The sequence below is a fragment of the Toxorhynchites rutilus genome, chromosome 2 (assembly GCF_029784135.1).
Source record: "Toxorhynchites rutilus septentrionalis strain SRP chromosome 2, ASM2978413v1, whole genome shotgun sequence".
Lineage (NCBI taxonomy): Eukaryota > Metazoa > Arthropoda > Insecta > Diptera > Culicidae > Toxorhynchites > Toxorhynchites rutilus.
Genome location: NC_073745.1, coordinates 2,898,841 through 2,961,030, shown reverse-complemented (window position 1 = coordinate 2,961,030; position 62,190 = coordinate 2,898,841). Strand labels below are relative to the sequence as shown.

General features: G+C 39.6%; 2 protein-coding genes across 2 annotated transcripts; one reads left to right on the top strand and one right to left on the bottom strand.

Annotated features, from left to right (window-relative positions):
- Positions 1 to 11,792: 11,792 nt before the first annotated feature.
- On the bottom strand, positions 11,793 to 44,878 carry LOC129769564 (serine/threonine-protein kinase BRSK2). Its single transcript, XM_055771914.1, has 14 exons — positions 43,979 to 44,878; positions 43,776 to 43,870; positions 43,472 to 43,557; positions 42,830 to 42,970; positions 16,744 to 16,894; positions 16,461 to 16,676; positions 16,073 to 16,272; positions 15,675 to 16,012; positions 15,447 to 15,617; positions 15,223 to 15,381; positions 14,996 to 15,162; positions 14,582 to 14,938; positions 14,379 to 14,509; positions 11,793 to 14,317 (listed from the first exon to the last, which is right to left on the bottom strand). Exons 1-14 carry the CDS (start codon positions 44,079 to 44,081, stop codon positions 14,242 to 14,244), a joined length of 2,391 nt encoding a protein of 796 aa, XP_055627889.1. The 5' UTR covers positions 44,082 to 44,878; the 3' UTR covers positions 11,793 to 14,241.
- Positions 44,879 to 55,805: 10,927 nt separating this feature from the next.
- Positions 55,806 to 58,514, top strand: LOC129764160 (uncharacterized). The gene has a single exon (XM_055762986.1). It carries the CDS (start codon positions 55,806 to 55,808, stop codon positions 58,512 to 58,514), a length of 2,709 nt encoding a protein of 902 aa, XP_055618961.1.
- Positions 58,515 to 62,190: the final 3,676 nt, after the last annotated feature.

Genomic DNA, 62,190 nt, shown 5'->3' with positions numbered 1-62,190 from the left:
ACACAGTTGTAACTATGATCCGAAAAATGAACAAATGGAACATTTTTGTAAAGGATAGGTTTACGAAACTTTTTACCAACAAAGGTCTTCTGTTTTTCGTGTTGAAATCTTAACGTTGAGGAGGTTTTTCCATTAATACCGAATGTTTTTTTTTGAAAACATGTGGGAGTATACGGTTGTGCTATGCGACAAGTTCGCTATGATTCACTTTGAAAAAATAGTATCAATAAAAATGTTGAGCTATTTAATTCTACGAGCTCGAAACTCTCATTCTCTTTTCTAGAAGATAAGCGAAGTCGGAAGAAAGGAGCTTTTGCACCATTGACTCAAAATTAATGGATTGGCTACGGGAAGCAGAAGCGAAATCTCTTGAGGTGAAACGAATAAAAATTTGAAAAAAGCCCAGAATGGAACTGACAGATTGCACTTCGTGAAAATTGTTAAAGTTTCATGAAAATGATCCGAATCAAAATGAAAATGACTCATTTTGCACTAGTGTTTAAGATTGCTTCAAAATAACTTTGAACAGTATCAATAAATCCATTTCGGAAAATCACGGAAAAAACACTGTAGAAATTTAATTTTTAGGAATTATATCTTCAGCTTTCGCTTATAATCAGATAAGAGTGTATAGATCACGTTGCCCATGCTTCACTGTCAATTTTTCGTAAATTTGGAAAAATGTCGTCGAACGAAAAAGAGCGTCGTGAATTAATCCTGCGCACTCATTTCGAGAATCCGGAGTTGTCACATCTGTAAGATGCTGGGAATCGTCCAATCCACGGTCAGCAGAGTACTAAAACGATACTTCGAGAACCTAACCATCGACCGGAAGGTGAAGAACGGCAAAAATGGATGCTCCGTCAGTGAAAAAGATCACAAGCGCGTAAGCAGTTTAGACGTGATCCGAGAAGTTCGGTCCGGGATGTCGCCAATAAGCTGAATTTGTCAAGTTCATTCGTCCAGCGGACCAAGCAGCGGGAGGGCCTGCGTACATACAAGGTTCAGAAGGCTCCTAACCGCGACGAAAGGCAAAACATGGTGGGGAAGACGCGAGCCCGGAAGCTGTACACCGAAATGCTGACGAAGCCGCATTGCCTGGTAATGGACGACGAAACCTACGTCAAAGCGGACTTTCGTCAGCTGCCGGGCCTGTTGTTCTTCTCCGCAGAGGACAAATTCAGCGTTCCGGAGGAGATTCGCAAGCAGAAACTATCCAAGTTTGCCAAAAAGTACATGGTGTGGCAAGCGATCTGCTCTTGCGGAAAGCGGAGCGCCCCCTTCGTGATGACCGGCACGGTAAACGGGCAGGTTTACCTTAAGGAGTGCCTACAGAAGCGCTTACTACCACTATTGAAGCAGCACGAGGGCCCGACCATCTTCTGGCCGGATCTCGCTTCGTGCCACTATTCAAAGGACGTGTTGGAGTGGTACGAAGCCAACGGGGTCACCTTCGTGCCAAAGGAAATGAACCCGCCCAACGCGCCGGAGCTTCGCCCAATAGAGAAATATTGGGCGGTTATGAAGCAGGCCCTCCGGAAGAACCCAAAAGTTGTCAAATCGGAGGCGGACTTCAAGAGAAAATGGATTTCTGTTCAAAAAAAAAACTACAACCTGACGTTGTACAGAACCTTATGGACGGGGTAAAGAGGAAGGTGCGAGCATACAGGCTTGGGCTCGAAGTATGAATAAAAAGAAAATGCCAAAAGTTGTTTAATAGTTTTAATTTTACTGTCTAAAATTTTCAAAAGGATCGGTCTACTGGGCGAATTTCTACAGCGTTTTTTCCGTGATGCAATTTGATATGACACACCCTTTATTATTAGTTCAATTTACAAATGAATGTTGCATAAACAAAATACAAGAGTAAATTAATAGTTTTAACTTGTATTTGCAACTTCGAGTGGACACGTAATTCAATTTACAAGTTGGTTTTTATTTTGATTCAATTTTTCGTTTCAATTTTTTGAGTATGGAAATGTACGTTTTAGATGGATCGAATGACGAAGAAAGTTGTTTTGTATAAAAAAATGCCGTCTAGTGAAATATTATGAACCGAAAATAAATTCCACTTTTCTTCATCAAGCTTATTTTTATGCAGCGGAAAACTGCGGTTTTTGACAAACTATTTGATATTTTGGATGAGTTGAATCTTAAGGCTTGAGACAAGTATGGCCTCTTGCCAAACGGAATCATACGCTTTTTCAACATCTGAAAGCAGCATTCCCGAAGATTTCTTGGAAGCAAAAGCAGATCTTACGTGTTTTATTAGTGTCTCGCCTTGAAACCAATGACAACAATGACAGCATGTTTCCAGGCATCCGGGAAGTGGCAAATACCTAAGCATACTGTGAATCACCCTCATTCTTGTTTTCGAACAAATAGAAAACGGTCGAAAGTATGTCCGATTTGTATTCTTGCTTCCGTATGAATAAAATCCATCTATCCGAACTTTCGAAAATCGAACAATTCGAATGAAACGGCTATTCTAGTTTTTGAACGAATGCGTTTTTGACTTAGGGCTACGTCTTTGATTTCTAGATAGGGGGGTCACTCTACAAAATTGAAAATGAGGCATGTAACGATTCATTAAGAGAATTCAAACGCATATTACGCAAAATCGTTGTTGCGATATATGTCATGCTTAAAACATGAACAGTGAATATAGTAAAAAGTTATCAATTTGACGATTAAAATGGGTATGTTATTTCGATTTTACTAACCACTAGTTTTTTCCCACAACGCAACGAGCAACCTTTTTGCCTACATTCGGGCGATGTGGATCGATGGGTATAATGAATTATTCTCCATTTGCCGATAGGAATTATTCAGTTATTGTATTGAAATTCGTCCAATCAATTCGTGCTCAATTCACGTTTTTATCATGTAGGGCTTGTTACTAACTTTTTATGTAATTGTGGTCCAGGATATCATGATATCGAGCGTCTTGTCTGGTAATGTAAAAATGCAATTGAAGAATTTAACTGGCTGCTGATTTAGAGGTTCGAAAGGGTATACTCACACATGTCAAATTATGATAGCTTAAGTAGTCGCGATCTTAATATTATGTTACCCATATATGTCTCCCTTAAAAGTAACTAGGTTATTATTTTACCCGCTTCACTCCCCTGAATTCACTTGTTTGTTCTCCATTCCCTTCCCTATAAATGAGTAGAGCTTAGCACTCAATGAGAACAATTTACTACAGCAGCTACACGAACTCTCCATGGCCATAGGATAACTAATATACATCACCTGGCTATAAAGTTATTACAATCCTCTACAAGCAATATTCCGGACAACGGGGTAATGTGGAAGAAAATGCTATTTTTATGCATACTATATTTCTGTAGTTATTGATTTTTTAGGCTTAGTTTTATATCTATGTGAAAGACTTTTATTCAAAAATGCACTGATAAACGATGACTTCTTGTCTTCTTCTGCATAATTGAATAAATAGAAGAAAAGGGCGGGAATAGCTTCGCACAAAGCACATTTTTGAACATCGATATGAAAAAATCAAACAGTGTCGAGTTTCTCGTGTCCTTGTGGTTTCGAATTCTACCTCATCTTACTCGTTTAAAGGATAAAATTTGCTATAGGAAACTGTGTTCCAGAATTTCCCATTGATGTATCAAAAGAGTAAAAATTACAGATTTTTGTACAATTAAAAAACTCAATTCAAATGCAATCACTACAAACAATCATAGTCCTACGTCAAACTCCCGTCCGTACCCCTAGGACCAGACCCATCTACTTTTTCATTTGGCTACCAAACGTCACTTTTGTTTTGCGAATCCCGTTCGTTTATTAAATCAGTATTCACGTTTTTCGAATAATTCAAGCCCAAGTCGTATTGGTTCTACTGCTCAATCTGTTCTAGAATGGATTGGGTAGTTGAGAATTATGAATATTAGTCATGAAAAGTATGATTACTACATTTCGTTTCATTGTTGTGATGCGATGGAATGCAGGTCTCAGTAAGTCCTCGCATGATAATTGCTGCCATTCTCCTGTCACCCTCATTGCATTTGCAAATGCATTTTGCATTTTTTCACCTGTTTTCCAAACGTCACTTTTTTCTTGCGAATCTCGTTCGTTTGTTAAATCAGTATTTACGTTTTCGGATAATTCGAGCACAAGTCGTATTGATTCTACTGCTAGATTAAGGTAGAGGGAATTGAGTCATTGAGAATTGAGGATATGAGTCATTCTTTTATCTCATTTATTTATTTAGGCTCGTTAGCATTTTAACTGTAACAGAGCCGGGTTTTAATCGTATACGTGTTACATGTTTATGGTTTCTATAAATTGTAAATCACACAGTAGCAATTTTCTAGGCGTAAGAGTATTCCTTCTGTTCCATTACATATGGTAAATTGCACAGTAGTACCCATTTAGGCGTAAGAGTATTCCTCTGTCCTTCCATTGTGCAGCAGACTGGACAGATGATATGGTCATTGTTGTGTTGTTAATAGCACCGACGTTTTTTTTTTCTTGTTGCAAGCAGAGCTTCCCCAATAGCAAAGCTTGCATGATGATTGTTGCGCGGACGTATTCTATGACAACATAAAGATAGTCAATTGAGGGCCCTGAGTTTTGAACTCACGATTGATGATATGAGTCATGAAGATCATTGATATTTAATTTCGTTCCATTTTTGTGATCTAATGCCGGTCTCAGTCCTCGCATGATAGTCGCTGTCATCCTCGTAGTATCGATATCATTTTTCGATTAGTATCTCTGTAGGGACGGCTTTATCAATAAGAATTTGTATGTACATTTTTGAACATCGGTACAAGAAAACCAAAGAATGTCGAGTGTTTCTTGTTGATGTTGGAATATCTGTCTGATTTTTTTCAACAGTTTACTATTTCGTTCGATAACTCGCAAGTAGATCGGATAGGTTTTCGAAACGATCCAACAAAGGTGTTTTTTTCCACATCGAATCAGACTGCGTTTTTTTTTTCATCGGTTGCGCTTGCGAGTAGAGCGAAGCTCAAAGTGGTGCGCGACCGAGACGCAGAGGATACAATTCATACAGATTCATCACACACGCCACACAGCAGCGGCAAGTATAAGTTTATTTTTCTTTTGTCCTCCTATCATTCCTTCTACCATCTGTGCTCGATTTACACCATTGTTCATCTGTGTGTTTACCAAATCGGCAAACGTTGGCATTAGGGGTGTCTATTTTTTCTTGGTTACATTACCGTTGAAATTTTATTGGAACTTTTTTTCATTTTAGAATTTTATATAAATAAAAAAAATCATATAAATATTATCCGCAGCATAACCTTATAATATTTTTTTTTTTTACTTATTCATTTTGATAATTATTATATTCTGTTCATATCGAACAGTTGGCCGATTTTTTTAATATGGCTGAGGGCGGAAAGGACCCCCCGTTGACGCAATTGAATATTTCTGATACCGAACCTCCTCCTGAAGAGCAGGAGGATGAAGCAGAAATTGAGGTAGAAAATTCTGTTTACGAAGTTGATAGTTCCGAAGATGAGGAAATCGACGAGAAACAGGATTTTCGTTCTAAAGAATACCCTGAATGATCCAAAGGCCCATTCATTGTGTACTTTAGACGAAAATCCAAACCTCTCAATGTCATTCGTATCTCGAAGGAACTAACTCAACATTTTTCTGACGTTACCGAAATTACACGGATGGGGCCAGACAAACTACGAGTTGTCGTCTCAAGCAGGACCCAAGCGAACAAAATAACGCGCTGCGACCTCTTTGCGATTGAGTATCGTGTATACGTACCCTGTTGCAACGTCGAAATAGACGGCGTAATAACCGAAAAGGGTTTGACCCGAAAAGAGATAATCGATGGTGTCGGTCGCTTCAAGAACTCCACACTAAAAACTGTGAAGATTCTTGCATGCGATCGACTGAAATCTGTGTCACATAAAAATGACAAAAGAATTCTCAATCGGACAAACTCTTTTCGTGTGACTTTTGAGGGTTCCGCCCTTCCAAATTACGTTGCAATAGAGGCACTTCGTTTACCTGTTCGATTGTTTGTACCCCGGGTAATGAAATGCAACAAATGTATGCAACTCGGTCACACGGCCGCCTATTGTTGCAATAAAAAACGTTGCGCAGATTGTGGAGAGAGCCATGATGAGAATCCTTGCGCGAAAGAGCACAAGTGTCTTCATTGCGGCGGGACTCCTCATGATCTTACTCAATGCCCGGTGTACATACAACGAGGGGAAAAAATCAAGCGTTCCTTAAAGGAACGTTCCAAGCGGACTTTTGCAGAAATGCTTAAGAGTTCCGTGCCAACGACACAGGACAATCCCTACTCCATTGTGAAGAACGACGAGCCTGTTGCTGACGCTCCCAATGCCGGATGTTCCGGTACATCGCAGGGTGCCATCAGGAAAAGAAAAATTACTTCTTTTCCATCACTCCCCAGAAAGAATATCGAAACTTCCCAAGTTGGAATGAAGCCTCGAACTGAACGTGCTGAGAATAGGCCGAAGCAAGTACCTCCCGGTTTACGTGGTCATGCTACCAACCAGGGGTCCTCAGCACTTCCCGGAACAACAACGAACACGTCTGTTCCATTTTCGCGGTCGAAGCAACAGCCACTACCTGGCCTGCTTGCGCTTTCTGACCTTGTGGATAACATTTTAAATGCTTTAAATATAAATGATCCTCTTAAAAGCATAGTATTATGTTTGCTTCCGGTTGTGAGAACATTTTTGAAAGAAAAATGTGGCTTTTTAGCAGCGTTCATTTCCCTCGATGCCTAATTCAGCGCAAGAGGTCAAGGATTTGACCACTGTCATACAGTGGAATTGCAGAAGCATCATCCCTAAACTAGACCAATTTAAATTTTTAGTTCACAGTTCTAACTGTGATGTATTTTCTCTCTGTGAAACATGGCTTTGTTCAGCCGACGAACTGAATTTCCACGATTTCAACATTATTCGCCTAGATCATAACGACTCGTTTGGTGGCGTACTATTGGGGATCAAAAAACGTCACTCCTTCTATAGAGTCACTATCCCATCGATTACAGGCATTGAAGTTGTCGCTTGCCAGATACAAATCAATGGAAAAGAACTCTGCATTGCTTCGATATATATTCCTCCCAGGACTACGGTAGGCCGCCATCAGTTCTTTGATATTATCGAGGCATTGCCGGAGCCGCGGTTAATCTTAGGTGACTTCAACTCCCATGGAACAGCATGGGGGTCACTCTACGATGACAACCGTGCCACGTTGATTTATGATCTGTGCGACAACTTCAACATGACAGTTTTAAATACTGGGGAAGCAACTAGGATAGCCAACCCTCCTGCACGGGCAAGCATGCTAGACATATCTCTCTGCTCTTCTTCATTATCCCTGGATTGCACATAGAAGGTAATCCAAGATCCCCACGGTAGTGATCACCTACCAATAATTTTATCGATCGCCAATGAATCAAAATCTAGTGAGTCAGTCGATATTGCGTATGACCTCACGAAGAATATTGACTGGAGAAAATTTGCAGAATTAATATCTGAAGCAATCATTTCGATGCATGAACTTCCTCCCCTTGAAGAGTATAATTTTATATCAAGTTTGATTTACGATAGCGCACTTCAAGCTCAAAAGAAACGTGTACCGGCTACCACTTTCCGACGTCGTCCTCCATCACTTTGGTGGGACAGGGAGTGTTCAAAGGTCTACCTTGAAAAATCATCCGCTTTCAAAAAATTCAGGAAAACTGGACTAGTGGAATGGTTTCGAAAGTACCAAGCTCTAGAAGCCAAACTAAAAGGTCTGATTAAAGCAAAAAAGCGTGGATATTGGCGGAAATTCGTCAATGGTTTGTCAAGGGAGACCGCTATGAGTACTCTTTGGAATACGGCTAGGAGAATGCGTGGCTGGAACCATACCAATGAAAGCGAGGAATACTCTGACCGTTGGATTTTCAAATTTGCAAGGAAGGTTTGTCCCGATTCTGTTCCTGCACAAAGCGTCGTACGCGATATTCCGCTTCAATGCGATTATGAGAATTTTTCGATGGTAGAATTCTCAATTGCCCTCCTCTCATGTAACAATTCAGCTCCGGGGTCGCATTGGGCATTGGGCATTGGGCAATTCTGAATAATTTCCTGTACAATTTACTGTCAGAAAAGCACATGAATTTCTCTCATGGCAACTCAAAATCTTCTCGTTACAGTTTTATGGGCCTACCGCAAGGCTCCTGCCTAAGCCCCCTCTTGTACAGTTTTTACGTCAATGATATGGATGATTGTCTAACTAGAGACTGCACGCTGAGACAACTTGCAGACGATGGAGTTATTTCCATTACGGGTACTAATCCCGTCGTTCTGCAAAAGTCGTTGCAAGATACCCTGAACAATCTGTTCACGTGGGCCCTCAAGCTGGGTATCGAATTCTCTACGGAGAAAACTGAAATGGTCGTTTTTTCTAGGAAGCACGAACCCGCCCAATTCCAGCTTCACCTATCCGGCAAAACGATCCAACACTCTATGTTTTTCAAATACCTGGGTGTATATTTTGATTCTAAATGTACCTGGGGGAGACACATTGCGTATTTGAAACAGAAATGCCAGCAAAGAATCAATTTTCTCCAAACAATTACCGGAACATGGTGGGGTGCCCATCCAGGAGACCTCATTCAGTTGTACAAAACAACGATATTGTCAGTGTTAGAATATGGCAGTTTTTGCTTCCGATCAGCTGCCAGGATTCATATTCTCAAGCTGGAGAGAATACAATATCGTTGCTTGCGTATAGCCATGGGGTGTTTGCATTCGACACATACGATGAGTCTCGAAGTTTTGGCAGGAGTACCCCCGCTTACTCTTCGGTTCACAGAATTATCCTACAGATTTCTCATCCGTTGCAAGATCATGAATCCATTGGTGATTGATAACTTCGAAAATCTACTCCAACTGACTCCTCAGTCAAGTTTTATGTCTCTATACCATGAGTACCTTACCCACGACGTGCACCCTTCACCAGGCATCTCCAACCAAGTTTGCATCCCATACTTCTGCAATTCCTCTGTGATTTTTGATCTGTCCATGCGACAAAAAATTCATGGAATACCAGATCACCTACGCTCCAATGTTATTCCGTCGATATTTTCGGAAAAATATGGGAAAGTTGGATCTGATAAAATGTTCTTTACTGACGGTTCATGCATAAACGGGTCCACTGGCTTCGGCATCTTCAATGGAAATTCCAGTGCCTCTTTCAAACTCAAAGATCCTTGTTCCGTGTATGTCGCAGAAATGGGTGCGATATACTATGCTCTAGGGATCATTGAAACACTGCCCATCGACCATTATTTTATTTTTTCAGACAGTCTCAGCTCAATAGAAGCAATCCGCTCAATGAAAGTTGATAAACGCTCATCTTTTTTCCTAACAAGAATAAGACATCTATTGAGTGTTTTGGTCGAAAAATTATTCAAGATTACCTTAGCATGGGTTCCCTCTCATTGCTCGATTCCGGGGAATGAGAAAGCGGACTCGCTAGCTAAGGTGGGCGCTTCAGAAGGCACACTTTTTGAAAGGCGAATTGCCTATAATGATTTTTTTCACATTCCTCGTCAGGACACACTCGTTAGTTGGCAGCGCATGTGGAGTGAAGATGAGTTCGGTCGTTGGTTACACACGATTATCCCTAAGGTCTCGACGAGTGCATGGTTTAAGGGATTGAATGTAGGTCGTGATTTCATTCGCGTGATATCTCGGCTTATGTCCAATCACTACAACCTAAACGCGCATCTCTATCGCATTGGGCTCGCAGCAAACAATCTTTGTGATTGTGGCGATGGCTACCACCACATCGAGCATGTTGTCTGGTCGTGTATCCGGTTCCATGCTGCTCGCTCTCAGCTCTCTAGAGCACTGAGAGCACAAGGCAGACAATCGGATATCCCCGTCCGGGATATCTTAGGCAGCCGGGATCCTGATCTTCTGCTTCATCTATACCTGTTCATCAGAAACGCCGATGTCAACGTTTAATGATGTTTCCTTCGTTGTGTCCCCGTTTCATATCCCTCTTATCCGATCGATAAACTTTTACTTAGTCGCGGCAATACATACACACACTCTTTACAGACACACGGGCCGAAGGTTGTGCAGTCCACTGATTATTCAACAAGAGCCAAAGGTTGTACCGCTCATGACAACTCTACACGAGCTGATGATTGCGCCGGCTAGTGACCATTCTATCCTGGATTCCTCGAGGCGAGAAAGACGCACCACGCTAGATATGGGGTACAGACTAGGGAGCGTTGCTGATTAATGGTCAGTTGCATCCCAATAGGAAGTAGCCCGTGTCGGGCACACGTATAGAGCATCGAAGACTGCAACATACCAATTATGAGAACACTTGTAATACTAACCTCGAGCCAACCGCGAGTAATCGGTTACATATTACTAACATAGTTGTAAGACAAAATTTGTCAAAATATTGGACTCCCGGCCCCGTCAGGCTAACGCCACATGTGCCTTAATAAAAAATATATTTTGGGAAAAAAAAATCATTTTTCGCTGTACAATTGCCCATGTTGCCGCAACCCGTAAGACACTTGCTTAACACGTTCGTCACCCCGTCAGTCATATACAGCAGTCATTCGCTAGTTGGACTTTCTTCAACTTGACTTATCTTTTTCAGGGCTTGCCTTAACTGGGCTGGAAAGAAGTTATACATCAGTAATAGACGTCATCTTCAATTTGAATTGTTACTTTTGTTGCTTTGCAGTCCAGTTAGCGAGTAAAGTTCCATAATTGGGTAGATTTTCCGGCTCAATTAACGAAAGATCACTGTGTGGGTGACACTTTCATCGTTGTTTTGATGTTATCTTGCATGATATTTGAGTTATGCATGAAATCTTGCATCCGATAACTTCAACATGTTTACGTTCGAAAAAGGTCTTGTTCGAACGAATTCGTACGAAAACAACAATGTATTTTTCGAAATCATTTGAATCAAGTCATTCAAACGATAGTCAGGTACGGCCGTAAACAAAAATAAGAGTGTTTTAATGGATATCATTTTTCGCTGTACAATTGCCCATGTTGCTGCAACTCGGAAGACACTCGCTTGAGATATTCGTCTCCCCATCATATACTGCAGTCATTCGCTAACTGGACTATCTATAGAAGGGCATGCGTTAACTGGGCTGCAAAAAAGTTTGACCTTTTGTTTAAAAAATTGCTTATCATCTATGACCAATTGGACAACGTTCTTAACCGTCTTCATGTGGTATTTGTCCCGCGGAACATGCGGGGAGCTTGAATCAGCAATCGTTGCAATCGTTGACTCCAGCAGATTTATTTGCTTCCCTTTCTGTGTTGACTTCTGGAGCATTATTTTCCAACAAGTTTTGATTGAGCATGGTACTCGAGTCGCTATTGTTGTGCTTTGAATCATCGGCGACAACTATAGATGGTGAAATGATGTCGTGAGTTTTGAGTGACTCCTTCTTTGACGGTATTCCTCGGATTCATAGCAGCAACGGAGGTTAGGTTGTTTAGAGACTCATTGTAATCATATTTGATTTGGATATCGCGGAGGCATTTTTATGCCTAAATTTGCTTTCGATAGTTGAACTATCCAATTCGCACCAAATATTTTTGTAGGTATTGAACATGATGCGATGAACTTCATAAATAGTGACCGAGCTTGTTTGAAACCTTACAGTGTTGTCAAACGAACTGTATTTTTTAAGTTCCGAACGATTCTAAAAGGTTTTCTCAAAAGGGAAATGAAATACAAGCGCAGACAACTCTCCATAATTTCTCACTTTTTCCTCATGGCGTGTTTATGTCAAATGTGTATTTTTTCCCGTTGTTCATTGCGAACAATAATACTTATCTTACAAAACATGGTATTGAATCCTACAGCGATGAGACGTGACAGTTTCACCATCGTTTGCTAACTTCGCATCTCGGAAGTGCTCAGCCTAGAAAAAGACGTGCACTCCGGATATCACTCAGCTTCTTCCAATCAATCACCTTCATTGCACTTGTTTTCTTTTTACAGCTTGTCCTGTCCTTGATTGATTTATTTTAAGTATTCCTTTATTTGTTCAAAATTTACAAAGCGCATTTCTCGCGCAATGTGCACGAGTATTTGCATGCTGTTGCTCTGTTTTGTCCACGTTTTCGATCGATTAATTTACAATTCTCAACCTCAGCCTTTCTATCAGCATTCAAAATGGCATCCGTTCATTCTTCCCGTACAGTTTTGTTATCTTGACTATGGAATATATACGTCAAAGCCTTGGCGATGTATTTGGTTGTAGCTATAGCTTCACGGTTTGCTCTTCTTTCGTTTGTTTTTTTTTGTGTAGATACTTATTAAGTTTATATTTTTTGTTTGTGTTTTGAAAAACGTCTTCCACAACTTTCCCAATGTTCATATAGAGTGTGAGTTATGCATCGATTATTTTTCTATTGTTTTGTTTTTGTTTTGTTTCGCTGCTTTAGTTGTTCGCGTGTGTATGTCTGTATGTTTTTCCTTGTCTTTCGGATGAGATAGAAAGATATACTAACTAAGCGATATTTGATTAACATTTGTTATTAATTCCCCTCGAAACTTTTGGTTGTTTGTGGAGTATATTTTCCCACCCATTTTGTGGATTTTATCTAGATAAGCCGACGTTATCAATGATTTGTAGTCATTTTTGTAGCGTAAAAACTAATAAGCGTTTAGTTTGTTTGATTTTCTCCCTCATCGAATACCATCGGTGTTATTGACATTTTTACGAGACATTCAAGAAATCAGTTTAGAATGAAGTGGAGTATTTCGTGTTGTTGGATTTTGAAAACGATAAGCATTAGGGAAAAAGGAATTCAAAAAAGCAGTTCTACTTCTAGGTCTCACGATGAATGTTTCCAGGCCATATCAACATGCGTGGTTACTCTTTTGCTCCTGATAAGGAATATATCGGAATGTTGTCAGTGTTTGTTATATCTGTTGTTTGTTGTTTCATTATTTAGATGAAATCTGTAGTTGTAGTTGTTTCGATTGAAGATTTCTCTTATTAAATATGTACACCGCGTTTGTTTAGAATAAGTTTTGTCCAGTACTAAAATAAACTTTTTACTCTTTTTTAGTTTTTTGTGGTGTTGATGTAGAACTGTCATTTTCTTCTACGCTTGCGTCGATAATTCGACCGTGTATGAATGTGTGCGCAGAATGCAAGGTTTCAAAGCCGTCTACTATGTTGGTCAGAAATAACTATTGTGTCAATGTATAAGCTTTTCTTGCTATTCGATTTCATCCTCCCACTTAAAGTGTGTATGTGTATGTGAGTACGTGTTCGTGACAATAATGACTAGATTTCGTTTTCTACGCCTTTGTTGAGTGTTTTGCCGTATTAAACATTTTCCTATGCATCGCTTGTTTGCGACTTACTTTTGTTATAGTAAAGGGTGTGTTATTCCTCTAAGAGTGTTTAGTAGCTTCTTCCCAACAACGTTGATATAGTTCAAACCTCATCGACCCTGTTCGTGTTTCACTGTTTTCTTCTTCTTTTTGGAATCATTGTAGTATATTAGAGTTTTTTGTCCTATTTTGATCTTGTGCTGTTGAAGAACTTCTTTTTTTCTTCTTCAAAACTCCAGTAAAGTTTGGATAACGGTCTTTAGAAGACCGAATTGACTAGAATGTTGAGCGTTCATCATTTTTCGGGGTGACAACGCTCTCTACCTGTCCAAAAATGTGTTATCGTCAACTCCGTGTGAGCATTTGCTACAATGGATGGGGATAACTACTGGTAAATGGAACGGATTAAGGTTCAATGAGACTGAAAATCAAAAACAAATTTGTGTAGCATGATGCTGTGCCAACAGCCGATAATAGCCCTAATGTTGTATCTTGTAAATACTAAGTTTCCTGTACACAAAGCTTATTAGTTAGTGTTTTCTTCTCCACCCTCGCTGTGTTCGACTAGTTCGCTCGGATTGTTGCCGTAGTTGTGATCTAGTCTGCGGTTTCATCACTCGAAGCGTTAGATTCGACAGAGCGCGTGGAATCGCTGTTGGGAGCAATAGGATCAGTACTAGCAGTAGATACGGATAACGCAATAGTGTCGCCAGAGAGTTCTGCATCTGCCGCCACCACCGACGGTGACGAGGTTGGGTGTGGCTGTCGAAGCGCACGTCTGGACTGGGACTCGACCGAATCGTCACCGTCGAGGGGAATGGTGTTCGGTAAATCCTATCAGAGAAATAACTCTCATACTAACGCACTACCGGACATTGCCGCCGCACGGTCAGCGCTGCGTTCCCGTTCACGTTCGGTCGATTCCGAGCTGTAATATACCAAAACTATGTCCTTCAGCCAGAACAGCTATCAACACCCATCAAGCCTACCTTGAGCGCACCGTTTTAATCTCGATCTCATCGGACGACACGGAGTTTTTGTTGGACGAGGTTGCCGAGGAACGTCGAACCCTGCCAGTGCTGGAGTTATCATAAAACGTCTCCGTCTCTATATCCGACTCCTTAAAAAAACAAGCGAAATATTATTTTCTTGCAACATTTTCACGCAAAAAGTATGAAACCGGCCCACTCACGTGTTTGTTGTAGTTAACTCGATCACTAGAATCAGACCCGCAGGATATGCTCTCGGCGACGGACGTCGTGGAAACCTTGTTGTGCTGGTTCGTCGGGCTCGCCAACGCTGGATAGCGTTTGGAACAAACTTGGGCCTGGATATGCTCACAGATACGACGGAAACGACGAATGTTGCCCGAGATCAGTGTAAACGTAATGGCGAACAGCATATCGTTGACATCGCCCTGCTTGCAGATCGTATTGATGTCGACCTGTATCCGGACGTGCCGCTGGAACATGGTCGGTCCGGTGCCACCTCGTTTGTACTCCACACGGAAAGACATTGGCGAAAGCACACTGTGCGATAGTTCGGTCATCTACAAAAGGGACAGTGGCATGTTATGCGTTACGCGATCTATAAATCAGTTACATACCGATAGAAAGGCATGGATGAGATGAGCTTTAACTGTCGCAAGGGGTTTTCCTTTGACGAGTACCGTGAAAGTTTCGTCCTTCTCCGTTGTCATAAGGTTCCCGAACCATGATTTTTTCGTCAACTCAGGCGATGATTCCGGGGTTAGATGCACTTCTTCGTTAGAAACTGAAAGCAGATGTTTTTAGTTGTAATTCAGCTCAAGCTGATAGAGTACCAGATATTCACTTTGCAATTTCCTTCGGTGAAATTTCGGACTTCCAAGAAAGCTGTTCTTGATGTTTGTCAGCCTTGTCTTCCACAGTTGGCTACCAGTGGTAACCGCCGCCAACTGCTGCGGATTTCCAAGAATAGGTGATCCAGGGATGGCATTTATTGACGAGGTCACTGAAATGGAGAATAAGTGGGCTTTAGTTATGCCAACATGGTAAACTGGAGTGCAAAGGTCATACTGTTATTGGAATCAGTTTCCGAAAAAAGCCCGACCGTGATGGCTGGTCCGGAATTGGCCCGATGATGCACTGGTGAGGAGGGATCAAGCATATGTGACTTGCGATCCCGGGTCGAGTAATTCGCATGTCGATTAATTACAGAGTTGGGAGACGAAGGAGGGTGTAGTTGTGCTGGAAGAAGGAAACAATGTAAATAATTCGAATCATCATATCGACTGCCGTTTGTACACAGTGGTTGACTAGCGTTAACGACAACCCCCCGCGTCGGACTTTGATAAGAGCTGCGTGACAGAGGAACAGATGAAGGTGAACGTCGACTGCTACTGTGACTACGGCCATTGTTGAACGTTTGTCTCCTGGAGGTCAGCGGCGAACCCTCACTAATCTGGCCATATGAAAGACTACTGCTACCGTTGATCCTACAGGTGTCCAGCCTTTTCCGCGGGGGATCAGCTATTTCGATAATATCGTTCCGAGGTCTGAGCACATCTTCGTCGTCTTCCACCGCCGGTCGTCGTCGTTTTCGTTCCAGCAGCAGAAAATAAATAACCTTTTCCGTGTTGTGACTACAAAGACAAACTCAATCAGTGTCGGTATCAAGATAGTCGTACCATTGCTGCACCCACTTGGGACTCAACAGTTCCTGAATTAGTTTCTCCTTTTCCTTGAAACAACCTAGCGAGCATATAGCGTTCAGAACATCCGTGTCCACGGCGGAGGCACCCGGGATCACGTGCGTCTGGACGACTTCCATCATGGGCAGTTCGAGTTCCAGTTCCCCCTTGCCGCCAGCGGTTACCCAGGGGTGTTTGTTAATTTCAGTCAGCTGCGATGAAAAAAAAACGACAAAACTTATTTCAAACGAGGAATCTCATTAAATCTATGGTTGTTTCGATTTGAAGACACTCAATGTCATCGTTCCAAAACGCCAGATGCGAATCTGTAGCGCTAACTAGTTTTTCGTTTTTCCACGGAAAATAAACAGCATAGCGTTCACCTCTCTCCCACACTCACCGTTAGTCGTTTCTCCGGGTTCACCTCTATCATGCCTTTGAGCAGGCTCTGGCAGTCGGGCGGTACAAAATGGGGTATGTGAAACACGCCTCGTTTCACCTTCTCCAGCAGCTGTCGCAGGTTGTCATCGTCGAATGGTAGCGCGCCGACCAGCAGAGCGTACAGGATGACTCCGCAGGACCACACGTCCGCCCGCCGACCGTCATATTTTTCGCCCTGGGAATAAAATTATAAATTAAGAATGGCGGAATTGGAAAAGGCGACCGGCGAAACAGGAACTCACCCGAATTACTTCCGGACAGGCGTAATGGGGCGAACCGCAGGACGTTTCCAGCATCGAACCCGCCGGCTGCAGGGAGGCCATTCCGAAGTCAGCTATCTTGATGTTATTTTTATCATCCAGCAGCAGGTTTTCTGGCTTCAGATCCCGATGGCTGAAAGAAAGCAGAAAGCGGACAGACCAAATAAAATCAACGAGGGGATATCATATTGAGACAATTGGATCGAGAAATTGAATTTCAATTCATATTTCTGCTCCTTCTCGTACGAGCCGAAGGAAAAGAGATGTTCGAGAGCAAATTCCACTTGTGTCCCGGCCCGACTGGCGCCGTTTAAGTTGTGTTGTACAAATTTTGGATCTCATTCAATATCTAGCGTGGTGAACCGTAATTGGATTTAATCGCCCCTGGATTATTTCGCTCGGCCGTTCGCCACCGGACGGAAGCTTTCCGGGGAATGGCAGTTCGGCAACAGGATGTTTTGGCTTGTGGTGTTCTCTATGGATTTTGGGCTAATGTCACTTTATTGTTTGAACCTTTCCTAGCCAAAATGGTTTGTGCAGTCCTGTTGGAGTACGATACTACTTTTGAGAAGATTAAATACGTAAAGCTCCTTTGAATTAGTTACTTTCAGGTAGTGTCTCTACTCTGTACCTTTAATATATTGCAAAGATGTTTTCAATTTTCCCTCGATTGTAATTGTAATTCAAACGTTTGATCTTGCAACTATTTAAGAAAATTATCCAACTGCACATTCATTAATATATTATTTTGTAATTATGATTCTGGCAACCTTTCTGAGTTTTCTGAGCATAATAATATTTCTTGTAGGAACGCAGCATGCCATGCTTGCGTATACGAATTTTCATTAATGTGTGAACAAAATTACAAAGTCGTTGATTGTTAATTTCATTCAAAAACCTCTATCAATTATTGGGAGAATAATAAATTCGCTGAATGCTACTCCAGCGAGGTAAGTTTTTTTTTCTAATTACATTTGAAATTTGGAAAAAATGCAATCGATTGTTTTATAAATCACATCACTTTGTCCCAGCATTTTTACCCGTATCAAATTGGTCCAAAGCGCGATGATCTCACAATAGCACGAATTGCTCTTTATGCTATAATAGCAAACCGTTTTCCAGCACGACGATGGCTCCTTGAGGGCTGCACATTGTGATGCACGCAAACATATGCGAAGTGTACCATATACACATAATGATTATCCGTTACCATGAACCGCTGGTCAACATACAAGGAGCCTCAGAGAAGAAACACTTTTGGCTCTTCACAAAACTAGCGGAAGGAGTGGGGAGTGGGGGTTGTGGGTGCGGTGCACAAACTTTGGTATTTCGCATTCTTTTTTTCTGGCGGTAAAGCTGAAGGTTTTGGTTTCACTTTTCGCCTCATGGCATATTGGCTGCATGTTGGACACAGTCGGGAAGCTATAGAACTTTCCGTCTCTCCGTTGGATGTTGTTGAGGCATCAAAGAGGGTTTCAATTTTGTAACTTTAGATGTTCGCAATTCGAATAGAATAAGCCCCTTGTGTGAGTGAAAAGAAACGAACAACCGCGAAAGGATTGGTTCACACAATGAAACGTAGTTTATGGATTACGAACAAACATCACATTCTTTTCTTTTTATCAACCATCATCTTCAATGCTTCTCTGTTAATACACTTTATTGTCCATCCAAGTGTTTCATTGTCACTTTATTGTGTTTTTATAGGAGCCGTATGATATTATTAGATTTATAGTGGTCAGCTATTGATGGCAACATTCAGAGAACGACTTCACTGCCTTCTTTCATTGATGGTAAAAATGGAATACTTCATTGAACAAGGTCACGGGCATCCCGGCCAAACAAACAGCCTAACTTTGAGAAAAACTGTTTCACAGGTAGTGGAAGATTTTCACGAAAAATTCTCGCGAAATTGTACAGTTTTTATTAGACCGCTGCCAAATCAGCTGTTTCGGATTGCTAGAATTAGATGTTAACATCTAACTTCGTCACAAATTTTCTCAAGGGCTCGGCGAAGTCATATTCAACTGAGGATAGTCAGGGGACTATGAAGCCATCGGTCTCCGCATTCAATTGAAAATGAGTTTTTGCTTCTTCCAGCAGTTCTCCGTCAATATGAATGAACAGTCATTCGGGCCCTCTCGTTGGTCCTATACTCGCGCATTGGTCTGTCAGACCGAGAAATCAATAATTCATTCATTTCTCAGAAAATATCAACACTACGACTTTGCGATTCTCTCTAGCTTCGTTATTCGTCGTTCGTCATCGTTTAGCGTATCGCATGTGTTAGTACAAAGGGGACGTGTGCCACTTTTTTAACACTTTCGGTCTGACACACCGACGTGAGTATAGGAGTAACTTTTTTGGACAAGTGCCTTTTTTCATATTCTAGAATATTATTAAATGAAATATATAAATTAATGTTAGTGGCGTGGAATATTTATAGAATATAATGCATGAGACCATTACCGGACTATTCTTATTTGATTTCAGTCCCTCTTGTAACTGGATTGAACGGATCCATATATTAACTATTCGTCGTTAGATTCATACGTTCAATAGCAAAATATAGATGTTTGACTTTCGTATAGTTATTCGCTAAATATAATGGTCATACATATAAACACTTGTGAAAGAATTTCAGTCGTGGAAGAATTGTAAACAGTAAACTATAAACTAATCGGAGGCTTCTGTTAATTTTTAACAATTACAGTTTCGGGGTATTTTTTTATAATGAACAATAAAGACAAGAAAACAAGGAAAAGAAAAGGGAGTTACTAGAAATCCTTTTATATCATCTTTTTATGCCCTATCTAAAAAAAGGTATGAATTCTTAGTTTACCAAGAGTACAGAGACAAAGAATATTAGAAATATGTAAACTTTATATTCTAGAACCTTTATCATCTGGTTTTTATCTAGAAGATCGTTATACATTCTTCTCTTCGATAGAAGGCCCGAAAAATACGCAACAACTGCATGAAATGTAAAAAATATGTTTGTTTCGAGCATGCAGTTATGCTATGTTCTGATTCTTACTCCAATGAAACCACAATCGATTAATACGTTTTTATGTTATTTTATAGCTCTTTATACTTTCATGAATTATATTCAGTTGCTTACTTTTAATCAATAACAGAGATCGAAATGCTTGCCGATTTGAGACGAAAAACATCCGTTTAAAAGAGCTGAGAATATAAGAGGCGAGAGAATGTTATACGCTCACTTCGATTCTCGCGAGAAATTCAATGCCGATTTTAATTTTTCATCGAGTTATGATTGCCGAAAAATGGTTTCGTTTTCAATGACTCCTTGATGCCGATAATGGTTTTTCACTTCTTCAGTACGGCTGGAAACATTGCATGAAAATATGCGGCAATATTGGTTTTCATCGTGAAGTGAACATGAGATGGATTAATATTTGTACAATTCAGACGCTGTCCAAATGCAGATCGTTTGAACGCTGTCCTAACAAACTAACGTTGGTAAAGTTAGCTATGATTTTTCGCTACATATTTTCAGTACCAAATGAAAGACGAAAAAGCATTCTCGTTGAACTTCCGAGATAGAGATTTTCCACATCTCTTTCTCTCTGAAAAAGAATTTTCGGTGAAAAGGAAGAGACGAAAAAATCAACAATACACGGTTCATCGAAAACTAGATTGATTGACTGCATATTTATCGTGCATCCGAGCGAGGATTTCGATCTCTGATTAATAACAATGAAAAATTCGAATTTCAATATTTGTGTTGGAGTATCAAAAAATACTCTGTTTTGAGGAGGCTGAATTAGATGACTAATAAAACATCATGAAGAGGAAGAAAACATATTGTTTTGGAGTTTTTTCATTCAATCATACCCTCTTCTTCAAATAAATGCCAATAAAGCCTGAAAAATACACAATGGCAACATTACAGAGAAGTTCAATTTTCGGTCTGTGACACCGTGCGCGAGTATACGTGTTATGATTTTGCACGCAAGTACAGGAGAGTTAACTGTTCCAACGAAGCGGAGAGTAATATACCTGGTATTCTATTTACGTTGTGCATACCTCGATGATCACTGAGGGTAAACAATGGATTCGTTTCACTTTATATGGACATTGAATTAAGATTACCTATGCAGGCAACGAAATTCATGTCAAGGTGGAGTAGTGGTGGTGGATTGAAGTCAGTTGGAATAAAGAGGCAGATTTGTATTCATTCGTTACTTTAATTAAATAGATTAATTAAAATACAATTTGATAGTATAGTTCATCCGTCATCCTCGCTATTAACGCTCGTCAATTCATGACTAGTCAATTTGAGTCATGTTAACGGCGAATGCCGAAGTAGCTCTAGTCGAAGCGAAGCGACTGAGAGGGGAATCGATTTTCATGTTCGTCTTCGAAAATGTTGGACCCTGATTTTCACTGTCAGCCTATTGAGGGTGATGCTGTAAATATAACTTGTGACCACTTGTTTTGTAACAACCAAACATACAATACTGCTTCTACTAAATTTAATACTGACTTAGGAGTACCGGTAAGGTCCTTCGTTTTTATTGAAAAAATTAATTTTTTTCTGCAAAAATGGTTACAAATTTAATATTCAAAGTATTGCCCATCGCTAGTCACAACTTTTTCCCATCTTTCTGGCAATTCACGGATCTCATTGCGGAAATAATCGGCCGGTTTGTCGGCTAACCACGAATCAATCCAATTATTGACGTCATCAAAATTGGTGCTGGTCAACCAGGCCATGTTGCTTCGATCAAAAAAGGTAGTAATCGGACGGAGCAATGTCTGGAGAATAGGGCGGGTGGTATAGGACCTCCAATTTCAGCGTTTCCAAGTAAGTTTTGATCGGTTTCGCGACATGCGGCCGAGCGTTGTCGTGCTGCAAAATAACTTTATCGTGCTTGTATTGTGACCGTTTTTCTTTCAGTGCACGGCTCAATTGTCGTCGGTAGAGGTCCCCCGTAATGGTTTCATTCGGTTTTAGCAGCTCACAGTACACCACACCCAGCTGGTCCCACCAAATAGACAGCATAACTTACTGGCCGTGAATATTCCGCGCGACCGTCTATGTTGATGCATGGCCGGGGTATCCATACTTTGCCCGACGTTTAGGATTGTCGTAATGGACCCACTTTTCATCGCCAGTCGTTACTGGCTTTCCGATGTAAAAAATCCTTGTTCGCACATGAAAAAACGGCGTTCGACGTCTCGTGGCTTCAATTCATACGGCACCCAATGTCCTATCTTTTCCCATTGTTTTTAAACTATCGGATATGGTTTGCTGATCAGAAAAATCTAAAAGAAAAGATCGATTTCGCGATTTTTTGGAGTACAAAAAATCGATCCAAAATATCTAAAATCGGAGAGGAAAAGATCGATCTTCTAAATATCAATCTATGATCGCCCAATATTAATCCCAGCCTCTCTCCGTTCATACACGCCCTGCAGCAAGAAACATCGGTAAATGGTGCTATTAAAAACACAATTATCTCATCAGCCTCATATCAACTGTCCTGCTTCGTATGCTCCAACTGTAAACAGTGAAACAATAGGAATAATCTTACGTTAATGAATCGGCTACGAGAAGCAGAAACGGAATTTCTCAAGATGAAACAAAAAAAACTTCGGAAAATGCTCCTAATGGCCCGAGAGATTGCAAGAAAAAATCGTTTCGTTAAGGCGAAGGTGAAAGGAAGCCACAAATGGCTGCCACAATGGCGCTCACTTCTTCCATCTCCCTTCCTCACCCCTCGCCCGATATGCAAAAAAGTTCAATAATTTCGCGAAACAGTGTGTAGAAAATGATCGTTTTCGCACACTTCCCATCAAGTAATATCAACCAAACATTGATCGATTACTCACAAGATATAAAATTTTTATCTACCGTCGCAATGTATCGTTTTGTCTCAAATTCCGAACACTTAAGCTTTTTTGGCCATCAAACAGTGTCTCATTTAAACAGTGTACTTTTTCGCGAAATTAATGTGGTTTTTGGGTACAATAGAGCCCTTTCTTTCATTTGGCTACCATAAAATTAATTTAACAATTCATATTCATAGTGAAAAACTAAAAATATGTTTGATTACGTTTGTCTCAAATTCTGAACACCCAAAATGCTCTTAATTTTTTTAAATCATAACTTTTGAGCTGCTAGACCGATTTAGATGATCGATATATCAAATCAAAGCAAATTAGACATTCTTCTTTACAAGAATATAACACTCCCGAAAATTTGGATATTGTGCTTCGAAACATGATTCAAATTCCGAATTTGCTAACGCAAACATTTTATCGCTTGTTTTGACAGTCGCTTTTTTGCAAATGCTTTGTATTTCAAGTTATATACAATATCGATACCTGTGAATGATGTTAAAATGAAGCTTATACCACAAAGAATGTCAGGGTATTAATTATTCAATTATTGAAAATATTAATGTGCAGTAAATTTACATTTAAAAATGAAGTGTTCGAAATTTGAGACAAAACGGTATAATGAAAACTCGAGCTCTGAAAGTTAAATTTTCATTTTTCAATTCTCCGCAATGCACAATGGTCCAGGAGGTGCAGTTAAGTGGAAATTAGCATCTAGTTATTCTCTAGACAAAAACTGTCTTCGACAAAGTTGTTGTGTATGATAGAGCGCTTATTTTGATGTTGTCAAAAATTGGGTGACCAACATGTACAATGAAATAAAAATTCAAACTAACTTTTCATAGATAGAGGTAAACATAGTTCTACAATGTTACAGTCCCAGTTATTTAAGAAAACTTTTTAAAGCAAAGTTTTTTTTCTCTTGAAATAACCGATATAGCGCTTTTTTCTATGTTGTGTTAGGGTCACCATAAAAAACGGGTTTTTTGCTCTAGGCTTTTATATTGCAAATTTTACATGCAAACTGTCTTCAGAAGATTTTTAGAGCTTACTAAGATCAACATTTTGCGATGCAGAACCTGTCAATATCGAAACTCTACTCAAAGTTATTGATATTTCTTCCCAAAAAATACGCTCCCTTCATTCGCTTGTCATTCATTTTGGGGCAAATATAATAAATGTTCGTTGAAAGCATTTGAAAGAGCATACTTGACTCTACATAATGTGGGATTTCCAAAACTATGTTATTTTCTGTATTTGAGTTAAAACCGTTTTTTTATGGTGACCCTAACATAATATAGAAAAAAAGCGCTATATCGGTTATTTCAATGCACACGAAATATGAATGAGAGGCACAGAAGAATAACGGTCGATTGATGCCCAGAAAGGATACCTCTAATACAAATCGAAATTGAACGTAATATTTGTAGCCATGGCTAGGTAAATAATACGGCTTAGGGAATGCATTGCATCCCTGAATAAACTTATTTTATATATACAGCGACAATATTACAGACGAATTGGTCGAAAAATGATAATCTAATTGAACCAGGACAACAAAAAAGCGGAATAAACAAGAAGTTGATTGATTTCAAGCAATTCAGGGCCAATTTCAGGGCTAGAAAATCATATACAAATCATAAGACATTGCCCCGCGAAATGTTACCCCTAAAATCTAGGTGGAAGCAAAGAAACCGCGGGTAATATGGACAGATGGTTGATTCGTATAGTTACATTTTGAATTTCCGATTTCCGTTAATGAGAACACCTTCTACATGTTATTCTATAATATTTAAGCCACCCTATGGCAATGAATACTGATCAAAAGTGGAAAAGGGAAACAAAAACCGAAAATCATACATCACGCGGAATCGTGAGGATGTAATTTTAGCTGCTTCGATGTTAAGCATTTTGAGTGGTTTAATATCAAAATTAGGTATGTACGAAAAAGTAAGTTCAGTTTTGAGTGGAAAAATTTAAATGATTGAAATAATTGTACTGGTGGGGTAAAACGGACAGTTGCCAGTGGCAGTGAGATGAACTGTAAAGTCTGTTTAATCTATTCCCAAGGAATGCCATTCGTCTATAAATAGAAATCGATACGCCAAATGTGGACTGCTTAGAAGCTGACTGGAACCAAAAGCAAAATAGTTGAGGGTCTGTCAGTTTATACTGTTGAAAAGCACGATATCACTTCTAGGTGGATTAATTCGATTTTTTTTGTCATTTAACGGACATTCGTGATGAGTTCAGACCTTGGTTGAATAAAACTATTCCTCTCGCGATCGATAAACCTCTACGCTTCATATATTACAAACCTGTCCATATTACCCCCACTATATGTCCATATTACCTGCATAAAAAAAAAGTTGTACTTTTCGGTTTGTTTTAATTTCAGTAAAAAAACATTGAAAAACACTTTTTTGTAAAATATTTGACCAATTAGGTAGAAAGATTGAATATATATCAGTATATTGAATTGCAAAAAACTGCATCAAAGTTTTGAGAAACATGAGTTTCCAAAGAAAGAATTGAAGTTCTTCTTAACATGTCCGTTTTACCCCCACCTCCCCTACGTATGATTCGAATATACGAATCATACGTATTTAGATGCAACAGGGTTTTTTTAAGGAGAATTTTTTTTCTAGTTTCATCTGCTCCTGACTTTGGAGTGCCTAGTGAACACCGCGGATATTCCGCATTTTCAGAGCATATTTATCCATTGCTTGTACTTTTTGAATGACAACCTCGGGGATGGTTTAAAGACATAGCCAAAAAGGATAAACTAGAACATGCCCGCAATAAGAAATTCTAGCGCTGAAGCGACGAGGGCTGAAGATGAGTCATGCTCGGCATAAAAAGTTATCATAAATCAATTCTGAATTAATTGAAAATTCGTTGCTTCTATTTATGTGCCTTGTTCGCGGAAGCGCACTGATATGAGAGTTTATCTGATCAGCGTATTGGTGACTTATATTCAACTAAATCTCATCAGAATGTGCCATAACATTTTTTCTTCAATTATGCTTTATGTTAGCTATTCCCAGATGGAAATGACAATGAGAAAGGCGAAGCGACTGGTCGAAGAACATTTTCTAGGGGCCTGATTCTCAAATACACATCACGTTGGAAACGAAATAAACGGCACGCCATTGAACTACGTTTTACGAGTTAGTGAAGTGTCGAAGATAATAATGAGTTTTCAGGCAGAATGAGTACTTTTCAAATAAAAAATCATTAATGAAAATAACTTCTTCGTATCAAATTGGTATTCAATGTGAGTGGAAAACTATGTTTTTTTTCATGTGATACAATAATCTCATACAAAAATTTAATCTGAAGATAATTTGATATTAGGGTAAATGATTGGTTTGGTTTGGTTTGTCCAGTCGAAAATATGATCATGGTTCGCCCACTTTTTTGAATGCTCTAATTCAGCGCTCCTGTGTCAAATAAGGCCTTCGAATGTTTCGAAACATATAAATGAAATTGCCTTTTACATGATTTATAGTAGTTTGATAGTATATTTTTACGAAATCACATGTTTTAAAGGATTATAAAATACACCTTCTATTTGTGTCAATGCGCCCCTCATTCGAGCTAACTTTTAATCGATCACCAGATGATTATTTGGCACGTATTCAGACCTTTTCTGGATTACAACACTTATAAATATTGTAAACATCATGCTTGCTCACCATTTGTATCGGATTTACATAGCTAAACCATTAAATTAACGCATTTTGATGAACTCAATTCTGATCATGAGTTGTCCAATTCAATAATGTTGTTTTGTCCACATGATTTCTATGGCAACCGCTTGGCGCGCTGCAGTTTGTTTATGTTTGTTTATGGTGTGCTTCGCGCATAGCAGAAGTATGGTTTTTCTGTGTTGATTGTGTTGAGGTGAACACTTCTAAAATGCCCAAGAAACGGCAATATTCTGAAGAAAGCCTAAATTATGAATGAATCAATATGATGACAGTAAACTCAAACAATGATAAATGCAACATCTAATTGTGAATTCGAATGTTTTCATTCAAAAATGGAGATTTCTAAAACCGGACAAACCATGGTCATTTTTTTGGGCAAACCATGTCAGAGGTGGTCAAACCATGATCATAATTCTTCTTTAAGGAAAATCGTTAAAAAACATAAAAATTTGAATAATTTCAACACCTTATGGTAGTATTAGCAACTAGAGACTTGGGGCTTTTCAACAAACCCAAACTCGTATCGATTATGTGTGATTTTCATGAATAAAAATCGATTTGCATTTACTAGTTGCGTAAAAACACCCCAAATTGGACAAACCAAGATCATTTACCCTATAATGATAAATTTAGTGGGAAACTAATCTCGCATCCAGACGGCGCCAGTGGTTGTATGGTTAGCGTAACAGCCTCACAATCCGATCGGCCTGGGTTCAATCCCAGCTGGCGTCGTTGGGATTTTCTGAGGCGAAAAATCTCTGGTTACGTCTTCCTTCGGAGCGGAAGTAAAAGAAGTTGGCCCGGCTCATGAGTTGTTGAGTCTGATAGGTAGGAACAGGTGGAGTCGCCTCCCTGATGTCGGTGATTGGCACTAAAGTGGCGGAAATAGGCCGACGAAAAATAAGCGAAGATAAAAAAAAAAAAAATAATCTCGCATCCAGATGTCGACACCGTACCGTTGTCATCGCGAATGCGTTTCATACCGTTTCCACCGTGAAGTGTATTCGTAGTGTATTCGAGAAACAGGCCCTAGGATAGCTTGATTTTCACGAAGGTGATTTTTTTAGAACACCAGATGTTCTAGATATGTTACAGTTACTCTACAAAATAAAACTAAAAATGTCACGGTGGAATTAATAACATAGGGATTTCAGTGTCACTTATTTAAGACAAAATGAATTAAGAATAACATCTTTTATCGACGCTCTGTCAAGATTTTATGAATGAATTTCAAACAAATATTCCTATTTTAATCTTTAATAATCTCGACCGAAATGCCTTGATAGATTGGATAAGTTATGATATGATGATTTCTTATCCAGAAATGAAGTATACAATTCTTAAATTGACATAACCGAAGCATCTATCCGAATTAATTAATAAAAAAATAACAGAAAACTCATTGAATAATATCCAATTTTTTTCAATGTTTTGAAAAGAAAATCAAATTATAAAAAATTGCTTATGCAAAATTGCACATTTTTGTACGAAATTTGCACAAAAAGAGGGTTAAAAATTCTCTGAATTTCAAATTTTTACTCTCCTCAACACTCCTTTGAATCACTGTTCTACAGATACTTTTCATCACAAAACCAAGAATGCAAATATTGTAGCGCATGCAGCATATTTCACTATAACAAATTCTACGACCTGTTTCAAACTATTTCAGTAACTAGGAATTGATTACTTTTCCCAGTTGGCTGTGATAATCACTTCAGCGACACGTAAAAACAATACAGCTAAAAATACACCATTTTTTGTCCAACCATCGTGATAGCTCTAATGCCATAATGATAGCACTGCATTCAGAATGAAATATGCTCATTTTTTTATGTAGGTCCTACGGAAAGGTCAAGACCTTTCTCAACCACCTGTGCCACCGGTAGAAGATAGAAAAAACACTAAGTCGAATCAGTTTTCGCAACAGAGCTTATTGTTGAATGCTGTTTCGTGTGAGATGCGAATATCGACTTCATATGTTAGGATAATACAGTGGACTTCGATTATCCGCTGCCGGATGAGCCATGGTGCGGAATAGCCGCTAACGTGAACTCTGTCGCGATTTTAAAGGCATTTCGGAAATTTGTAATCTGTGAGTAGGTTCTAGCTCTATTGGCGATCTAACGTACAAATCTACACCTAGGCGGCGTTGCGGTGAAAGTGATGATGGTTTTAAATTTTGCCATGTGAGCTTATGGAAGGTTTGTAGTTCTTTCCATAAATTACAATGTTATAATCATAAAAGATTATTTGATTGCGATGAGTTTGTAAGAAATTTAATTCTGCGCAATTTTATATATAACATGTAATTTATTTACCTCTTTCAGTAGTGAAAACTATAAAAATGTTGACAATAGTTGAATTAAAGAAGGAAATTCGAGAGCACAATCAAACACAAGTAGAAAAATGCACGATTCCTGCATGTGAGAACCAATTGGCGATCTAACGCAAAACGTAAACGATCGGTGAGACATCTGGATTTTGTTTTTGAACTAAGAAAATGATGCTAATGTAACCTAAAACTCAAAAACAAATCACGTATATTTTACTTCCGGGCTTTCCAAGGTAGTTCTCACATGCAGGAATCGTGCATTTTTCTACTTGTGTTTGATTGTGCTCTCGAATTTCCTTCTTTAATTCAACCATTGTCAACATTTTTATAGTTTTCACAACTGAAAGAGGTAAATAAATAACATGTTATATATAAAATTGCGCAGCATTAAATTTCTTACGAACTCATCGCAATCAAATAATCTTTTATGATTATAACATTGTAATTTATGGAAAGAACTACAAACCTTCCATAAGCTCACATGGCAAAATTTAAAACCATCATCACTTTCACCGCAGCGCCGCCTAGGTGTAGATTTGTACGTTAGATCGCCAATTGGCGATCTAACGCAAAACGTAAACGATCGGTGAGACATCTGGATTTTGTTTTTGAACTAAGAAAATGATGCTAATGTAACCTAAAACTCAAAAACAAATCACGTATATTTTACTTCTGGGCTATCCAAGGTAGTTCTCACATGCAGGAATCGTGCATTTTTCTACTTGTGTTTGATTGTGCTCTCGAATTTCCTTCTTTAATTCAACCATTGTCAACATTTTTATAGTTTTCACTACTGAAAGATGTGAATAAATAACATGTTATGTATAAAATTGCGCATAATTAAATTTCTTACAAACTCATCGCAATCAAATAATCTTTTATGATTATAACATTGTAAGTTATGGAAAGAACCACAAACCTTCCATAAGCTCACATGGCAAAATTTAAACCCATCATAACTTTCACCGCAGCGCCGCCTAGGTGTAGATTTGTACGTTAGATCGCCAATTGTTTGGCCATTTGCTGATCTCTGATGTACACGGCCTTATAGAAGGATAGTTTATTGTAATAAAAAAAACATTGTTTTTATCCTGTTTTCTTTGTGTTTGCATCTTATTTTAGTCCGCTTTGCGTTATCCGCGATTTTCGCTATCCGTAGTTACTTTGCCAATTAATTACGCGGGTAATCGGGGTTCTAATGTAGTTGTGTTAGATACATAATTGCATTCAGGTATAGTTTAGGCAAAAACTCTTTTTTTCCATTTTATTAGAAGGTTTGAAGGTTATTCTAACGTGCACAAAATCAGTTATTATTGTGTAATGAAGATATGTCACTTGTAATTTTACAAAAAAAAAAATAAAACGTTTCTGCACCTCTTTTTTCTCCTTTCAAAGTTCCAGTGAATGGTCACTGTTCAGTTGCCTCAACACAATACTGTTGAATTTAATTCATACATTCTATGTTAACTGTGACCGCTATCACAATAACACAACAGGCACAACAGAAATCTACCGAAAAAGATAATAAATATCCATGAGTCACAAAGCACAGCGAAGTTGTGTCATCCTGCTTGAGCGTAATCCTAGGCTTAACTCGAAAAAAAGTCTGATTTCAGCATCAAACCGTTGTTAATTCCTAAATCACATTATCTTTTATTCTGACAGATATGAAGGATATTTTAGTGTTTAGATGCTGACAACGATGTTATCGGAGGTTTGGTAAAATTGAATCTCAACGCATAATTATTTTTTGTAGTATTTAGCGATTAGGGAGTGCAGTTGCAATTAGAATTAGTTTTGATACGGTCAATATCGACCGTGCTGTTCGTAAGTTCAAAGTTCTCAGTCGAATACGGAATCAGAAATCATTGGATGGCCCTTCGGGAAAAAACGACGGTCCGACGGTCTTCGCACAACATAATCAAACAGATTATGTTGTGCGAAGTTTTAGTCCGTTTTGAAAGAAACCATCAACATTTCATTTCCAATGTTGCGAGTCGAAAAATAACGTGGCTCGCTCCATGACCCGATTTACTTTTTGAGGTGATCTTCTCTAGCCATATAAAAGAGGAAATTTACTATATCCCATTCTATGTACACCATTCCAACCTTGCTCTTGTTATATTTTAGCGGTATGAAATAGGTTGATTTACGGTTTAACAACGTTGGGAATTTTTGCAAAGTTATTTCCAAATTGGGTGTACAGGCAAACCTTTTTTTTTGTGCGGGGGATAGGGACCGCACAAGAAAATCGCATAAAAAAAAGTGCAAAACTTCACCAGTAGTTTTAAAAAATCGTGTTCGGTACACATTTTGAAAAAAACTTTTTTTGTGCGATAGATAGGGACCGCATAAAAAAAGTTTCCCCCAGGAAAATAACTCAAATCCACGCCATTCACCGTTCAGTTACCTTTTGTTTCCCTGCTTTGCGATGGGACAGTTTGCCTTTTCGGTTGCGCGTGGCTGTTTTGTGCTTTTAGTTGCATGTCGAAACGTGTTGCTGTTAGAAATCATGTCATGCAAAAACTTGGAAAAACTTAGAGCATTTGATGGGAGGAGGGGAATGATTTCAGAAATGGACAATTGAAACGCAAATATGCTTTTTTTGCACTGAAATGCATATAAATCGTCGAAAAAACTAAATGGACGATAACTTCGTCAAATATGATTCTCTTCATATATCGCACACAAAAAAATCGCACAAAAAAAAACGGCACAAGAACAGAAAAACGCACAAAAAAAATTCGCGCAAATACAGGTTTTACTGTAATTAAAAAAAAAACAATTCATAAAGGTACTGAGGTAAGAAGGACAGTGTTGATAGGAAAAACATGCAACTGAATAGAAAAGGTTATTGCTATATTTTATTTTTTTCATTGCACAAACACAAAAATGATTTTTGTGCACAGTTAGACTAGTTTGAGGCTCAAGAGGATATTTTAAGTGGTTCAATTCCGAAATTTCGGACAGCTTTTAGTAGGAATAAAGTTTCGCTCTTTGTATTGTTTACATTCCAGTTGCTGAATAAGAAGAATAACAATGATAGAAAGAAAAATAAAAATTAATTCTTTCGTAAGCCGTTATGACCGTTTCACTCTCGCCACTAAACATGCTTACTTCAGTAAAAAACATTGGATAACACTCGAAATATTTGCCGAATAATTAAATAAAATAAGTAAAAAAAACTTTTTAAGTTAAACGGTTTAATTGTGATTAAACATAATAATGTACTAAAAGCTAGAAAATAATTAGGAAAGTAGCAGTTAGCAGTTATCACACACGGCTTCATTAGTCTAGGGCATTTAAAAGACTAAAATAAAATCTTGGGACATATGATGAAGTCGCTAATTGTGGATAATGAAAAACCAACGTGCCCCACGATTTTAATTTAGTCTTATAAATGCCCTAGACTAATGAAGGAGAGGTGTGATAATTGCTAACTGCTACTTTCTCAATTATTTTCTAGCTTTTAGTACATTATTATGTTTAATCACAATTAAACCGTTTAACTTAAAAAGTGTTTTTTACTTATTTTATTTTCAAGTTTTGAGTACATTATCTGTTTCATTAGAATATTTCTCTACAATAAAACCATTGTACTGTATTCTATCAGTCAAAACATTTCATTTGATACCGATATTGAGTGGATTGCAGAAAATACATAGTGTGTTCTCCAAGTCAAATTCGTTCGTTTGATACACATATCTCAATCAACCTTTTTTTTTTTGAGAAGATATGGTAGCGGCGGCCAAATTGGATTTTTCAAGATAAGCAGTTTTAAAATGACAGCAGAGATAAAGGTATTTTATAAATTCGGTCAGTGCCTATTGGTCAAATTTCTATTAATGTGAAACAACCCTACAGACATACAAACATATATACGAACAGTTCAAGCTAAATAAAACCGTTTGATAAAGTAATTGGCTATTTTATGATTGCGGCCATCTTTAATTTGGATTTTTCATGATCTTCTGTGATCTACTATTCAAGACTTTTCATTTGATACTCATATTAATCGGATTTGAGAAAATATGCAGCCCACCATTTGATAGTGGCAGCCATCATAGATTTGCATTTTTCATAAATAACTGTGTTCTACTAGTCAAGCCCTTTCATTTGATACCCATATTAATGAAGTTTTGAGAAAATATGTAGCCCGCCATTTTGTAGTGGCAGCCATCTTGGATTTGCATTTTTCATAAATAATTGTGCTCTACTAGTCAAGCCCTTTCATTTGATACCCATATTAATGAAGTTTTGAGAAAATATGTAGTCCGCCATTTTGTAGTGGCAGCCATCTTGAATTTGCATTTTTTATGAATAACGGTGTTCTATTAGTCAAGCCCATTCATTTGATACCCATATTAACGGGGATTTGACATAATATGTAGTCCGCCATTTTGTAGTGGCAGCCATCTTGAATTTGCATTTTTCATAAATAACCGTGTTCAACTAGTCAAGCCCTTCCATTTGATACCCATATTAATGAAGTTTTGAGAAAATATGTATTTTGTAGTGGCAGCCATCTTGGATTTGCATTTTTCATACATAATTGTGTTCTACTAGTCAAGCCCTTTTATTTGATACCCATATTAATGAGGTTTTGAGAAAATATGTAGTCCGCCATTTTCTAGTGGCAGCCATCTTGGATTTGCATTTTTCTTAAATAACCGTATTCTACTTTGATACCCATATTGATGAGGTTTTGAGAAAATATGTGATCCGCTATTTTGTAGCGGCCGCCATCTTGGATTTTCAAGATCATGAAATACGCAGTTTTATAATAACTACATAGATAAACGTGTGTTCCAAATTTCAGATCGGTCGGTCAACAGGAAGGGGGTCAAATTTCTATTAATGTGGGTTAACGCTACAGACAAACACGTTACACGTTACAAACATACAAACAGATTACAGGGCAAGTTAAATAAAACCGTTTAAAAATGCATCCAAGTTTTGAGAAGCATACGGTTCCAAGGACACAATCAAAGTTGTCCTGTCCGTTTTAACCTTTAAGGAAGAAACGCATTTCTTTAGAAGGATGACCAGTTGGTCGACGGATTTTTAAGAAATTAAGTGCTGAACAATACTCGGAACTCGACAGTTCAGTATAAAGGGTGTGTCACATCAAATTGCATCACGGAAAAAACGCTGTAGAAATTTAATTTTTAGGAATTATATCTTCAGCTTTCGCTTATAATCAGATAAGAGTGTATAGATCACGTTGGCCATGCTTCACTGTCAATTTTTCGTAAATTTGGAAAAATGACGTCGAACGAAAAAGAGCGTCGTGAATTAATCCTGCGCACTCATTTCGAGAATCCGGAGTTGTCACATCGGGACATCGGTTAGATGCTGGGAATCGTCCAATCCACGGTCAGCAGAGTACTAAAACGATACTTCGAGAACCTAACCATCGACCGGAAGGTGAAGAACGGCAAAAATGGATGCTCCGTCAGTGAAAAAGATCACAAGCGCGTAGTTAAGCAGTTTAGATGTGATCCGAGAAGTTCGGTCCGGGATGTCGCCAATAAGCTGAATTTGTCAAGTTCATTCGTCCAGCGGACCAAGCAGCGGGAGGGCCTGCGTACATACAAGGTTCAGAAGGCTCCTAACCGCGACGAAAGGCAAAACATGGTGGGGAAGACGCGAGCCCGGAAACTGTACACCGAAATGCTGACGAAGCCGCATTGCCTGGTAATGGACGACGAAACCTACGTCAAAGCGGACTTTCGTCAGCTGCCGGGCCTGTTATTCTTCTCCGCAGAGGACAAATTCAGCGTTCCGGAGGAGATTCGCAAGCAGAAACTATCCAAGTTTGCCAAAAAGTACATGGTGTGGCAAGCGATCTGCTCTTGCGGAAAGCGGAGCGCCCCCTTCGTGATGACCGGCACGGTAAACGGGTAGGTTTACCTTAAGGAGTGCCTACAGAAGCGCTTACTACCACTATTGAAGCAGCACGAGGGCCCGATCATCTTCTGGCCGGATCTCGCTTCGTGCCACTATTCAAAGGACGTGTTGGAGTGGTACGAAGCCAACGGGGTCACCTTCGTGCCAAAGGAAATGAACCCGCCCAACGCGTCGGAGCTTCGCCCAATAGAGAAATATTGGGCGATTATGAAGCAGGCCCTCCAGAAGAACCCAAAAGTTGTCAAATCGGAGGCGGACTTCAAGAGAAAATGGATTTCTGTTAAAAAAAACTACAACCTGACGTTGTACAGAACCTTATGGACGGGGTAAAGAGGAAGGTGCTTGGGCTCGAAGTATGAATAAAAAGAAAATGCCAAAAGTTGTTTAATAGCTTTTATTTTACTGTCTAAAATTTTCAAAAGGATCGGTCTACTGGGCGAATTTCTACAGCGTTTTTTCCGTGATGCAATTTGATGTGACACACCCGTTTATTTGCTGTCATCGTACGTTGGATTTTTTTTTTCGAAATATTGTTTTCGACGAAATGGCGAAATGGCGACGAAACTTTTTTTTGTAGAAAAATTGCCTCTTGCCGAGACAAAAACATTCACCAAAATTTTATTTTTCGAAATATCAAAAAATTCCTATGTACGATAACAGGAAATGGAAAAAAATGAAAAAAAAACTCCTTGTCTTTGTTCAGACTGTCCTTCAACGCTTGAAAGATGATCTTCCTGTCGTTTTTTGTTGCCAAATTGGATTTACGGGCTCCTCTAGCTGCTTCTGACATCCGCATCAGTGTTTGTCAAATAATCCATTCACTGAAAAAATCGCTTTCGTTCGTTCAAGTATGATTATACAGAAATCATTTCCCCCAGCGGCATTCTTTTGTTGTTACGTGCTGCAAATCACGACACAAAAGAGAACGAGACAACTCTGCATCGGTTCGCACTTTATGGTACACCAGCACGCAAGCAAAACCATCATATACGCTTTTGGTGCAGAAAGTTTATTTTATTCTTCGCCTCTAACATATGCATATCGAACCTCTCCATGCATCATGAAACAGCAGGATCGTACGTATTACGCAAAGCGACTGATTTATATTCAGCTAATGTAGCGGATCCTGATTTTTAAATCTCAGAGAATGCAAACTATATGATTATTTTGCTCGATAGAGGCTAAGGGGAGGGTAGTCAGATTATATTTTCCATTTTAACGCCGCAATCCCTTGAAATATATGTATTCATATAGACCGCATAGTTTTACTAGCAACACCGCTCCAGTAAGAAACAAAAAATCTCTAGTTTTATCTCTTTTCCCATTAGTTGCTCTCCGCAAATGGTGACCGAATGATGACGTAATTTTTCTTGTATCATTTATTGCTTTGCACTTGTCTGTGCAGTAGGTTTCGCTATTGACGAATTTACGCAAAGCTGAAACAGCTCATGCGACATCTACATTAGAGCTCAGAATCACAAAAGTGAGGGTGTTTGTTTATTTTACGCACTGAAAAGCAAGATTCGGTGGTGATTATTCATTTTATTTTAATTTAGATTCACTTCAGCCATTGAACGTCGTCAGTATATGGTAAGAAAGTTGGAGTTTTGTATATTTACGATGGTTTCAACACGCGATTTGACCAAAGTCATAGATAATCTTCGAAAATTTTAGGTTTGATAATGCATACCGGTTATTGATACTATGGATAATTGTGATGAAACCGATATCATATCAAATTGGCTGATATCATTGATTATGTAGGGGTCGATACGAGAAGGATTTGTAGTATTTTTAGCGCAAAACACCCTATTCATCGTTCACTTAGTTGAAAAAAAATTAAAGTACAATTAAAGTACAAACAATACTTATAACAAGCCATTCCTCGTAATATACATAGCACATTGTAAAATGATGATTTTCTAACCTTTTCAGAGTGGAAAGAATACATGAAACCGGGAAATTTGAAGATAAATTCTGATTTGTCTAGAAAATTGGAACGAATTCCATACTAAAAAAAACATCCTCGTTTTACTCACTGCGCCATCTGGTTGTAAATTCAACGTAAATTCGTCAATAGTAGAACGGGACGGTACGCAGGCTTCGAAAATGGTGTGCGATATTTGATACAGCTCGAATATGCAACAGGCTTTGTTCCTCTCTTGGTTTAATCATTTAGTGTTACACAAGTGATTACTGTCATTCATCTGAATGATCTTCTCATATTTGGTTATATGTTCGTGAGAGGTTACTTGCATGGCACATTGTGTATCATTCGATTTGGTTGAAATCCAAACACTGATCCGCATCTTTGCTCGTTCGATTCGTTCCTTATCCGATTTTCCGCAGAAATTGTTGCTTTCGCTGTAATTTCAAGCTTAAGTTCTTTCATTATCTCCAAAATGTCTTGTAGACCATCATTAAAGTTACAGGTTGCTATATTTTCTGCAATTTCCAAAATATTCTTTCCACAATGAATGGTTTTTGAAGTCATCGACCGAATACAAGCATTAAAGCTTTCGTTTGCATTTTGTGTGATGCCTCCCAAGCATCTTTCCAGTAAGTCATCACGGCTTAGTACCTCGTATATTGGAGGAATCGCCTGAAGGATATCCATTCCCGTAAGCAACTGCGTAGTATGCGTTGCGCGCATTCTTCACGCGCTCCTTACGCAAAGACTTGTGTCCACTAATTGGCTTGTAACTTTGGAACAGAGCATCGGGCAAACCTGGGACAAAAACTGCAGTAAAGTAGACATCACAGAGAACATTTTAATTTTTTTTTCAAGCTTCCATGTTGTACTACCCCTTTAAGTGGAATTGTACCGAGTAATTATAAAGAACATTTAGGCACATTCCCAAACCCACTGAAACAATTTGTATAACTCTGAATATTGACTGGAAGTGAAAGAAAATCAGAGTAAGCTGATCCTGTTATTCATCCGAAAGTGATGACTCTTTTCAAACGCAACCCAAAGTTGTGATCAAGATACGCAACTAAAATGGTAGTTTAGCAATTCTATGCCCAGAAAGCAAAGAAGAGGACTGGTTTGGTTCAGTTTTTGATTATAGAGACTTCAAACTTTTTTAGTTCATTCGTCTCTAACCTTGAGAAAGGCTCTTGGAAAAACTGTACTCTACTCCTGCACTACACCTCCACTCTCATTGCCTTGAGAAAGGCACTCGATCCCTCTTCGTCCAGCAACGATGTTGTCCAGTCGGTGTCCACACAAAGAATGATCATTTTGTTTGGATGAGGAGGACTGGTTTGATAAGTTTCAATATATAAATTTCCTTCGAAAGAATCTATATATAAAACCATTCCATGCCAAACCGATATAGTGTTTCTCAGATGGTCGTCAAAAGTGGCAGTTTTGTTCTTTATAGCAAATTATTAGAGTCATATTTTTTATTTTTTTTGTTAGGGTGGTCCAAAAATCCATTTTTTCGCATTTTTGCCAAAAATGAATTTTCTAAAAAATTCATAACTTTTGATCCACTTGAACCACAAAAATCATTTTTTTCCATTTTTTCCACTACAAAAAAATCATAACTTTTGATCTACTGGACCGATTCAGATGATCGACATATCAAATTAAAGCTAAGAGGCTAGTATTGATTGAAAATATTATATTACATTCTGAACAGAAATGGATTTTGTTTTCGTAATTATTGATTATATTTGTTTTCTATAGCTTACATCGTTTCGGGACCAAAAGCGTCATATTTTTTAATATTTTTTTCCTGAAAGCTGAGGGGTTTTCACATAATACATCCGAATACCAGAGAGGTTTAATTTTTCGTTTTTAAGTTATGATTTTTCAAAGTTGACATGTTTTCAGTTTTCGTTCAATATTTCTATGCGACTAGACTGGATGTATGTGACTATAATCCAATTAATTGGCAAGTGTGTTATTTTTTTAAGAAAGGCTAGCTAGTAGGCTTTAATTTGATATATCGATCATCTGAATCGGTCCAGTAGTTCAAAAGTAATTTTTTTTTGAAAAAAGTCATTTTTGGGAAAACAAAGGGAAAAATGATTTTTTGAACCATCGGGTAACTTTGAAAAATAATAACTCAAAAACGAAAAAAACGCCTCCCTGGTTTCGAGATATGTTATGTGAAAAATCCTCAGCTTTCCATAAAAAAATATTAAAAAATATAGCGCCCTTGGTCCCGAGACCATGAAAACTATTATAAAAACTAATACAATCAATAATGACAAAACCAATACCTGGATTTTTTACAAGCGTAGTATTTTTTCGAGAATGACTAGCTAATTAGCTTTAATTTGATATATCGACCTTGTAAATCGGTTCAGTAGTTCACAAGTTATGAATTTTTGAAAAATGTCATTTTTGGAAAAAAGCGATATTTCGGATCACCCTAAAATGAAAATGTGCACCCTAACAAAAAAATACAAACAATACGGGTCTAATAGTTTGCGATAAAGAACGAAACTACCACTTTTGACGAAAATCTGAGAACTACTATACCGGTTTGACATGGTATGGCTGTATATAAAAATGGATTTCTGTCTGTCTGTGTTTCTAATTCTTCTGAACTCGAAAATTACTGAACCGATCGACGTGAAAATTTGTATGTAGGTGCTTTTGGGGCCAGGGAAGGTTCACATGGTAGCCCGTGACCCCTCTTCTCTCTCTAGGGGGCTGCCATACGAATGAAACACAAATTTCTGCATAATTCGAGAACGAATCAAGCATATGGAACCAAGTTTGGTATATGGAGGTTTTGGAATGTAATAAATGTTTCTATGGTGATTCGACACACCTACCCCTCTCTAAGGAGAAGAGGGCTGCCATACAAATGAAACACATGTTTCAATCAAACATGACAATTGAAAATTTTCGGAAAATTCTGAAAATTCAATTTCCATATGTTATGATATGTTGTGTGTGACAAAACGCACTCCTATATCCTTCTCTATCTATATAAATAAAGATGGATCGCCGAATGTGTTGATAATATTTTCTGTATTAAACATTTATTTCATGTAACGGAGAAACATGTTATTTGCAATTATTTCAAAAATCTTGAACGAGAATTGTGTCTGAAAATAATTTTATGTTATAATGACGAGTTTTGGTAGAAGTACTAGGAATTTATAGTAAAAGGTAATTTTAAAGGGTCGATTAGAAAATCAATCAATGATCAGTTCTGCTATTGGACCCATGAACGTGCGCTTAGTAAGAAAACATCAGTGTTTGAAGGTATTGATAACAAAAAAAAAATTTAGAGCAGAACGAAGGTTCCCGGGCCAGCTAGTGTACCATATGCAATGGTATAGAAGGAATACTCTTACGCCTAAAAATGGCAACTGTGTAATGAGCTATTTATAAGTACGACAAAACATATGACATGACACGATTAAAATCCGGCTCTGTTACAGCTAAAATGCCAATGCGCCTAAGAAAATAAACAAATGGGATAAAAAAATAATCCATGTCGACGACGTAGAAGAATGACCGAGCGGTCTCCATAACTTTATTTTCTTTCAGGTTGCTGTAATGAATCCATTGTTACCACTCGTCACAATGCGATGAAGAAAACCCTTACTTTTTTACTGCTGACAAGAAAACACAACGTCCCTTGGGTCCAAATCATAAGGAACCCAGCTTCTTTACTTTTGAATCATTTCCAACAAATGTAAACGCTTCGAAATGGCTTGACGGGTATATTCATGCCAAGCCTTGCTCTTCTTGCATTTTTCAGGGATTCATGTCTGGGCAGATAATGCATTTCATCGAGTAATGCTCCCAATTCTGCCAATTTAAAAGATTTTGGCCTTCTTTCATGCGGTGCTCTCAATGCGCTTCAGTATTCACGACGATAGAGCTATTCCTAAAACGCGTTTTTTCTTCTATTCAAAAAAATTTATGAAACTACAAAAATCGCAGAAAACTTACGATGAGTGTATCGAATACAAGTGCATCGTATCCAACTATGAAAATCAAATATGCACATTCTTTTTTTTTCAATATCAATTCTTGTTATTTTTCGATAATGATAATATGTTTCATCATATCTTGCCATTGTTTTTCTTATGACAATCTTGATGAATCTTCTGCTTTTTAAGACAGTTTTCCATAAATTCTCTTTTCCTTAGTTGTCTTAGTTGTCGCAACGCTTCGGATAAATGAAAATGATCGAAAACCCTTCTTACGATTGAGGATTCGAAAAATTACAACGACTTAAAGTTTGCTCTTCGTTGCTTCGACAAACATAATTATTGCAATATAGTGCTCTACTCTCCAACTAAAATCATCATCTTGTGAGGAGTGAGGACGAAGTGTATTGTAAGTACAATAGTGGAAACCAGACGAATCGAATATTGAAGATTCACTCCCACTCAACATACTGACCAGACCTTTCGAGCCTAAAAAACATTCCCACTGGTAGAACCTTCACCATTTAGAGCCAAACCGAAACCAACTATAATGCTGATTGTGTAAACGATGGATTACACTCTTGCAAGAAATAGTTATAATCGTTAAATCGAAGCGCGTATTTCGAATTAATGAGGTAATTATCACTGAAGTTTTTGGTATGTTGAAGTTTACGATCAGAACTTTCGTGCCAACAAAATAGATTGAAGAACAGAGTAAAACGAGCTTGGACGATGATGTTAGGTAATAAAGGGTGTGTCACATCAAATTGCATTACGGAAAAAACGCTGTAGAAATTTAATTTTTATGAATTATATCTTCAGCTTTCGCTTATAATCAGATAAGAGTGTATAGATCACGTTGGCCATGCTTCACTGTCAATTTTTCGTAAATTTGGAAAAAGGTCGTCGAACGAAAAAGAGCGTCGTGAATTAATCCTGTGCACTCATTTCGAGAATCCGGAGTTGTCACATCGGGACATCGGTAAGATGCTGGGAATCGTCCAATCCACGGTCAGCAGAGTACTAAAACGATACTTCGAGAATCTAACCATCGACCGGAAGGTGAAGAACGGCAAAAATGGAAGCTCCGTCAGTGAAAAAGATCACAAGCGCGTAGTTAAGCAGTTTAGACGTGATCCGAGAAGTTCGGTCCGGGATGTCGCCAATAAGCTTTTCATTCGTTCATTCGTCCAGCGGACCAAGCAGCAGGAGGGCCTGCGTACATACAAGGTTCAGAAGGCTCCTAACCGCGACGAAAGGCAAAAAATGGTGGGGAAGACGCGAGCCCGGAAGCTGTGCACCGAAATGCTGACGAAGCCGCATTGCCTGGTAATGGACGACGAAACCTACGTCAAAGCGGACTTTCGTCAGCTGCCGGGCCTGTTGTTCTTCTCCGCAGAGGACAAATTCAGCGTTCCGGAGGAGATTCGCAAGCAGAAACTATCCAAGTTTGCCAAAAAGTACATGGTGTAGCAAGCGATATGCTCTTGCGGAAAGCGGAGCGCCCCCTTCGTGATGACCGGCACGGTAAACGGGCAGGTTTACCTTAAGGAGTGCCTACAGAAGCGCTTACTACCACTATTGAAGCAGCACGAGGGCCCGACCATCTTCTGGCCGTATCTCGCTTCGTGCCACTATTCAAAGGACGTGTTGGAGTGATACGAAGCCAACGGGGTCACCTTCGTGCCAAAGGAAATCAACCCGCCCAACGCGCCGGAGCTTCGCCCAATAGAGAAATATTGGGCGATTATGAAGCAGGCCCTCCGGAAGAACCCAAAAGTTGTCAAATCGGAGGCGGACTTCAAGAGAAAATGGATTTCTGTTCAAAAAAAACTACAACCTGACGTTGTACAGAACCTTAAAGGACGGGGTAAAGAGGAAGGTGCGAGCATACGGGCTTGGGCTCGAAGTATGAATAAAAAGAAAATGCCAAAAGTTATTTAATAGTTTTTATTTTACTGTCTAAAATTTTCAAAAGGATCGGTCTACTGGGCGAACTGGGCGTTTTTTCCGTGATGCAATTTGATGTGACACACCCTTTATCATCATAAAAAAGTACAAAGCTAATGTGAATCTGTAGTGAATCTCCTTGAAAAGAATCTAGCCAAATATACGAAAATTTGCATGTCTTCCCATCCAAGCGTCTCAGATGTACCATCCAATGTGCGTATAGAGAAACATTGTATTAAATTCGATTTTCCTTCTGGCTACAGTTTCACTGGCATTTTATCAGCCGTTTCCGGCTATCCTCCACGCATACAAATTGGCGGCATGTGCTCCCGATTCGGTTCCCATTATTTGTACATTTTCATCCCAAGCGATCCATTGCTACACTTACCAGATTGAGTGAGAGTGGCAGAAATCCAACGCTGAGATGATTTGCCGGAAAAACTTGCGTGCCTCCTTCGGCGTTAGGCGGCCTTTTTTCACCAGATAATCGAACAGCTCACCACCGGAAACGTGCTCCAGCACCAGATATCTGTGGAATTATTGCATGACGGTTACTCTGAGACCGAGTTTGAGCTTTCATTAGTCAAACGATTTCGCGAGCACATATTGTGAGAACTGATTAAACATTACACACAAACACTACCAGAAGATAGTAGCAGCAGGGTCGTTTCTTCGTTGTTCGATTCGATAACAGTTGCACACAAACCGCAGCAAAGCACAATATGATATCCATCAGGATATGGTTGCGAGTGGGAACAAGGAAACAAGAAGGGAGCAGACACAAACAGAAGCCTTGTTTTTTTTTTCTTTTCCTGTTTGCTGCATTATTGATTGATTTTTCGATGTTCAATTTTATCATGCTTTCGTTGGCCTTTCACTATTTCTATTGTCTATGATATGGGCGGAAACAGAAGTCTAGGCTGGCCGCTCCTATTCCCAGCTTTTGTATTTTTGACTTGAACAAACACAAAAAAAAAATAAGCGAGGAAAGAGGCATATTGGGTCGGTGTTAAGGAAGTTCGAAACTTACAAATATTTCCGATTTTCATAAACATCCGTCAGGCCAAGGACGTGTGGGTGGTCAATTAGCTTCATTATAGCTATTTCTCTTTCCACCTGGGCGTGAATTTTTGTGTGTTAGTCGTTGGTATTTTTTTCGTTGTTGACGTATGGAATTGAAATTGATGTTGTGTTGTGAGCCCGCATAGAACGCGAGAAATGAGAGAGAATGACAGAGCGTAGGAATAAAGAAACAGAAAGGATAATAGGTAAATTAATTAAAATGTGTTTGATTTTCCGAGGGATTATTTTCGTTTAATGATAGTAATAATTACTTTCATCAGCACTGATTCACTGAGCTTTTCTCGGTTGATAATTTTAATTGCCACTTTTTTCGCGGTGACACAATGCACTCCTAGTTTCACGAGGCCTGTAAGAAAAGAGTTAATGAGGGATATAAAAAAGTGGCCTTCGGTGAACACTTTTTCTCTAGAAACAGTCGAGAGCACTTTCGTTGCCGGATGGGTGGTCCTCTTACCAGTTTGACCTTTTCCTAGCGTTCGTTCCAGACGATAAGGCCCCACATATTGGTGGGCCTCGTTGGATGGGGTGCTATTTTCCTTCTGTACTTCTCTGCTCATCTTCCGATGGTATTCTGCGATCCGTCTCGGTTATCTAAATCAGCCTTCTTATGGGCAGTTTTACGGAATCGATGAACGACGATGATCCTCGCCTTGAGAACCAGTTTGGAATGCCACCACTTTTTTCCTCCTTCTTCGTGCTTACGAAAGCTACACAATACAATTAACACCTCCGGAGTGCCAGAAAATGCCAACAATCGTGAATTTTCAGCACCAACCAAACCCTTGCGCCACACTTAATCATAACCGGATCCTGGAATTTCCAACATCACACCGAAAAAATGCTTCACTTCCGATTCGCTGCCGACTTTAAACCACCCGAAACTCGCGTATTCAATGTCTTGAATTCTCCACCTTATTTGAAAAATCAATATTTCTACGTATAAGACGAGAAGAACTGTCGAAGCGCCGAGAGCCGAGTACCACGAAGTCGTGAAGGGGCAGAGTCTTCCTGTGTGTATTGTGCACTTTCTGCCCACTTTTGCTTTTTTCTGCTCTGTCTCTCACCCCACACCGCAATCCTGTTCCGATTATTGGCACCGGAAGACCCGACTTAACCACTTTAGAGCACTTTGAAAATCCTCACTTTCGAACCCGTGCTGCGTAACACGTTGCCTGACCGATTTTCAAACTTTCAATGGCGATTTCCACCAGCAGGAGCGAATATTGACATTTTCAACCGAAAAGAACCATCCGTCTGTTCGACAAGAGAGAGGCACACTATGGAGAGGAAATAAAACAGACAACGAATTTTCCCGTTTTCCGAACGTGTTGGTGGGCGCCCTATCGTACACTGGCCGTCACTCTCCAGCGATACCATAAGCGGATCCGCCGAAAATCCTAGCGAACATCCACGACCCTTCGAAGATGTCGCTTGATGCGGCTGTGTGTTTGTGTAATGTTGCAATCCTAGCAGGAGGGTGAGTTACCAACAGAGATCTCTCTCGCCGGAATACACCCACTCCCAGTGGGTGTGAGTGCGCTGGTGAGTGCATGCTCGTCCTGTCTGTCAGTGAGTGCTAGAAGGCTGACGTGTGGGGTGGTCGGTAAGGCGAGGAGTACAGTTATTTACGTCAAGCAGACGGCACGCGCCAATCTCCCTGTTGCGATTTGTCAGCCAAGAAGTCTATCGTAATTTTTTGGGTAGCGCCGAGGTGGTTTCCAATAAGGGGAAGTGTTGCCGATCGATGGTGGGCGGATTTTTGACGTAGAACTACGTCTTTCATTAAGGGTGCCAAATCGGAAAACAGGTCACGTTTTTATGAAATAAAGTTAACATTAATAACTATTTTTGCAGCGAACTGATTTTGGCGATTTACATACCAAACTAATCGGAAATTCCCTAAGATTTGTTTGATATGCTATACATTACAATCTCATAGTCTGTATTAGGTTTAAATTGATGAAAATTGGAAGCATTCCCATTTCCTCATACATTTGTTCTATCCATTTGTGAGCTTTCCCGAACAGAGCTCTCAATAACGAGCAACTTATTGACGAGCAACGAAGGGGAAACCATAGGGTGTAAAGTCTCCGTGAACAAAGGAAAAGAAGAAGGAAGGGGAATATTTGCCTAGAGTATGAACGGTTGATCTCGCTGAGGCAAACTTTCATTCTTCGTGAGGAAATCGACTGAATAACATCGTTTCTGGGCGAGCTGGACGGCAAGGGATCGAATACTTTTCTCAAGGCAATGGTGGAGGAGGAGTAATATGAGGGATAAAGTAAAGTTTTCCAAGAGCCTTTTTGAAGGTTAGAGACGAATGAACTGAAGAAGTTCAAAGTCTATCTAATTCAACAAGCAAGGAAAAAAGGTAAACTTTCAGTCTCGTTCTGTATTCAAAGCAATTGATATCGCTTGTTCTTCCTTGTTTTGCGTCATCACATGTCTTCGTTTCGGATTGAGCTGTGGACGCGACCAAATTACTCACTCGCTGATGTTTCTGACATTGCAATCTTTGCATCCAGGCCATTGCATTGAGGTTCTGGACTACACAATTGTGTGAGGAATAATCAAACTAGGCTATCGTCAGCTCACCAAGAAAATAAATGTTCTGGAATTTTGTCAGTGATTTGGTTTTGCATGGCATCAATGCATCAATGCATTGAACTGACGCTATGGTGAAGCAGGTGTCAAGGTTGTGCACAAAAAAAAATAATTTGGGGAATACCAAGTTATTCAAGAAGTTATAATAAATTATTAATTTATTTGGGTTCGCGTGTCAGTCGCAGAACTGCTTTAAACTAGGATTGCATTTGCGCTAATCTTGATCATAATGAAACAGTGCTGCTCTTTTCGAGGTTGTTGAGATTAACATATAGAGTTTATTTCGTTTATTTAGTCACCAAGAAAGTAAATATCGTTCTGGAATTTTGTATGTGATTTGGTTTCGCTTGCCAGTAGCAAAACTTTCTGCACTAAGGATGACAGGACTGCGCTTATCTCGCGCATGTATTGTTCTGCCAGCACACGAATGAATCATCAAACAATTATCGTCAAATGATTCTGCATTAAAAGAAACATCTCAGGGCGACCAACTGGTAGAATGGTTATTTCAAAATTTTCGTAGCATTATAAAATAATATCCGCAGTTATAAACAAGCGACTTGAATGAAACTACAGCGTAGTTCTACGTCAACAATACGGTTGTGTCTTGAACACAACCTCCTACAACTTTTTATTACACAAGGTTCGATGGAAAGGGATCCCTTTTTTAAATTCCGATCAAGACTTTCTAGCCTACAGAAATTATGATCTGTATTACTTTGTGCGTTGATACACTTGTTTTTTTTGACATTTTCTAGTTGTCGTTGAGTTCATTGACTTACAGACACGCCGCCAGATGTCACTGGTGTTGAAATAATAAGGATGATCCGAAAGTGGGAGTTCGGATCTTGGGGTACGAGACGATTGAAACGATTGGAAAGGAATAAAGGGGACTGGAAAAGAAACCTTTGAGCTGGATGATCGACTTTAGATGAGAAGAAGCGAATTTCGCGCGTGGAAAAAAACGATTGTTCGCGCGAAATAAAAAGTTTGGTGGGAAACGGGAAAATCAATCCGGGTTTAAGAGAATTGAGATAAAAAGTGCGATCGTGAATTCTCCGCCAGTGCTCGCGAAACAGGAAAATTATTAACTCGCGAGTGAATTTCCCGGAAGCAAGGCCTGTACAAGTAGCCCTACAACCGGAACAACGAGTTCTTACTATCCCGCTTCCAGGTAAGTGTAGGCTAAGGATGTGAGTTGCAAGGCAACGTAGCCTAACGCGAGGTTTTTCCCCAATCAAATAATAAAGCGTATACCGACCCTGAGGCATTTTGAAAGGGAGTTTCGGGCATGCCACCGGGCACCGAAACTCTCAGTTACAATATTGTACCATTTGTCTCCAGTCTCCATCATTTCGTGAAATTGAACATTGAAATCCCCATAAAAATAATCTACTTGTGTATCGTGCATTCTGAATAAGCTGATCATAGTCTCATGTCTGAAACCATTGCCCATAACCAGAACTTCCATATGAAATTTCTGCATTTTTGCATTACATGCTCTGCAAAATGGGTTGAACACTTGTGCTGAAGAATGAGGATGCAAGCGGATATTTGATCTATTTACCCTTAAGATTCGATTCAGTTAGAATCCGGAGTCCCAGTTCATTTTATACCAGTGGACGTAGTAGGCGTACCTCAAATACTTTGAGACCAATTTGTTAGGAAAACCTGTATTTTCCGACGGTAAAAATTTCACGTTGATCCGTTTCGTTTTGAAAATGTTGTGCAGGATGGATGCCGAGAGACGAATTTTGATTTTGGATACCCACATTAAAAATCCGGCGCGGTCAAGTACTCAAATCACGAAATTGCTGAAGCTGGCTAAATCGACAGTGTATGATGTAATGAAACGTTTTCGTAGACGGGCAAGTGTTGTTCTGATGATTAGATTGAAAAAAGACCTCTATTCCGCCCAATCGAATAAACTTGGGCAAGCGTGAAGTGGAAGTGCAGAATTGGTACCAAAGTGATTCGGGATACTGCGGACATGAAGAGGTCTCGGAATAAATGGCCGCAGAGGTTGCCCAACAGAGAGTCCAAACTTTGAAGCAGGGTATCCGAAGAAAAGTACGAAAACTCATCAAAACTGTAAAGGAATAATTTCTACAATATTTTATCTATATTTTGATATGGAAGAATTTCTTGTACTTTTAAGCAATCCCGATATACAACTGGTTTAATGATTCCGGATTCTAAATGAATCAAGCTTTATTCAACAATATGAAGGGAAAGATTAAGCTTCATCTTCTAGTTGAACCTTTTCATCATTATCTACTAACCTCACGCAAACAGCGGCACAAAAAAGTAATATACGCAAACCTTTTTTTTGCGCGATTTTCTGTTCTTGTGCGTTTTTTTTGGTGGTATGTGAAAAGAAGCTTATTTGACGAAGTTATCGTCCATTTAGTTTTTTTCGATGTTTTATATGCATTTCAGTGCGAAAAAAGCATATTAGAGTCTAAAATATCCTCTTCTCATATCATTCCCATCCTTTCATCAAGTGCTCTAATTTGCGCATGATACAATTTCTAATAGCAACAAGTTCCGACATGCAACTGAAAACACAACACAACCAAAAACAACTGAAAAGACAGACTAGACTGTCCCATCGTAAGGCCGGAAAACAAAAGGAAATCGAACGGCGAATGGCGTGGATTTGAGCTATTTTCTTGGGAAAACTTTTCCTATGGGTTTTTTTTTAAAAATGGGTACCGAACACGACTTTTTAAAGCTACTGGTGTAGTTTTGTACGATTTTTTCATGCGATTTTTTTTGTGCGGTCCTTATCCCCCGCACACAAAATGGTTTGCCCGTATAAGCTATGTTCGTGAGTTCTTTATTATGCTTCGATATAACGTACAATTCGATACAACGTACAATTTTGAGAGTGAAATGTACGTTATATCGAAGTTCCCCTGTTTTACTTTACGAATATATGTAATATGTGGTAAACGTTTAAATTGACAACACGTATATTCGCAAGGCGTGTACAATTTATTTGATTAGAGTGTAGAGAAACCACAACAAAAATTTTGTTCGCATTATAAATGTGCCAAAATATTGATTTTTTTTTCTACAGAAAGGTGTAGAAAAGAAAACTTAAAGCTTATACCTCACCCGCTATGTTCCCCAGATATTGTTCCCTTAAAGCCTGTCCACGTTGAATTTCGGGCACATTTTTTTTCAGTGTAGTTTATGAAATAGTTCACATACATGTCAGCTGAAACCCTCCTCTTTATATCGATGTCCAACATGTTTACATTCTTCTTCAGTTTGGTAAAATGGCGTCGAATCAAGTGGAAGTACGCGAACGGCAGCAATATCAAACACTGTCGGTACGCGATCTCGCCAAAAAGCTAAAACTGCCGAAGAGTACCGTGTTTATTGTGTGCAAATCGTTTGACCAGCACTTAACTGTGGATCGGAAGGTTGGAAGCGGAACAAATCGAAAAGTATGCTCCCGACAGATGGACCAAAAGGTGGTTGCCATTATTGAGGAACATCCCAACCTTTCAGTTATAATTGTGGCTCGCAATGTTGGAAAATCAAAATCATATGTACAAAAAGTAAAGCAGAGGCATGGACTGAAGGCATACAAAGTGAAAAAGGTGCCCAATTGTGATGATAAGCAAAATTTCACTGCAAAAGCCGTGCTAAGGTGCTCTACACCCAGTTTTTGCAAAAATGTTCATGCAATTGTTCGAAGACTTCAAACAGCTTCCGGGTCTCGCTTTTTATACTGCAATGCGAAGGAATGCCGTAGCCGAGTGTTTCCGGACCAAGAAGCAGTCTAAATTCCCCAAAAAGCACTTGGTTTGGCAGGTCATATGCAGTTGTGGTCGAAAATCCAAATCTTTCGTCTCTACCGGCACTATCAACAAAGATGTCTACGAGAAGGAATGTCTCCAGAAGCGGTTGCTAGCATTCATAAGAAGCCACAACTCTCCAGCGTTGTTTTGGCCAGATTTGGCCTCTTGTCACTATGCAAAATCCATCCTGGAATGGTATAATGCACATGAGGTCAAATATGTGCCAAAAACAGCAAATCCACCGAACCGTCCAGAACTCCGCCCAGTGGAAAAGTACTGGGCTCTGATTAAGCGAATTGCATTAAAAATTTCCGCCGACAGCATATCTGAGGATACTGTACGGAACCTAATGGCGGATGTTCCCAAGAAAGTTCGTGAATTTTACAGACAACGTAATTAACATCGAAGATATATCAGATATAAGTCTATTTTACTTAAATAAACAAATGGTTTTGTTGTATTATGTGAATTTTTGTTTTACTGACATCATCTTGGTGTCCGAAATTTAACGTGGGCAGGCTTTAGATTGATATTCATTCCGGTCCATGGCTTCGACTATTCATGAAGAGCAGTTTCGATCTTATGAAGAAATCAAAAATTGGCTTGATAATTAAGAGACAGTGTTGAATCCATGTATTGTCTGAATGGTGGACCAAAGTTGTGGATTATGATGGAGCATGCTTTGAATAAAGTAGTAGTATGATTTATGATTCAGACGAATGTCTTTCTATATAAAAACTGTATAATCCCTAGCCTAATATTTACACATATTCAAAAATAACAACCTTAGAATGAACTTTCTGTCACAGATCGACGTAAACGCAATTACCGTATCTCTATAAAAATCAAACAGAACGTGAGAGCCTGTCGAGACACGGCATATCACCAGAATGCAAATGCAACATAGTTCACGAATAAAGGGACATTTGCGCTCCCATAGTTCTAGCATCAACCGCACTCATTGTACACAACTTTGTTTTTTTTTAAGACAACATAAGTGTTGAATCCCGCCAAACAACGCGCACAGATCACAACCTACGAGATGCAATTCAGACGCTCCGAATATGGCAACATTGAAATTGTTGGATGTTCGATCGGCTTAGGCGATGATCGGATTCGTACTGATGATCAATAAAAACAGCAATGCCGGCAGAACAGATCGGTGGCCGAAGAGTTACTCAGCGTCAGAAACGAAAACGGCGAGCAGTTATGCTGAATGGCCGATAATCAACGACGATTATCGAAATGTTTTCGACGACAACAGAACATTATCAATGCCAGACGGAATCTGTGAAAGCCGTTCGATTAACGCACCCGAAAATCAAAAAACTACAATAGGTGCTCACCATTCGTTCGTGCAGCATGACATGCACGAACTGATAGGAGATTCTAGGTACTTTCGGAGCAGGGTTGCTATAATGGAATGCACTTTTCATCGCCAGTAACGATCCGATGAAAAAACAATTTCTTTTATGCCGTTGGAGCACGTGAAAAAACGGCGTTCGATGTGTCGTGGCTTCAATTCATAGGACATTGCACCCAATGTCCTATCTTTCGGATCATTTCCATTGCTTTTAAACGATCTGATATGGTTTGCTGAGCTACTCCAAATGTATCTGCAAGTTCTTGTTGCGTTTGTGATGGATCTTGATCGAGTAAAGCCTCCAATTCTTCATCTTCAAACTTTTTTTGGCGGTCCGGAACGTTCTTCGTCTTCCAAGTCAAAATTACCTTCAAACCGTGCGAACTACGTTTGACACGTTCGCTCAGTTGAAGCATGGTCAACAAAAACTTCCACCAAAATGCGAGTCACACTGGAGTCGCTTTTTACGCGACTTTTTTTTTCAACTTTTTTCTGATAACATCTCTAGACATCTGATAACAGCTCCAAAACAAAAATTCTGTGTAGCAGGCTGCGAAAAAGATTAAACTGTATTCAGTCAGAGCGAACCATAAAGTGCGCTACACATACAGCGTCACTGTCACCGTCCCGTCAACTATTTTCTTGAACTTATTTTGCCGACTTCGAAGTTGACGGTGATTGTGTATGTGAATGTTACCATACGATTTTCATGGAAGAATATTCGACATTTCATTCCTTTACGTTGACTTCACGGGACGAGACGTTGTATGTGTAGCAGACTTGAAAACGGCCCCATAGAGTTCAATATTATGGCGCAATATGGGGCAATATTAAAGCCCCTAGACGATCAGTTATATTGCACAAACCAAAATATTCAATATTTGTGACGGCAAAAAACCCGATACCGATAACACTACAGCCGCTCTATCCAGTGAAGATTCGATTCCGCAACGCACTCTTCGACAGGCCACAAAAACCAAAGCAAAATTAGAAAACAAAACGTCAAACTGAAGATACAAAACAGAAAAGAATTTTTTTTTTTTTATCTTCGCTTATTTTTCGTCGGCCTATTTCCGCCACTTTTAGTGCCAATCACCGACATCAGGGAGGCGACTCCACCTGTTCCTACCTATCAGACTCAACAACTCATGAGCCGGGCCAACTTCTTTTACTTCCGCTCCGAAGGAAGACGTAACCAGAGATTTTTCGCCTCAGAAAATCCCAACGACGCCAGCTGGGATTGAACCCAGGCCGATCGGATTGTGAGGCTGTTACGCTAACCATACAACCACTGGCGCCGTCAGAAAAGAATTGAAAAGGAAAAAAATTGTCGATCAAAAGAAGAATCGTATCAAAAGTTTTCTATTATCTAAATAATTCAAAGTGAAATCTTAAATTTAAAAATATTCTGAATTACGTGAGTCAAATTGAATTCAATATTTAAATTGAAATAATATAATATGTACATATAATCAATTCTAGAGTGGGTAAAAAACTAAAGCTAACTGGTCGTCCTGATAGGATCTTTCCTTTGTAATAGCTTCACCAAAATTGTGAGTCACATGAGATGAAATCCCACCAAATTCTAATAAAATGTTTCGCAGCAAAAAGTCAACCACAACCATATCGTGTTTTCTTTCTTGACTTGGTGCAATCTAACCCAACAAAATCTTTTTGAATTTTGTACGTGGGTAGCAAGGATGGAAAGACATCTAGACACTCCAGAATACAACTGTAAAGGATGTAATCGTCCCGACAACGCGGATACAGAAATGGTATGCTGTGATGGGTGCCACGAATGGGAACATTTTTCTTGCGCGGGTGTAGATGACACAGTGCGAAATCGTGCGTATATCTGTAAAGTGTGCAAAGCGAAAACTACTGTAACAGAATCGCTTAAGCCTCTGAAACCTTCTACGTCGGATAATAAATCGGCTCGTATGTCCCAGAAATCCAAGAGCGGGTCTAAGCGTGGAAAGAAAGTTCCACAATCGAAGTCACAATCAAGTGTAGCATCCAGTGCAAGAGTAGCATTGCTGCAGGAGGAAATGAAGATCGCCGAGGAAGAAGCCTTATTGAAAGAGCAGGAATTGAAGCAACAGCAGCAGTTGAAGAAGCGGGAAATGGAGGTGTTACGTCGCCAACTGGATGAAAAGAAGAAAATCGTAGCAGAAGAAATGCGACCACAACAGTTACAAATTTCCGGCGGCAGTCTATAGAAATGCGACGGGAAATAATTCGTCAAATATCATCGGGAAGCAGTAAGAGTAGTTCAATACCCGACTCTAGATAGAAGGTGTCATCTTGGTTGAATGTCCACAACGACGCTGGAAGATCGATGGAAAACACTATGCGCAACGATACCACAAAGGAAGAGGAAATTCCCGTTTCGCATATAAACCGGTGTTCCGAAGACCCAGCGACTATTTCTACGATGAGTAAACAGGTTCGCACAACTCAGCAGCCTAAAGCCACAATCTCAATAAACACCGAAGGTGCAGGTATGAATACTGTACCTATGTATCAGGACCCGTCCCAAAATAAACCTAGCGTAGTAAATTCGCTACAACCACCGATCATATCAAGTGGCGTTGCGACAGCTGCTCAAACGCACGTACCTCAGTGTCAGACAACAACGCGAACTGTTTTCCCGAATCATGTAAATCCAGGCTTAACGAATTGTCCGGGATCGTCATCATGGATCCATCCCCCTCAGTTCGAAATTAGGAATTCGAACAATGTTCCTATTGCTTCCAGTTTCCCAGCCTGTATACCGGAAAATCACATGTCTTCACAGCCCACGATGGCATTCTCTCAGCAGCACTGTCCATCAATGCTTGGTCCACAACTGAATCAATTTCAAGTGGCATCTCGACAATCGATGGGGAGAGATTTACCTACCTTCACCGGAAACCCCGAAGAATGGCCGGTGTTCATTGCAAGTTTTGAACAATCGACTCTAGCATGTGGATTCTCTAACGCGGAAAATTTAATCCGTCTACAACGATGCCTGAAAGGACATGCCCTGGAATCGGTGAGAAGTCGTTTCCTTTTACCTACGAGCGTACCACACGTTATACAGACTCTACGTACACTATACGGTCGACCTGAACTGTTGATACGGGTATTATTGGAAAAAGTGCAACAATCGCCCGCCCCCAAACCGGGACGTTTGGAGACATTAGTACAATTCGGATTGACTGTCCAGAATCTTGTAGACCATCTAGCGGGATCACCTTGGTAAGGATCACCTTTCCAACCCAATTTTAATGCAACAGCTAGTCGATAAACTTCCTGATCATTTGAAACTTAATTGGGGCATATATAAAGGCAATTATCAAAACGCTTCACTCGCGACATTTGGCCAATTCATGACTGGAGTGATCGAAGCTGCTAGCGCAGTCAATTTCGACTTGCCGTGGGTCGAAAAGCAAGACTGGAATGAAAAAAGAAAAAGGGAAAAAGATGTTATCCATACCCACTCGACGGAGCAAGTTGTTCCAGTCGACGAAGCTTCTTCAACGATAATAAACCGAAAACCTGTTAAAACATGTCCTTTATGTGGTCATGAAGGTCACCGGCTACCTGATTGTAATCAATTCGTGACTCTGAATTGTGATCAAAGGTGGAAGGTAGACCAACAGAAAAACCTGTGCAGAACATGTCTCAATAACCACGGTAAATGGCCATGCAGGTCTTGGCAGGGTTGTAGTATGGACGGATGTAGACAAAAGCACCATACTCTTCTACATAGTACAACGACAACATCGAGCAATGTATCAGCAAGTCACCTTTCTCTGAGTACATCAACGCATTCTGTCGCGGACAGATAGGCTACGAAATAAGTAAGACAAAATATACATTTAAAACAAGACCCCAGCTGAGCGAAGGAAAATATGTAAGAGCAAGACAAACTCAAGTATTTGCTTATCCTAAATCCCAAATGGGAAATAGTCGTTTAGTTAGGACGAAACGCAATATTTAGATAGGACCAATGTAAGGCAATTAACAAATGTAAGAGCTGAAGTGTTTGATCAGGCTAGAAAACGCTTGTAGCTCGAAATTATTGCTGGTCATAAATTCAAAACAGACGAATATTTAGATTGCGTCCGGTAAACAATTTAATGCACGCATCGCTTAGGATGCATTTATTACCCTTTCCATCCCTAGCTGCGCGCTCGGCTAGATACACCAGCAAAGTGTAATAAAATATAAGATGATGTTTATTCAGGTTTATTTTAGGGCGAAGGATGGAAAGGGCCAACTCGAAAATAAGATAGGCCCACGGTGACGACCACGTGGTCGTCGCGTGGAGATAATGGAACCGATGTGTATCGGTTTCATGAAAGAGAGAGGAGATATTCCTCATCTTTAGGTTAAGAATGTCTGTATATATATTGTACATATTTGAAAAATAAAGTTAGTCTTAAACACGAACTCACGCGAAAAAGCGTAAAATTTATTTATTTGTCAGAAAGAAATTTTCACATTCCATATTGCGAATGATTCCGGTTGTCCTGCGTAATAACGGACGAACCAAGGCGATCTTTGCCTTCATCGACGAAGGTTCATCACTCACATTATTGGAACAATCAATTGCCGAACATATAGGAGTGGTCGGAACGCCGGAACCACTAACATTGCAGTGGACGGGAAATGTAAAACGGGAAGAACGAAAATCTCATCGAGTATTACTGGAAATATCCGGAAAAAGTAACACTAATCGTCGAGAAACACTGCACGCGCGAACGGTTACCCATCTACGTTTACCTTCACAAACAGTTAGATATCGTGAGCTCTCCCAACGATTTCCTCACCTGCGTGGACTGCCATTAGAAGACTACGAGCTTATACAACCGAAACTGCTTATTGGGCTCGACAATCTTGCCTTAGGAGTTCCTTTGAAAATACGTCAAGGAAATCGAAATGATCCAATTGCGGCTAAATGCCGACTGGGATGGAGTATCTACGGCGGTTCTCCTAGCCATCCTGGACAAGCATCAATCCTCAACTTCCATGTTGGTGCTGTTTCCGACCCTGATAGGGAGCTAAATGAGCAGCTTCGGGATTATTTTACTCTAGAAAATACTACTGGAACTATTTCATTAGAAAAACTAGAATCAGAGGATGACAAGCGAGCCAGAAAGATCTTGAAGGAAACTACTAAGCGTATTGCGATCGGATTTGAAACTGGGCTATTGTGGAGAACTGATGATCCTGTGGTTCCAAACAGCTATTCAATGGCGTATCGTCGGTTAGTCTCACTTGAGAGGAAGTTGGAGAAAGATCCCCCTTTGAAGCAACGGATCCACGCCATGATAGCAGACTATGAAGGGAAAGGCTACGCTCATAAGGCTACAAGCGAAGAACTATCTTTAACGAACCAAAACCGATTGTGGTACCTTCCATTGGGTGTCGTTTCTAACCCAAAGAAACCACACAAAATCAGATTAATCTGGGACGCTGCTGCCAAAACCGAAGGAGTCTGTTTTAACTCTCTTCTGTTGAAAGGTCCTGACCTATTGACTCCACTTCCACAAGTCCTAAGTCAGTTTCGTCAATTTCCCGTTGCGGTGTGTGGAGACATCCGGGAGATGTTCCACCAAATAAAAATCCGTGAGCCAGATCGGCAATCTCAACGTTTCCTATGGCGTAGCACTCCAATTGAACCACCAACTGTATATGTCATGGACGTAGCCACTTTCAGGTCCACCTGTTCTCCTGCGTCGGCACAATATGTGAAGAACCTCAACGCATCGGAAGCTGCTCAACAATTTCCCCGGGCTGCTGCCACCATTACATTGAATCACTATGTGGACGATTATCTGGCTAGTTTCTTGTCAATTAAGGAGGCGATATCAGTGGTCAACGAAGTCAAGCAGGTACATGCTATGGGTGGGTTCGAAATACGGAATTTTCTATCGAACAAATCAGAAGTCTTGTGTGGCATAGGCGAATTGGAAAATGGTGTCGAAAAAGAACTTGATTTGGTAAGAGGCGAATCCTCTCAATCTGTCCTTGGAATGATTTGGTTTCCCAAGACCGATGAATTTGCATACACATTCTCTATGCGAAAAGATATTTTACCGATTCTCGCCAAGGATCACGTTCCTACCAAACGAGAAGTTCTCAAAGTGGTAATGAGTTTGTTTGACCCCTTGGGACTTCTGGCCTTTTTTCTAATACATGGGAAAATACTCATTCAAAATACGTGGCTCGAGGGATCAGGTTGGGACGATCCTATCTCGAACAAACTGCAAAAACGATGGCAGTGGTGGACTGATCTTTTTCCGCAACTGGAGTTATTGAGAATTCCTCGGTGTTATTTCCCGGCTCCGTTTCCAATTAATTCGCACGAGCTGGAAGTACATATCTTCGTAGATGCCAGTGAGCTGGCATATTCTTGCGTAGCATATTTCCGCCTGTTAACGGAGAATAACATTATCGTTGCGCTTATAAGCGCAAAGACCAAGGTAGCCCCCATAAAGTCTCTCTCGATACCCCGCCTGGAATTAAAAGCGGCTGTTCTGGGCACACGCCTGATGGAGTCTATTAAAAGTCAGCACACACTCCCCATTTCACGAAAAGTGTTCTGGAGTGACTCCAGCACCGTTCTGGCCTGGATTCGATCTGACCATCGTCGTTACAACAAATTTGTAAGTTTCCGAATCGGTGAAATACTGAGTTCCAGTGAACCGAATGAATGGCAGTGGGTACCTTCCAAACTGAATGCAGCAGACGCCGCAACGAAGTGGGAGAATGGATCCGAAATCAAATCTGACAGCCGATGGTTCCTAGGACCCAGTTTTCTGCGGTTATCTGAAGAACGGTGGCCAAAACAAAAGTCTGTGTCAATCACCGAAGAAGAATTACGACCGGTTCATACTCACTGGGAAAGAGAGCCAATCATCGACATCACTCGATTCAGTCAGTGGGCAAGATTACTTCGTACGATGGGATATGTTTTACGCTTTATCCACAATCTTCTACATAAAAAACTCAAGTTACCTCCTGAATCAGGTGAACTGACCCGAGATGAAATTAGAGGAGCAGAAGAAGCGCTGTGGAAAATAGCGCAGTCAGACGAGTTTTTTGAAGAAACGAAATTGCTGAAGGAGACCCAAGGGCCACCCCATGCTGTACATTGCGTCGTCGCTGAAGTCTCCACCCATGGCATCACTTCCGGATGCTCGAGTAAGCGCATTTGTTAGACCTTTTACATTTGTTGGGTTGGATTATTTTGGTCCAGTGTTCGTTCGAGTTGGTAGGAATCAGGCCAAACGTTGGGTGGCTCTCTTCACCTGCCTCACCATTCGAGCCGTACACTTAGAGGTAGTGCACACCCTATCAACAGAGTCTTGCATTATGGCAGTTAGGCGATTCGTTGCACGTCGAGGATCTCCCGCCGTATTCTATACGGATAATGCGACATGTTTTCATGGTGCAGATAAAGAGCTACAATCTCAGGTCGACATTCGAAACAGAGCTTTAGCGTCTACGTTCACCAGTTCCCAAACCAGCTGGAAATTCATTCCCCCTGCTGCTCCCCATATGGGAGGAGCATGGGAGCGACTTGTCCGTTCTGTAAAAATAGCAGTTGGCACAATAATAGATGCTCCCCGCAAACCCGACGACGAAACTCTGGAGACTGTTTTTCTACGATGCTGAGGCCATGATAAATTCTAGGCCCCTGACGTACATTCCACTGGAAGATGCTGACCAGGAGGCACTGACTCCCAATCATTTTTTGCTGGGTAGCTCTTCTGGCATTAAAATTGAACCCGTAGAGACAGGCAACCGCTCCATCCTGCGGAGTAGTTGGAAACTCGCTCAGCACATCACTGACGAGTTCTGGCGGAGGTGGGTGAAGGAATACCTACCAGTTATAACTCGAAGATGTAAGTGGTTCGAAGAGACGAAAAACATAGGGGTGGGAGATTTGGTACTGGTCGTGAACGGTACAGGAAGGAACCAATGGATACGTGGACGTGTGGAACAGGTTTTCTCAGGACGCGATGGGAGAGTTCGGCAGGCGATGATACGAACTGCGACTGGTGTTCTACGGCGACCGGTGGTTAAGCTAGCGATTTTGGACGTCGAGAAAGTTAGTAAACCCAATCAAGAGTCTACAGGGGATCAGGACCATTACATGGGTTTACGGGCAGGGGTATGTGACGGCAAAAAACCCGATACCGATAACACTACAGCCGCTCTATCCAGTGAAGATTCGATTTCGCAACGCATTCTTCGACAGGCCACAAAAACCAAAGCAAAATTAGAAAACAAAACGTCAAACTGAAGATACAAAACAGAAAAGAATTGAAAAGGAAAAAATTGTCGATCAAAAGAAGAATCGTATCAAAAGTTTTCTATTATCTAAATAATTCAAAGTGAAATCTTAAATTTAAAAATATTCTGAATTACGTGAGTCAAATTGAATTCAATATTTAAGTTGAAATAATATAATATGTACATATAATCAATTCTAGAGTGGGTAAAAAACTAAAGCTAACTGGTCGTCCTGATAGGATTTTTCCTTTGTAATAGCTTCACCAAAATTGTGAGTCACATGAGATGAAATCCCACCAAATTCTAATAAAATATTTTGCAGCAAAAAGTCAACCACAACCATATCGTGTTTTCTTTCTTGACTTGGTGCGATCTAACCCAACACAATATTATTGATCAATAATATTGAACTTTCATGGGCCGCTTAAACCAAAGACATGGCATCGAAGGATACTGCTTTTCAAAAAGGGAATTTTTCCTATTTATCCTAAAGATTCGCTCTTGGAGCTCTTGGAAACAGTAGTCTTCGAGATCTGGTAAGTGAGGCAGCCAAAGGGCTGCCTTGAAGGGTAAAACCATGTCAATCTGATCTGCATTTTTCGAAAATGCGTTCAGCGACAACGAACCATGTGTAATGTCAATTCAATTTATTTTCATTCATTAAGATATTATTTCGTCAAAACAGCTAAAGGGAGTCAATATATATATATACCATTCATGAGATTAGTCAAGAGCCTTTACAAAATACTAATGTGTTATATAATGATATTATGTTAATAGTTAACATGTACTTGGTTCGCTGTGGCTGCATAGAGAACGAAGTTTGGCGCGTCTAGCAACTACAAAATTTTGTTTTTTTTTCATTTGCTTAAAGATTCTGAAAAATTAACGAAGATATGTGCTCACAGCATGAAAACGAGTGTTATGTTATTGCGAAAGACTTGGTTCTGATGTCCGAACTTTAGGAGGCATGAAAATATGTACCTCTTGTAAACCATTAATTCTTCATGAAGCTGGTTCCCAATGATCAAAACATTTTTGATGTTGATTATGATCTGACCGGCCACGAAGAATCATAAGTTTTTCTCAACCATTTTAATATTATTATTGTGATAACGATTTAGACTGAAAATGGATGCACCACACTGAACTGAAAACCATATTCTTTTACTTTCATTCTGCCAAAGTGAATTGAGTGCATGTGTACCAAAACTAAAAGTCATGCCTTTCTATATTTATGTGTTATTTTACAGATTTTCGTAATCTCAAAGCTTTGAAGACATCCTGTTTGTAACACGTAATCTGTAAAATAATAGATTTGATCAGCCACGTTCAATTAGTGGGAGCCCAAATTTCAAATTGAAATATCTCAAAACAATGGTTTTGTCGCTTGGTTCGTTTTGGTAGAACCCCGACCGTATCATTAAAATGTTTTAAGAATTCGTTCACACGAAGACACAAAACTGTCAAGTTGCTAATGGATGACTCTTTATTTGCCATTTTTTAAATCCAGATTCATTTTATCAAGATGGCATCATTTGATCGAAATGGCTCCTGGAGTTTCTCAAACAAATGGTTCATTTATATTCTTGCAGATTCCCATGAAACGTAGATCATTTTGCCTGATAGGATAATTTTATTCATTATACATTCAGGGATTATATTTGATTTGCGATTTAACAATTTCGTAAAACATTGATCTTCAAATTTTTGAAAGGGTATTTTCAAAAACATGTAAAGCGGAGAAGTTCATCATTATTTTTCTCAGTGATATTTCCTATCCCGAAAAGGACTGAGCGACAGCGAAATAGCTACGAGTATTTCAAATTTGGTCTGAGACTACAAGCTTCGAAAAAACGGAGTTTAAGATATGTAGGGCAGTTTCGGATGTGTTGTATTCAAATGCATAAGCTATTATAAAAACCATTCTGTTGAAATCCCTTTTTACTAGCCGCACTGTCCTTCGTACGGCATCGAAGGAAGCAAGGATTATCTTCCATACGGTTGAAGACCTTGATACGGATACTGTTGTTTACATACATGCAAACCATGAGTCCAATTCAGTGCGAGCAGTTTGCGATCCTTTCCACTAACCATCAAGCATGTATGCGTGTAGCCTACTGAGACAGATTTTCCCACAGAGTTAACGGGATAGAGCCTCTCGTGAGAGTGAGTGCAACGGGTTGTCATTTTCGTGCGCATGCATTTTCCGACCCCAACACAACATTGTCAACTGAGTGACTGCTTAGATGGTGGTACGTGTGTGTATGTATGTGTGTTTCTTGGGCGACAATGCTGACGGAAAGTGATTTGTACACAGCGTTTGTATTACATATGTCAAATTTCGGTAGAAAGGAAAGGATGATTCATACTTTGTGGATGGTTTACGGGGGGAATGTTAGACAATGGGGATCGCCTGTAGTGCTTGTAGTTTGCTTACAAGGATGGTTTGGAGTAAATGGGATGTTGAATACGCATTTATTTGTTCGGTTGTCAAGGGCAAAATGATTGATAATGGGTGATAGCCGTCGCCGATTACAATGTTTGCGGTGGTACCGGGTTTGGCGTTTTAATTAGTAACAGATGAATTGTATATGA

Excerpts from the sequence above, each read along its gene's own strand:
- LOC129769564 (XM_055771914.1), bottom strand. The coding sequence starts at position 44,081 with ATGAGCAGAGAAGTACAGAAGGAAAATAGCACCCCATCCAACGAGGCC. Across the intron at positions 15,618-15,674 it reads TAACGCTAGTCAACCACTGT|CACAACTACACCCTCCTTCG; the intron begins GTACAAACGGCA and ends TCCTTCTTCCAG. Across the intron at positions 15,163-15,222 it reads TCACCGAAGGAAATTGCAAA|TTTCTAACGAAGAAGTGCAT; the intron begins GTGAATATCTGG and ends ATCTGCTTTCAG.
- LOC129764160 (XM_055762986.1), top strand. The coding sequence starts at position 55,806 with ATGATTCCGGTTGTCCTGCGTAATAACGGACGAACCAAGGCGATCTTT.